Raw genomic sequence first — 72089 nt, 5'->3', positions numbered from 1 at the left:
GAGGTGCAGTTTCTTGGTCATCTCGTCAACCAGAAGGGTATTTTGGTAGATCCGGCCAAGATTGAGGCCGTGATGCAGTGGGAGGTCCCGAAGTCTCCATCTGAGATTCAGAGCTTCCTAGGGTTGGCAGGGTATTATCGAAGATTTATTCAGGACTTCTCCAAGACAGCAGTGCCACTCACCCGACTAACCAAGAAGTCGGTGGTATTTCGTTGGGGGCCTGAGCAGCAGGCGGCGTTCGAGACTCTCAGACAGAAATTGTGCGAGGCTCCGATCCTTACCTTGCCAGAGCGAGTAGAGGACTTCGTAGTCTATTGTGATGCTTCGATCACAGGTATGGGGGCAGTATTGATGCAGCAAGGCCATGTGGTAGCTTATGCCTCGAGACAGTTGAAGCCTCACGAGGCTAATTATCCTACCCACGATTTGGAGCTGGGGGCAGTTGTGTTCGCCCTCAAGATTTGGAGACATTACCTTTATGGGGTCCGTTGTACTATTTACACGGATCACAAGAGTTTGCGGTATCTTATGGATCAGCCAAGTCTGAACATGTGGCAGAGGAGGTGGTTGGACGTGCTGAAGGATTATGATTGTGAGATCCTTTATCATCCAGGGAAGGCCACGTGGTGGCCGACGCCCTAAGCCGCAAAGTGTCGGCAGCCCCTATCAGAGATTTGTGTGTGAGGATGACAGTGATCACTCCGTTGTTGGAGCGGATCAAGGAGGCTCAGATGGAGGGCCTCAAGGAGGAGAGGCAGAAGTGTGAGAGGATAGTGGGCCGAGTAGCTTCGTTTGATTATGACAGTCGGGGTTTGCTGACGCTTCAAGGGAGGGTGTGGGTACCGTACTGGGGTGGAGTACGGCAGGTATTGATGGACGAGGCTCATAAGTCTCGATTTTCTATCCACCCAGGGGCGACGAAAATGTATCGAGATCTTCGACCTGATTATTGGTGGCCCTGCATGAAGCGGGACGTCTCTTGGTATGTTGAGAGATGCTTGACCTGCCGGAAGGTCAAGGCGGAGCACCAGAGACCTCACGGCAAGATGCAGCCGTTAGACATTCCCGTGTGGAAGTGGGAGGATATCACCATGGATTTTGTCACCAAGCTCTCCAGGACCGCACGTGGAGTGGATTCGATATGGGTAGTAGTGGATCAGTTGACGAAGAGTGCCCATTTTATTCCGATCCAGGAGAGTATATCGGCGGAAAAGTTAGCCGATATCTATGTGCGAGAGATTGTGGCACGTCATGGAGTGCCGGTATCGGTGGTGTCAGACCGAGATGTCCGTTTCACATACAGATTCTGGAAGCGGTTCCACGACGAGATGGGTACTCGTCTCCATTTCAGCACCGCTTTTCACCCCCAGACTGACGGGCAGAGTGAGAGGACGATTCAGACTCTTGAGGACATGCTTAGGGCATGTGTTCTAGATTTTGGGGGCAGTTGGGATACGTATCTTCTGTTAGCGGAATTCTCGTATAACAACAGTTATCATGCGAGCATTGATCGACCTCCTTTTGAGATGCTGTATGGGAGGAAGTGTAGGACCCCGATTTGTTGGGGCGAGGTCGGTCAACGAGTCATCGGGAGCACAGAAGTGGTGCTCAAGACGAATGAGTTGATCCAGCAGGTCCGTAGTAGGCTGCAGACTGCGCAGAGTCGGCAGAAGAGCTACGCCGACAGGAGGCGTTCGGACTTGGAGTTCCAGGTGGGAGATATGGTCCTTCTGAAGGTCTCACCTTGGAAGGGTGTCATCAGGTTCCGGAAGAGGGGCAAGTTGGGCCCCAGATTTATTGGTCCTTTCAGGGTTTTGGCCCGGGTGGGTTGGGTTGCTTATCGGTTAGATCTTCCTGAGGAGCTTAGTCAGATCCACAACACCTTCCATGTGTCTCAGTTGAGGAAGTGTTTGGTGGATGAGTCAGCAGTCGTTCCCCTAGAGGATATTCAGGTTGATAGCAGCCTGAATTATATTGAGAGGTCGGTCGCGATTCTGGACCGGAAGACCAAGACCTTGAGGAAAAAGGTAATTCAATTAGTGAAGGTGCAGTGGCAGCACCGGAAGGGGTCTGAATGGACGTGGGAGGCTGAGGAGGAGATGAGAGCGCACTGCCCGGAGATATTTGCAGATTCAGCCGTAGCAGACTTCGAGGACGAAGTCTGAGATAAGTAAAGGAGAATTGTAACGACCCGTTTCCGGTATGTTAATTCCTTGGTATTTGTTTTGAAGTTTTGCAAGAGGGACTCGGCGAGTTCATAGCCTGACTCGCCAAGTAGGGTCGGGGTTTCGAGCACGTGTTAGCTGGAGACTCGGCGAGTCCATATTCCGGACTCGGCGAGTCTGTCCGTCTGGGTGAAACCCTAAATCCCCGGGTTTCCCACTATTTAAGCCACCTTATGGCCCTCATTCTCGCCTCCTTCACCCTCAGAAGCTGTGAGAAAAACCCTAATTCGTCCTTGAGTGTTTGTAAGTGATTTTGTGTGCATTTGTGAAGGTTTGAAGAAGGAGAAGAAGAAAGGAGCAAGAAGAAGGATTGTAGAGCAGAGATTCAAGGGAAAGCAAGAGCTCTTTGAGGTATTCTTCTAGTTTCTTTCCCTTTTTATGCTTAAAAGCCCTTTTTAGATCTAGTTGATGCCTTTCTCAAGCTTTGTGTTGATATGGAAGCCTTCTTATGCCGAGATATCTTTAGATCTGTATATTTGGGAGTTGTAGAGCCCAGATCTATTGCCTTTTTGGAGCTATTTTGCATATTAGCCCTAGATCTACCTTCTTTAGGCATCTTTTAGCCTTTATTCCCTTGTTCATGTGTTTGTGCACGTAAAGTTGGAAACTTTACGTGGTAAACCAGCTTATTGGACTCAGATCTATCATTTGTATGTTTTGGTTTCGAGCAGAAACGAGTGTAGAATAGTTGCATGGCGGTGACTCGGCGAGTCGAGTCGCGAGTCCCCGATTCCTTCCTTTTGAGCGGTGTCTATCGTGTGGGACCAGTGAGTAGTAGGGTGGACTCAGCAATGGAGGGACTCGGCGAGTTGTTCATACAACTCGGCGAGTCCAAGGCAATCTTCTTAAGTTCAAGAACAACTCGTTGAGTTGTTCATATGACTCGGCGAGTCGGATGAAGATTGTCTGAGTTCTTGGATCGAGAGGGTACTCGTCGAGTCGATGCCATACTCGACGAGTAGCAGCGAGTAGGGTTGAGGTGTGAGAGTAGAGACTCGGCGAGTTGGTGGCCCAACTCGGCGAATCAAGTCAAATGAGAGTTGACTGTGACCAAGGGTAAAAGAGTCATTTTACCCAAGTGCAATGTTTAGTATTTGATTGAGTGTGTTTATGGACTTGTAGCCGGGGAGATACCGGAGCAGCAGCAGTTAGATTCCAGAGTCATACACTCAGCAGCCAGTTTACGAGGTGAGTTTCCTTCCCGTAGTTAGAGTGCTTGATGTCTTCGTGATACAAGCATGTTTGTGTTATGTGTTCCGGACTCTGTTTTGATGCAGTATGCATTATATGTGATTATGATAGTGTTATGTTTTATGCTATGCCATGATCGCTCAGTTCCGGACTTCGGTCCGATGCAGTCAGTTCCAGATTTCGGTCCGATGCAGTCAGTTCTGGATTTCGGTCCGATGCAGTCAGTTCTGGACTTCGACCCGATGCAGTTAGTTCCGGATTTCAATCCGATGCAGTTAGTTCCGGACTCTGGTCCGATGCAGGGGACAAGGTCCCAGTCAGTTCCGGACTTCGGTCCGATGCAGCTAGTTCCAGACTTCGGTCTGATGCAGTGGGAAAGGCCCAGTATGTGCTTATTTATATATTGTATGGTATGTGGTAGTTTGGGGGAGCTCACTAAGCTTCATGCTTATAGTTTCAGTTTTGGTTTCAGGTACTTCCACAAGCAAAGGGAAGAGCTCGGGGTGATAGCATCGCACACACCACAGCTTTAGCTTTTATCCTGGGAATTGATTTAGTTGTTTTGATTTGACATAGTATGATATAGTTTTCCGTACAGTGTTTTATTATGTTTGGGATACATCACGTATGGTTTTATGATATGACACTCAGATTATGGTTTTGGTTATATTGAAAAACGAAATTTTTGGGTCGTATTTTTGGGTCGTTTCAGAATAGATATGATTCTTAGTTATGTTATTTATGGAAATATCAAGAATTTACAAAATAGGGAGAGTTTCTCATCGCCCAAATTTCAATTGGACTGATATTTGGAATCACGCAACTTGGTTGCATGATGAATGAGAAATTTCATATTTGGAAATTAGACAAATTCGTTAACAAAGTGTCAAGTGAAGGACTGGGAGATCGAGTACACAAAGTTGTGTGTTGATCAAGTTCACCATAAGAGTAACAAAGATATTTGTCATGATTTACTAAAGGCTTAGTAAATATGATTACACTTACAAGATTAAGTGTAATTCTGAATTGATTAAAGGGTTTAGATCAATAGTAGAACGAACAAGAAGAATCAAGTAGGCAGAAAGATAAAAGTTTCTCCATTCTAAGAAGAAGGGAGAGTAGCTTTTATGCTTTATAATGGGTCTTAATGATTAAGAACCATGTCTCAATTGATCCTCTAAGTAAGTCTTAGTACAATTGTATGTTTAAGAAGAGGAATCAAGGATTGAAGAAATGGTTAAATCAAGAAGTTTATCATACTTCGTTCCAATAACAAATCTTAAAGTTAAGATTGTGACAATGAGTGAAAAGTATTAAAGGTTTACAACATTCATCAAATGTGGAAAGTTGTGATGTCTTGGATAAGACAAAGTCCAACTAAGACCAATTTATGAAGTGTTTTGATACAAGCTACACTAACTCTTGAAAATTTGTTTGTCAAGAAATGTTTATTGACAAAAAGAATCTTATATGTCAAGGAGTAAGTGGGAGTCTTAATGGTCTTGAAAGGTTTCAAGAACAAATCAAATAAACCTTATCAATCATCACTAGCACACGAGTTAAGGTTTACAACCTATCGTAATGACATTCTGTCCCAATCCAATCGAGTTAATTGTGCATGAGAGTTCTATGAGTTCTCATTTTGAACGCATAAAAGGCAAGGCACCTAAATCAATGAAAGGTACATTGATAGGAAAAAGGTGAGCTGCTTAACTACTTGGAAGACGTGGTGGGCAGCTGTGCTACCATAAGGCAAGAAATCAAGATTAAGAAAGTTCGGTCCATATGAGTTTGAATTTTTCATAAATTTTTAAATTCACATGGATAGGAACATATACACCATTAAAATCTAAGTGTCATAAGATTTCCTCCTTCATGAAAATGATTGTGAGGAAATGCTTTCACTAAGAAAGATTTTAAGAAGATAGTGATTGTAAAATTGCATTCTCGAATTCGATCATGGTTACGGTATCCCTTTCCATAATTTGAATTGTGAGGTTTGGCAATTAGTCTTAATTGTTGAGACACACATATGAACTATCTAAAGGCAAAGGTGTATAAGTTCAATAAGCCTTGATAAAAGATTATCAAAGCACTAAGTATTAGAAACATGGACTTAAGAAATTCAATAGGTATTGTCTTTCTGAAAGTTAAGATGTTTATGAATACATGTCGAAGCTAGTGGGAGCATAAGTGTTATGTTTTATAGTAATCATCATGATAGTGGGAGCATAAAAGTTATGATTGTATGATTATTATGGAAAGTATTGCAAGTTGGCAATATTAATTATAGAAAAACAACAGTTATACCTTGCAAAGTCGTAAGGGTTGTAAAGTTGTTTTGCTATAATTAAGGGAGAGAATATTATGCTTCATTTCAAATCTAAAGGCTTAGGTTGAGAAATGTTAATAAACTTAGCCAAAGGTACATAGTGTGTTCTTAAAATTTCGATTATGATTACGGAATTCCTTTTCACAATTCGAATTTTGAGAACATAGCAAATAAAACATTATGCATCGTGTCCCATACGCTTCGGGTATAGGATCGATTGCAAATGCTTTAATGTTTGACCATTCTAAAATTTTCCAAATGTCTAGCGCATTTAGAGGGAAAAGGGACTAGAATTGGTTTTAACTAAAATAATTAAACAACTATCAAAGGACAATCCAAAGTTCGACGAGGATTGGTCGCTTGTGAGTAGTTGGAAGTATAGTATTGGAAAATATGGAAATGTTTCCATATTGGATGGACCATATCGACATCATTACAAATAGAAAAGATTCTATTAAGAATGAATTGTCATGAGGAAAATATGGAAGCGTGTTCATATTAGGAAGTAAATATTGAAAATCTATGTCGAGATTAGAAACTTTTATGCAAAAGGATGTTCAAAGGAATGTACTTTGAGTGAGAGACATCATATCTAAGGAATTGTCTTGTAACAATCTCCGATAGAGGACTTTGTAATATCATTGACAATAGTCTTTGTGACTTAGGTGCAGTGACATTACGAAAGAATTATTGCATAGGATGTTAGAATCTAGCATATTCTATAAGTAGCAAGAATTTGATATTCTTTCACTTATGAAAATGGATTTGGAGTTGTGAAATGAGAATGATTGGAAATGTGTGCAATTTGTCTATTTCACAAAAGTAAGAACCATAGGTAAACATTGTGTGCATGCTAGGTGCATGGGACAAGTGTAATAATTCAAGTAAGAAGTTGATTACCCGAAACGACAAATAATGAGTAATCGATATGGTGATAAATAAAAGGAGTTTTATTTATACTCAAAGGGTTGAGGCCATATGGGATTAGTATTATTCTTGTGTTTCACATTTGCATGTTTTGACTTCCAGAATAATTGAGTTTATTAAGAATAATCGAATTATTCAAACGGGCCACAGTCGTTCATATGTTGGAAGTAGATATGAATGAAGATTGTCATGAATTGGTGTGTGGATTGTCTAGAAGAGTATTAGACATAAGCAAATGTTTGCTGCAACGTTCATGAGTGCTTATGAATATGATTTGAGCATTGGATTAAACCCACGCTCACTTGGATCACTCCATGAATTGTATTACGAGTGATTGGTGAGACGATAACATCTTATATTCTTGAAACCGAGATGTGTGAGTTGTATCTTGCTAATCGGTTGCACATTGATAATATGTAAACGCACTAGTAACTTGGTGTTATAAAACATATTGTTGTGTGTGATTTGGTTAGTGAGTGCAAGCAAGCATTGTATCAAAGTTTATCCGTTCCTTTTATTCAAAATAGGATAAAAGCGATATCTTTAGGCCCCTCGATGGTTTAGTGATGACAAACGTAAATGCTCGGCCGGGCTAGGGCTAATTTGATTTGTTCAATTAGTATGTCGTCATAAATCAGAAATCGAGAAGTAGTACAAAGAGAATGATTAAAAATCGTATCTCATATGATATCTAGAATGGAGGAATATATGATCCCTTATCTAAGGACACGCGTATCTGATATGATCAGAGTTGATAGCGGCTTTGGAAAGCTACGATTGCAGATCGGGATCTGAAGTCATACGCATAATAGTTGTTAGACTTATCCAAGTGGGAGACTGTTGGATTAGTATCTAAGTCCATAACTATTTTGGTATGTACTTGACCCGATGGTGCATGGTCCTTTTGGGTTGCCTTCACCAAAGCAACTTGATTGGAGAAATATATAGAGAGGGAGGATAATATGATTTATTAATATGTTATAAGAATAATATATTAAAGGAGAAATCATATTTGTTTAATTAATATTGGTCAATAATTAATTAGGAATTAATTTTGTGATCAAGTGTAATTAATTAAACTAAAGGGGTTGATTTGTAATTATGTGATAGTTACAAAATAAGGTAAGGATTATCTTATATATAGGGTGAATGAATTTAAGGAGATTATGCCTTAGAATTCGACTATGATAAGGATTCAAGGATTATCTTATGGGTTGCTTTGTGGATAAGCAACTAGATAAGGATAATGACTGAAACCCTATCTCTACACCTATATAAAGGCCCTAAGGCGCATGAATTCGTGTATCCCTTCCCAAGAAGTCATAAGGACGAATTCTAACCTCTCTCCTCTCTCTTTATACCTTCTCCATTTGCTCTTGGTGTTTGTAAGCCATTAGAGGAGTGACACTTGTGACTCTAAGCCTTCCAAAGTCAATTCAAGGAGGAATTAGGATTGTTATTGCTATATAACAATCAAGGTAATATCTTAAACCTAATTATATGTTAATATTGATTTCCATATGCTAGAATTAGGGTTTATAGTCTTGGATTCAAAGCATGTACAATAGAGAAACCTAGATCAAAGCATTAGGGTTTGTATGAGCACATAGGATGTCTTATGACCAAAAACCCACCAATAGGAACTATATGCAGTCATGTAGGATAGACTGAGGACTCTTGATATAGGCTTTCTTGCAAGTTCCTTATTTGGTTGTGGCTCTAGAGTAGGATCACCTATATAGGTGTCTATCTCACCTCTGAGTATATACGGTTATGTATTCCTTGGATTGTTGGTTATGTATCCTTATGTATAGTATTTTGTTGTGTTGTAGTGATTTGCTAGATCTATTTATATATCCTTGTATGATAGGATGTCGTAATAGTGATATACTAGTTAGAGTGCTAGTAGACTGGTGGAGTGCTCTAGGGGATGTATGTAGTCACATAGGATAGCCTGAGAACTCTTGATCTAGGCTTTCTTGCATGTTCCTTGTTTGGTTGTGGCTCTAGTGTGGGATCATCTGTTCGGATGGCTATCTCACATCTGGTTACTTATGGTTACGCATTGCATGGAGGTTAGCTGGTTAATTATTATTAATGTATATATATTCTGGTTACACATTGCCATGCTAATCCGTCACAGGGATCCATTACCTTCTTTCCTTCAAGTCCGGTCTATGCTTGTCTCTGAAGAACTTCGTCTCAACCAGACTCATCCTCAATCATCAAGCAATACACAAGAATATATATACATTAATAGAGCGGCGTGTTATGAGAGATCCAGTAGGCAATAGTGAACTGTATGATTGATATTGCTTGCATTATGTGCCTACTTGATCCTTGTTTGTTTATATGTCGACATATGGTGGTGGTTGAGGTTGAGATGGTCTTGATGTGTGCTATATGCCATGATACCTGGTGCGGGTTGGCTGCAAGCCGTAGGTACGGAGGCTCGGGACGAGTGGTTGGGTTGAGGCGGCAAGCCAACAAACCCAAGATATTCCATTCGGATGACTGATTAAACCCGTTACATGCTGTCATTCTAATCTGGTGATTGATTGGATTAGGGTAATCCATTCTGATGATTGTAGACCCGATATGCATACTAGTATGTTTGTTATGGGGTATTTTGGCTAACTCACTAGGTTTTGTGCTTACCCAATTGTTTATGTTTCAGGTTCTATCGTTGATCGTGAGAAGGCGAATGTTGGACTGTACACACTCATCGACATCATTATGGATTTCGCGTTTATTATAATACTCTGATTTTCAATAAATGTAATTGGGATTAAACAGTTTTTCTTAGAATGGATTTCTAATTAGGAAGTTTTACCTTAATAAAAATGATTTTTTGTTTGAAAATGGGACGTTACAACAACAATCTTTCTCCTTAAGGCTTTATAAGCTCTTTTGTTTATAAATAGAGTAAGATCGCTTAGTGTTTGATCGTTGGGGCTTGACAGTAGATGGAGTTGGAATTGGTGTAGATGAGTGAGAAGTGGCAAGGAAGAGCGACAATTGCAAAATTTGGAGTTGTTTCTTTAGGAAGTGCTTATCTCAGAAAATCTTGATCATTTCTGGTGGAATGTCGATACTATTGACAACTTCTCAATTAATTCTACCAGGAGACATATCGATGATGATTGGTTGGTAAGTGGGAAGATTGTTACTAGATGGTGTAAGGTGGTCCCTCGTAAAATGAATATCTTCATTTGACATTTATCTTTAGACTGAATCTCTACACGGTTAAACTTGTCACGTAAAGGTGTAGATTTAAATTCCATTTCATGTCTCATACATCAGGTTGGAGTTAAATATGTAGTCGTCTAATGTTTCAATGTGAGGTGGCTATGGCAGTTTGCAACTTAATTGGTAAGTGGTGTGAAATAGTTCTTTTGTCGTTTTATGTGCAGATATCTATTGATAAACTCTTATAATTTTTTTCATAGTTTTTCCAAATATATATTTATCTTAGTTTTTAATAATATATCAAAATAAATTTTTATATCATTTTAAATTTTACATTCTCTATCTAATTTATTAAATTAGCTAAGTTTTACAAAAGTTATTATTCAGAGTTTTATTGTCAAAACACATTCTAATTGTGAAATCCATAGTTCATTTTCTTTTGGGATAATGACTTAAAATGGTAATATATTTTTCAATTTGTATACATTTAGTCGTTGAGTTTTTTTCGTAAACATTTACGCTTCAACTTGTTAAATTGTACACATTCATTCCTTATGACCAGCTACTTCAGGTTAGCCGGTAAAAATGACTCAATATGATAATATATTTCTCATTTTGTATATATTTAGTCATTAAATATTTTTGTATATATTTAATCCTTAATATATATATATATATATATATATATATATATATATATATATATATATATATATATGTTGCAAAATAAGTCATTTTTGTTTTTGTATTTATCAAATACTTATGAATGATTTCTTTAGATTTTTTTCATAACATCTTACGTTGGACAATCATTAATGAGATGTTTGTGGACTTTTGATGCTTATGTCTATCCCGATCTCGACTAATTTATTGCTTATGTCATGTGTTCTGAGCATCATAAATTCTTCATACGATCTTCGATTTTAACATTTTTTATATCTATATGTTTGTATTTTAGTCTACTACAACTTTCATTTAAATTACTCCCGTGAAAAAATAATATATTTTTACTTACGATCTCTATACCCTTACGTTTTTTATGAATGCATATATAGATGTTTATTTTAATAAAATCATAAATAAAAATATATTATATTTTAACGGGAGTAATCGTAATGAAAGTTGTAATAGACTCAAACAACGAACACATGGATATAAAAATCATTAAAATCTGATATTGTATAAAGAAATTACGACGTTCATAACACAAGACCTAAGCCAAACTACAAGACATGCAACCAAACAATCAAGATTGCGATGGACATAAGCATCAATAACCCAAATACATAATCAATGATTGTCACATGTAAGATGTCTTGAAAAAAACCTAAAGAAATCATTCATAACTAATGAATGAATACAAAAACAAAAATGACTTATTTGAAAATATTAATAACTAAATGTGTACAAAAAATAGTAAGAACTAAATGTATACAAATTGAAAAATATATTACCCCGTTAACTCATTTTTTCCGGCTAACCTAGAGTAAACGGTTATAAAGACTGGATATACGGTTTAACAAATTGAAGAGTTAATATACAAAAAAAAAAAAAAAAAAAAAAAAAAAAAAAAAAAAAAAAAAAAAAACCCTTTAAATATATTAGCCCCTTTAAATCATGGTTGTTAAAATCGCGATCTTGATCGTAGGATCGTACGATTTTAGGTATGAAAAACGATCCGGATCGTAAAAAGATCGTATTTGGGATAAGATCGCAGGTAGGATCGTAAGATCGTAGGATCGAGATTCGATCCGATCCTACCTTCCTTTTTTTTTCGCAAATGAATGTTTTTACTATTTTATGTCTTTTACCCTTTACTAATTTATCAATTTACCATTTTGTATTATGTTATGATTAATGTGTTGAAGTTTTTACAACTTTTAAACGAAAAATTAAATGTTTGAAATATTTTTCATAATTAAAAATTATAAATTAAAATTATATTTTATTTTGTGGAATTTTAGGATCCCGATCCCGATCTTGCAAATCCAAAAACAATCATTAGTAGGATCCCGATCTTGAGAACCTTATTTTAAATCATTATCCTTTTTCTTTATTATCCTTTTAAATCATTATCCTTTTCCTTTTTATTTTTTTATCATAAGTTTGAAAAAGGCTTATTTTCTTCAAGAAACTATTAAAAATGTTTCAAAATTGTTAACGGCTTCATTGCCGGTAATTCTTCGAAGATCAACACAACTCAAGACCGCCATTATCGCCGCCCCCGACCTAGTGGCGGCGATGACAGTGTAATGGAGCACGGGTGTGAATAGTAGAGGACGTATTTCATGGTAATATTGTAAGGATATGGTGATAAGCAAAATAAGTGGAGCCTATATTTTTTGATCGGTAATTACAAATTTCTTAACGAATCTCTAATTGCCTCCCTCACAATGTCCGAAAATCACTCACTCACCCCTGCATACCCCTTTTCTGCAAATATTCTATTACCTAGGTGTCGCAAATTATTACCTCTAGCAATGGGTATGCCGCCCAATCACCACCACGTTAATGGCACCCTCCACCCCACACCGCCACCCTTCTAACCTCCCTACCATCCGCACCTCCGTCTCCTGGCTCCTCCTTTCCTTGTTCTTCGTCTACATCCTCTACTATTCCACCGTCCTCTTCGAACCCGCCCCGACCGCCAACAACTCCGGCAACCACTTCTCAACCACCGAAAACCTCAAAAGCAACACCACCACATCTGAATCTGTACTCCGGTTTGACACTGAACTCAAACACATCGCGTTCGGCATCGCCGCCTCTTCCCGGTTATGGCGATCCCGGAAAGAGTACCTCAAGCTATGGTGGCGGCGGGGGGAGACCAGAGGGGTTGTTTGGTTAGACGAACGTGTAAAAACCACAGAAAACGAAAACCTACCGGACATCCACATCTCCGGCGATACCTCAAATTTTCCGTACACAAACCCAGATGGTTTCAGATCCGCGATACGTATTTCCAGAGTGGTGTCGGAGACGCTCCGGTTGGGTATGGAGAATGTACGGTGGTTTGTGATGGGAGACGACGACACTGTATTCGTCGTTGAAAACCTAGTGAGAATTTTATCTAAATACGACCATAATCAATTTTATTACATCGGAACGACGTCAGAAAGTCATTTCCAAAACATATTATTTTCATATGGGATGGCGTATGGCGGCGGTGGGTTCGCCATCAGCTACCCATTGGCGGTGGAGTTAGAAAAGATGCAGGACAGGTGTCTTCAAAGATACCCAGGGTACTACGGGAGTGACGACAGAATGCACGCGTGTATGGCTGAACTAAATATCCCCCTCACAAAAGAACCCGGATTCCACCAGGTTGGTCTTACAAATTCTTAAAACTTAAATCTCTGGAATTACTTATTCCACTCTGGAATTACTGATTCCATTCCAATGTGCAGTATGATGTGCATGGGAATCTGTTAGGTCTATTATCAGCGCACCCAGTAACACCGTTAGTCTCACTCCACCACCTCGATTTTGTTGACCCGATATTCCCGGGAATGCCGAGATCCCTAGGAATCAAACATTTACTAGAATCAGCAAAATTCGATTCCGCTAGTGTCATACAGCAATCCATTTGCTATGAGAAGAAAAGGGAATGGTCGATTCTGGTGTCATGGGGTTTTGCAGTTCAAATTGTAAGGGGGATTCTATCACCTAGAGAGCTTGAAACACCTACTCGCACGTTTCTAAATTGGCACAAAAGGCTTGATTATACAGCTTATGCGTTCAATACTAGGCCATTTGCAAGGAACCCATGTCAGAAGCCTTTTGTGTATTACATGAGTTCAACGAGGTATGATAAAGAAAGGGGGAGAATAATTGGGATTTATACTCTTCATAAAGAGCGTTACCCTTTTTGTAAATGGAAAATGGAATCCCCTGAAACGATTGATACTATTGTGGTGTTAAAGAAGGAAGATAGTCTTCGTTGGTCAAGGGTACGTCTTTTTCTGTTTTCTCATCCTTTTTCACTATCTTTCATTTCAAATTCATCAAGTAAAATGTAAACGAGTTGTTTTTTTTTTTTTTCAGGCACCAAGAAAGGATTGTTGTAGAGTATTGCCAGCTAATAAGAAAGGGATTTTATATTTGTGGGTTGGTAATTGTCATGAAAATGAGGTTGTTGAGTTGTAGACTATTTACAATGGTGCCCTAGTTTTCTAGAAACATATTCATCAGCAGAGTATGAAAAGAAATATTGATTGATCAATGTAGGAATATTTTAGAAAATTTTTCTTTTCTCACTTGGTGTGTAAACTTTAGATCAAACTTTGTATTATACCTACGATTACAAATGCTGTATCTGCAGTTGATTTACTCATATACCCTTGGTCTGTGTTATTCAATGCTAAGGTATTAACCACATGGAGTTATCTTCTATTACTTCTTCTATGTATACTACTACTTTAGTCTAATTGTAGTAGAAAATGGATAAAAGGAAATGAGTAGCGGTTGAACAGTTTTCCCATACAAGACTTATGTGAAAAGCTGGAGGAGGATCCTTTACCTTGACCATCATTTTTCTAATAGACTATGGTGCATCTTCATTGCTTATGCCTGGATATGAGATTGCATCATGGGAAACTGTATATGATGCTTCTAGCTCATGTGGATCCGATAACAACTTGTTAGGTTCATGAGAATTAGAGAATGAGGCACTTGGATCATGTGAGACTGACAATGGAGGTTTTAGCTCATGAGACACTGAAAATGAGGCATGTGGCTCATGAGAAGCTGTTAATGGTGCATTGTGATCATGAAAATCCAAGAATGACACATGAGGCTGATGAAGAACAGCTAATGAGGCGTATGGTCCATTCGAAAGTGACAAGAAACCATCTGGGGGACTTTCTAATGCCAACACAGTAAGATCAACATCTGTTTCTGCATTCTTTTGCTTCGGCTTCTTGGTTCTTGGGACAAAATGAGTTCTCCCATCTTTGGTTTCCAACTCCACTAACAAAAACAAGTAATAAACATCAGATGTAAAGATATTTGATTTGAAAGATAAGAAACACTATAACAGGAAATTTTCAAAATAACTTTCATAGCACAAAGCACCATTAGAATTGTTTCGAATTGACCACACATATTATCCACAGTTCTAGATAACAACGAACAGAGTATAACTCACTCCGGTGTTTAGCACCTAGAACTTTCTCATCATTAACATATGGTCACAGTTTCCTAGGGTTTTGAAATCGTTGTATAATCAAATTGATCTCCCCATTTGCCATTATTTAATATTACAACAATCAATTAGTCATTATCAGGACCGAATTTCCTCAACAAATAAACTATAGTGAAATGAAACACAGACATAGTGATAGATAGATTACATCAACAACGATAATTAAGAGGAAGAAAAGTAAACCGAGATTTAAGATTCCGATTGATGTTAAGGTAATAAAAGGATACAGATAAGATAGAGATACCTGAAGTACTGAAGCACCAGAGGATGAAGAAGCACAGCATAACGACAAGAGGAATGAGATGAATCCGTTTGTATTTAACTACTGATCTCATGCTCCAGCTCTGACTCTCTCTCCGGCCAATGGTGGAAGCAGGATTGTAGATGGGAAGCTCGCCGGTGATGTCCGTCACAGACATCGACCTCTTCCGCCATGATCGCTTGGGCATCTGAAAATGCTGCATCCGATAAAGAGTAGGGTTTCGATCGGAGGTCTGTGAGTAAGTGAATGAGTGTGTGTTTTGATTTGATTTCAGCAAATCGATAGAGACCAAATTAAAGTTTTGTTATCGCCTCTTAACGTTTTTAGGCGCCAAAAATCATTTCACACGAGAGCAGTGGAGCGAACAAGTCGAACCGGGTGAAAAGTGTAAATCGAACCCGGCTCCGTTTGTCTTGACTCGAAATTAAATATGACCAACTTATTATAACGTGTATATAAGTTTTTCACACAAAAAGAATGATCTATTTTGTTTGGATTATTTAACCTCACTAATTTGATAACAAAAGTGTCCATATGTTTCTCTTATTAATTTACATATTTAGTATATATTTGCATTGATACTAATTAGGTTACGTTTATAAATCTTATATTATTATTATATAGAGTATATTATTCATATTTTAACTTTTAAGAGATATAAGATATAAATTTTTTTGTACAAATCAATTATACATAAATAAATCATTAATACTTGTCAAAAATTTAATGACTTAAATTAAGAAAGAGTATTAACAAATTTAATTTGGAACACATATTAAATCTATATATATAAATTAATTTAGATTGTCTAATATTAATTAAGTAAATCAAATATATAAACAAACAATATAAATATAAAGTCTAAACATAAGTATTTTATTTATTAAAAATGATAATTTTTTATTAAAATCTAAAAATTATTTTCTGTAAAAAAACTATTCAATAAAAAAAAAACTATTTATCATCGTCGCTTTACGTGGGCACATATTTACTTTACTATAATACAATTATCAAGTTAAAAAAAAAAAAGCGTTTTTATCACATAAAAATATAGAAATAACACAAAATGTAACAATGTCCCCTCAACAATCGAAAAATGATGTAAAATATAATTATAGCTAAGTTTAAAATAAGACAAAATTACATAAATAGTCCTTTTTTTTAGATATGTAAGTTTCATTCCTAATCGTTTTTTGTAACACAGATGGTTCCTATAGTTTTAAAATATTATGTCGTCGCTGATCCACATAAAATTACTTTTATACATTTTTTATTATATTTAATATATTCTCTTAAGTAATTTTAATATAAAAAACATCTCTCATCCACCCCACCTCACCTCAATAAACCCCACACCATGTCTCCAACGCTCCAAAACGCAAATCAGAAGACACCGTCGTCGATTTGGAATCTAAAAATGTCGGTTGCCTTCCTATGATAACCACACGTTCTTCCTCCAATGGTCAAACCATCTGTCACCCCCTCAACCTTATCGTTTTTTCACGGTACAGAACTACCTCTTCCTTTTCTCATTCACTGATGTCTCATCTTCCACAGATAATACCAGTCACCTCCTTTTCCTTTATTCTCATCACTTCCTACTGCAAACCAACATCATTGCTATTTTAGTGTACCATCCTAAAATTTAAAACCAAAAATTTCATTTTTATAATAATAAAATCATCATCCAAAATGTGTTCATAAAACCCTAAAAGAAAATCAGAGTGTGTCAATAATCATCAAAATACATCAAATCAACAAAATGTGGAACATCATGGTGTGTACGATGCGATCATCCCGAGCCCTTCCCTTTCGATCCAGAAGTACCTGAAACTTAAACTGAAAATCGTAAGCACAAAGATTAGTGATTTCCCCAAAAATACATCATAACATACATATCAAACATACAATGGGTCATGCCCAACAACCATCGGGCCTTGTCGGCATCGAGCCCCGCTCGGAACAAATATGTCAGAACACGAGATAGGCCCCACCCATCACATTCATCAGGCCCTTCCCAAAATTCATACAGACACATAAATACATGCAAGAATCACTAAGATAAATAGCATACAATACACCCATCAGGCCTCGCCTGGCATCGGACCCCACCCGATATACATATCACATACTACACATGCAAGAGTCACATAGACAACTAGCATCTTAAACATAATAAATCATGGATTGGCATTGGTGCCTTCGACCTATCAAGCACATAGAGGAGACTCGCCTTAGACTGCTGAAAATCATATAAATGCTCGGACTGTTGATTTGGAAAATCCTTGCGCTAATCATTCACATAACACCCCAATTAATATTTAGGCCATAAAACATAACTAGGAATCTAATTCATTTGTCCAACTCCCGGGTAAAAGACCATTTTACCACTTCCTTGCTTGGTCTAATTATCGAGGCCCAACCCAATGGCTCCAAAAGCCCAAAATGGACCAAATTCCTAAAATGATGCCCAAAACCCATTTGGGCCCAAATCCAGGAAGGCCCAAAGCATAACAATGGCCCAATTTCAAAAAGGCAAATAGCCCAACAAGGCTCAAAACCACAATAATCCAAATATGGCCCAAATCGCAAAATTCCAAAACCATGCCTGGTACACTACGTGTAACAAGAGTAAGCCTTGCGTACTACGCTGCATACATGATCGTGTACGTGCCCATGAAGCACTTTTTCCTTAAGTACTTAATATGTGCATTCCAACACCCAAATTACAGATCCAAGTCTATAGGAATGTCTTAATCCATAAAGTCGTGAACTTTGAGCCTTTATATGGCTCAAAAGAACCCAAACCTTACTTTAGCATTCTACTTTCACGAAATGGACCTAAACACATGCATGGTTGATCCACAACCATCAAGATGCTAACTTTATGGACTAAGGACCTCAGAAACATCAAAAGAAGAAACTCCTAACTTCTAAAGTGGAAGAAATCCACTAGATCTCTTCATAGTGTTAAGTATTTGAGATATTGAAATTGATTTGGCATTTTTGTTAATTATTGAAGACTTTTTAGGGTTTTGTATTTTTGGTAAATGTTTTATTTTCCCTATATATATATAGTCATTAGCTTAGCTTGTTAGGTAAGCTTTTCCTCAAAAAGTTTCTTTGTATGTCTAATTTTCCAAATCAATGATATACAAAAACTTTGACAAATTACTTGCAACTTTATGGTGATTAATTCATGATTGTTCTTTAGATTCCGCATTCATCATCTCGTTTTTTGTCAAATCAGAGCGGGTTCTTGTAGATCTCAGTGATTATTGCAAGAATCGATCAGATGTGGAGAATTTTTTCATGAATCTCACTATGTTCTTCAAGTTTTGTAAGTTTTCTGAAGAGAAAAGTGAAATATCTCTTGTTTTTGCAAAACTCAGTTCAGATATGTTATTGTCTACACATTCTATCATCTGATTTGTTCTAGATTCATGTTTTGAAAGTGAAATAGAATAAGAAATTCGAGTTTTATTATCATATTTGTGCTTTGATTCGTTTTCTCTCTCTAGAAATCATCTCAGGTATGCTTTCTCTCTTTAGAAATTTTATCAGATCTATTTTCTCTCTCTCTTCAAGTTCAAATTTCTTGTTGAAGATATGATGGATTCATCAATTTCAAAGTTGTTAACTTCAATTAAAGAATAAAGAATGAAAGTTACAGATCCCGAAGTTTAGTATTTCAAATACAAATTGTTGGTATCTTGTATATGGTATGATAAAACCTTCGCAAAGTGCCATTGAATTGTATAATCTCTATGTAGATGGAAAGATTTATAAAAATGCATATTTCCATAATAAAGAATCAAGATATATGACATTTTTTTATGAAGATGAATCTTTATTGGAACAATTTTGTATTATCAAAGCACATTTAGATCTGGAAAATGAACAACAATTTTTGGAGATGAAAAGAGCAAAAAAAGGAAAAGAAGATGTTCTTGGTAAAGTTCATAAAGTTTTTGAAGTTTCTGAAGAAAATATGACTCCAGATGTTCTTGTTGAAGGGGATTCAAGTGTTTCAAGTTTTTCAGAAGTGTTACAATCGGAATCTAGTAGTTCTGAAGACAAATCTTAATGCAAAAATTCAGAAATCATGAAAGTAAATATGTTTTGTTCTATTGGAACTCAAACATAAATTTTTTCATGTTCTAATGATAATTTTGAAGGAATGGTGCCTTATAGAAATCATATTATTTAAGATGTTTAGGTTTACCAAACTCCAAATGATTATGTTTAAAAGACTTCTAATGTTCAGATCATGAATTTGTTTACAAAAATTACATCTCTAACCCATATACTTTCTTTTAAATCGCAACAAATACCCCAAGTCTAGAATACCTTCCTAGCATCATAAGAAAGCCCTAGAGAGCCCAAATACCCCGAGAAAAAGAGTTTTTCGACTCGAAACTATGCCCGCGTAAAGCCTGGTTTTTGAGAAAACATATTTGTTTCATCAAAAAAGATTGTTTTAAGAGACGAAGTGTTGTCATCGTCAAATCATGTGAGTGTATAGTCACTTTCATCTTACACATAGATATGAAGTGTTTTCTATAAAATACGTGCTATGTGTATAAATATTATTTGTTTATTTGAGATGGATGTTGAATGAAGTTTTTATACATGTTTATAATGATTTAAACTGTATATGTATTTTTATCTACAAATATGTTGGATATGACATGGGTAGATGAAATAGTTGATGTGTGTTAAAACGATGAGAGGTATCGATGTTGTTGTTGTTCCAGTCATCTAGCGGAGTATAGATGACGACCACGGACCATTCTAGATTGTCCAGTGGAATGCTAGAAGGCTTGCAACCTGTAGGTGTTTGTGAACGATGTGTTCACTGGTGTACTCCATCCCCCTCATGGCTGCCTTACGAACATATATGGTTGAGGAATCCCCTTAGCAGTAAAGTCCATCCCGATGTTGATCCTTAGGCTAGGTCCCTTGTGTAGGGACATAAAGTGAGGATAACAGGAACGGGTAATCAAGGTTATTGTTGGTTGATGAAATTAATACATTTATTGTTGGTTGATGAAATTAATAAATTTATTATTTGTAGGTTGAAAACCCTATATGCTCACCAGGCTCCCAAGCCTGACCCACTCAACTTTCTATTTTACAGGTAGTGGAACAAGAGTATAGTTGGATGGTGACGAGGGATTTTGGATTATATGTCAATAGATGTAAATAACTGTTGTAAGGCCTATATTGTACTGTTTATGCTTCTGGTCTGTACTGATGTGGACATCCCGAGTTTTGTAATGAAATGAAAAATACATTTCTTTAAGAAATGCCTTGATAAATTTTTATCATATTTTGTTGGCGTATTGGGCCTTCAGTCCATCTGGTCCACCCTCCGAGTCTAGTCATGTCCCTTGAGTCTGCAGTGTGGTTGGTCCGCTCGCACCGGGCCTGCAACCCACCTGATCCACTCTCTTAGTCTACAATATGACTGGTCCGCCCGCATCGGGCCTTTAGTCATCCTGGTCCACTCTCCAAGCCTCGGCACGTCTGGTTCGCCCTCATGGGGCCTACAGCCTATCCGGACCGCTCGTTGGGCCTTCGGAATAACCGGTCCGCCCTGGGTATGTTGGCCTACAGCACAAAGGAGGACCCGCCTCAACCCAACCCCAGTCAAACAACCATGTGCACATAAACATACAATCATATAACAATTCACATTCAATCAAACCGATCTAGCAGATCACGTATCATAACATACTTTAAACATGATACCGACCTAACAGGTCACTAGCATATATCATCCTAATACCCGGATGCAAACATAACAAGGCAACAACATAACAACGGTACCCGGATTACAATCCGATAAAGGGTCAGCCTTGGTGCCTTAGACCCTGTTGATATAGTGAGGATAACTCACCTCGCGATTGCCGAAACTCTGAACTAAAGAAGCAGATTCCCGAATCACCGACTCATCGAAAATCCCAAACAAGCCATCATAACAAAATAATCATTAGTCCAAACATGCATCCACTTATTGGACCAAGGCCAAAGTCTAAATCTACTACAAAGCCCAATATTGGCCCAATTTACTAAATTGGGCCCTCCTCACCAAATGGGCCTAGATCCAAGGTCCATAATAATAATTGGGCCCAAAATACTCTATCCATACTATTCAATCAAGGTCCAATCTTATTAGCCCAATGACAACCCAAACAAACAAAGCCCAAAATTAAAATGCCACAGAGGGGGTACGCTGGGCGTACAACAATGCTCGCAAAATGGGATCGGGGCACTGGCCCACTATGCTGGGCGTACTCCCATGTTAAGCGGGGCTTAACTTCAATGCTCAACAAATCCATGTAACTTCTTAATGGCTTAAGCTCTTAAGCCCAAACTTCAGATCCTTAGGCCAAATATGATTAGAATTCATAAAGTCTCAAACTTTATCACCTGGGACATCCATAAAGCTCTTAATCCAAGGTCTTAATCCATTAAGACCTACTTATCTCACACATGGAACAACCTCAGCCCTTAGGACCTCATTTTGTTCACTCAAGACATCTCCTAAGGTCTAAAAGGACAGATAATCTTGACCAACTCGAAACATGCAACAAGATGAGGACTTTTGGGACAAGAATGGTGTCAAAGTTTCACAACACATAGATCTACACAATATGAATGTCAAGCAAGAAGCTTTATACCTCAAATAGGCTCCAAAGGATGATGTCTTTCCATATCTATAAGCTCCAGCCGTTCCACTCCTTCTTTGACAACTTCTCCTTTCTTCTTCTAGCTTCTCTTTTGCCAAAATAAGCTTTCCAAGGCCAAACACACCCAACAAAGGAGGAAATACGGATATCTAGGGTTTCTTGGGGTAAAAGAGTGCCTGTGGAGGCTGAGAAGGGAACCATTATGTTCCTTATATAGTGGTTGCCCTTAAAATTAGGGTTTTGGGATTCTGAGAGTACGTTGGGCGTACTCAACCATGCACCCGCATTCATTTAGCCAATTACGCTGGGCGTAACCCAGCCTATGTTGGGCGTACCCAGCGTGCCACCTTTTATTCACTTGGTCTTCCCTTTACACTTTTCCCCTTAAGAGCTACAATCGATATTATCTTCGAAATGCTGTAACTCCTCTACTCTAAACCCGCTCCCCATAAATTTTACATTCACACGAGGATGGCGAGAAGCCCTATGCTTCTATCAACATACACCAGTCCAAAACCTTCTCGGATAAAACCAAATTCCCATAAAAGGACCAAAATTACCCTTCCTCTTAAATCTCAGGGACTCGTAAATAAATATTTTAAGAACGAGGCGTTACAATGTCACAATATCAAAACCGGCAAAACACTGACAAACGTAAAAAGTGAAATTTCAATAAAAATACTTTTTAGCCTTAGGTATCTAAACGAAATCCGTAGATTATACTAAACCATGAACGTGCATAAAAAGAACATCAAAATCCGACTTCGTATGAGGAAGTTATGATTTTTCTAAGTTTCGGGATAGCAGTAGACAACTAAAAACTCGAAATAAAGATCGAGGAATTTTTGGTCGAAACAACCTAAATGAGAATCAAAGATCTCAACAATAGTAGCGCAACGGTAAAAAGTCTGACGAAAACGGACGTTGGATGAAGAAGTTATGGCTTTATGACGGAGTTTTCGTATCTCGGCCTGTTAAAAATAATTAATTAAAAATAAAGTCAAAATTAGCCAACGAAACCTAAACGAGAGTTGTAGAGCATATTCTCACCTACGCGTGGATATATAGAACATCGAAAACAAAGCTCGTACACGGAAGTTACAGATTTTACAAGTTTGGGACACAAAATCTGAAGTTGTTAGGTTGGCCACGACATGGCACAGATGGCCACGAAGTGGAAACCTGATTGATGGGTTTTTAGGCTTGGCATCAGACGTCTCGTGCATGGAAGAGGATAGGATCGACTCCACGACATGGGAAACCCTTTTGCCACAACGTGGGACCCAAAAAGTGGGCTATAAATAGAGCTCAAAGGGTTCCGGGTTTCATTGCTCAATTCTCTTCTTTCTCGTGCCGAAGCTCTGCGTTTTAACCCCTGAAGCCATCCCGAAGCCCCGGTCTTCACATCCAAGTTCCGAAGGAAGGTTTTACACTCCCGAGAATCCCGAGAAATCAACTTTCTCCAATCGAAGTTCTGCTCGATTTTCGTCTCACCTTCTTTAATCTATCAAGTGAATTCATACCCCTACAACTACATTTTCAAATGCTTTGTAAATGATTTTATACACTTTTAAGGGGGGGGGGGGGGGTACAAGTAAACACACAGTTATTCTCATGTGAAAAAAATCAATCTTTTGCTATACTCTTTGTAATATACTTAATCATATGTGATTTATAACTATCATACGAAAATGTTCTCATGCAGCATATCACGATAACACCTTGTCCTTTTGGAATAAAACATGTTGTTATATTAATATAAAACACTTTATTTATATTTCGAGTATGAATGTTCAATAATGTTATTACAAATGTTATACTTTACATACAAAGTCGACACTACACTAGGGTTTACCATACAAACGAAACACACTTTTGGAAAAACTATAATAGGTATAGTTTACAAGGAAATCATGAGATTTTACATACTATAAGTACTATATCAAGGAAATACTTTCATATACAAGAACAAACAGACTTTTCATACGTAAATCTATTTGATACTAAGTTTTGTGAGCCATTCAACTTCACGTACTTTCAAGTATGTAGTTAAAGTCCTGTATTATATACCATAATCTCTTGTAGGGAGAGCGTGATACTTGTGTATAGATCTATATGGGATTGACAATCCCGCACATAAACTGTTAGCTACAGTTAGACCGACAGGTCTGGGGTGACAAACGTCATAACATTCCAACGCTTGAAGAACGTTGTTACAGATAGTCTAGGTCAATAGCATGGTTATAAAACTCACATGGAGTATTAAAAACATGATGATTTACGGGCTTATCAAATGTCTTAGTGATTTTATACATACATAAATCTATTATTCTAGGCATGAAAACTACTAATGCATTACCATTTTGGAACTTTTAAACTACCACACACTCATGGAAAAATATTGGATTTTCCAGAAGCAAACTCAGTGATTTTATAACAAACTTACAAATTTTATACATAAACTCTTATGAAGTCACCAACTTAATTGTTGATACTCTTTCAATACTACTTGTATTTCTCAGGGATTCAGTAATATAAGTAAACCTCGGCTTTTGGAGAAGTGACGCTAAGGCGTTAGTTTAAAACTCATTTTTTCATCATATTGTAATTTGTTTTGAACAAGTATCATTCAACAATGTAACTTTTAAATTATATATATGATGGTTGTTTTACTTTCTTTACTATGTATTCAACTGTTACGATACTACATGAAGTCATCCGCCCTCGAACGATTCCGTCATTCTGGTTTGGGGGTGTGATACTAAGGAACATGAGAAGATGTGTTATGACTTTTGAGGAAGTAAGAGGTATATAGGATGCACAGTAAGAGGATACATTGGTAGTGTTCCCACAAGATAGAAGGAAGATGAGGTGTAGCTCCTAGGGTGAGGAGAGATGGACCCGTAAGAGTATGTACATATGTGTATGTTATGTATAAGTAAACTTGTGAGTAACTGTTAGAGAAGGAAGAAAGATTAGACCTTACGTGTAATAAGGGATAGTTAGAGAAAGATTGTGAAGTTAGATAGAATGGTGAGAAGATAGTGGAGTCGTGAGAAGAGTCTAAGTTTGGGTGTAGAGTCTCAGTAGATGATGAAATGACAAAGTGTCATATAGAAATAAGGAGTTAGAAACATGGGAAGTGTGTGATTTCTCAATAAAAAGAAGTGAGCAAGTATGTGAAGATACAACCATTCATGTATCAAGTATAAAGTACGTAAGAATAAGTGTAAAGGTCATAGTAGTTGGTTTGTGACCCGTTGAGGAATAAAGTATGGATTTACCCTTTTGTAGATTTTAGGTTATTAACTAATACCTAATACTTGCACCTCTTTTTTTATTTGAATTTACCATTTGTGTATTTTTGGTTCATTAAAACTCTTACGATTGACATAAATGTTTTATTTTACATTTTTTCTGGTTCATAACGCCCTTAAGTTTGTTTTTTTAGTTCATTAAGACAAAAATGTTTGATTTTACTCGATAAATCTGCAAAATTGTAAAATAAAAAAAAAGTTGCATGAACCTAAAATCCGCAAATTGGTAAATCCACACATTAAGTGCTTTTATGTTATTGTCATAATAACAAATAAGTAGCTTTCTAAAGGTTTTGATATGAAGTAACTATCCCGAACATGTTTTGTGCATTCTAGACTACATTTTTTAGTTAATACTCCATAGAAACGCAAAAACCAATTAAGAAAACAAAAACTAATTTGTAAATCAATATCATCAATGATCGTATGTCATATTTCACGAGATGTCCTTTTTCGGTGTATATTTTGAAATTGCTTTAAAATGGTCAACCGAATCCATATTTCAAAATTGAGTGGGCAAGACGTGAGTCTGAAATATCCCGTTTCGAACGTTGGTTATTTTGCTAATTAAAAAAATCATTATTATATATGTATATATATATATATATATATATATATATATATATATATATATATATATATTAAGATTGTGAAAAGTTTTAACAGTAGGATTTTTGGCAAGAATGGTCTCTGTATTATTGTTACTCTTTTATTGTTGGAAACTTTATTTTTTTGGGGGGACAAAACTGCATTTTTCGTCCCTGTGGTTATCCAAAAATTGTGGATAAGGTCCAAAATGTTTTCAAGTTGCATGGTTGGTCCAAAACATGAAACTTCTTGTGGTTTTGGTCCCTGGAGTTAACTCCCGTCCATTTCCTTCCATTTAGTGTAGCTCGTGCCCTCCATGTGAGAGTAATTTCGTTTTTTTATCTATTGGTCCCTGTGGTTTGAAAACTCCTTTAAGACTCAACCCACAACGTCTCTCTTCTCTTTCATCTTCATTCAGATAACACATCTTTCTCTCTTACTCTTTCTTGGTTGATCGATTTCTTTGTTCACTCACAATGGTGCAACAACTATGTTTTTGTGGAAGAGATGTTGTTGTGCGAACCTCCTGGACAGATTTAAACCCTGATCGTCGTTTCTTTGCATGCCCTAAACAGGTAACAATGTGCAAACTTAGGTCGACGATTTTGATTTAATAATCCATCCACTTTTCTGTATAATTGTAGGATTCAAAATGTGGATTTATTGGGTGGGTTGACCCCCCCATGTGTCCAAGATTGACAACTATAATACCAGGATTGCTGAGAACAATCAACATGCATGAGCTGGATTTGGGGAATATGCAACGTGATTCAACAAAACTCAAGATGTATTTGGTTATAAGTTGGGTTCTGCTTCTTTTGGTTATCTACTTTAGGAATTAGGGCTTACATGTTAGGGTGTACTTTTTGGAAGATTGTTGTAATGTTGTGTTTTGGTGTTGGTTTTTCTAAGCTGGAAGTGTTAGTTTTTGTTATAAATTGTAAGCTGAAAGTGTTAGTTTTTGGTTATCAATGGTAACTTGTTTTAATGAAATTGTTAGTTTTTGTTATAAATTGTCTTAGTAGTTTTTGTTATAAATTGTCTCAGTTGAAATGGTTATGATAATAGTGTATGGTGCAATGCTGAAAATGTTAAATATTGACTATGATGTTAACCATAACAGAATACCAGAAAGTACATTACCAATAACTGCTTTAACAAAACAAAAAACCAAACATTACCATTAAGCAGTACCAAAATTATATAGCTATTGCATAACCATGTTCAAAAGTGCATAACCATTACATAACCAAGTTAAAAAGGGCATAAATATTACTTAATAACTATAGTTTTAAAACATTACCAACTATTACAACCACAAATAAAACAAAAAATCTAGTAGCCTACCCTTGCAACATTACCATTAAGCAGTACCAAAATTACATAGCTATTACATAACCATGTTCAAAAGTGCATAACCATTACATAACCAAGTTCAAAAGGGCATAAATATTACTTAATAACTAGAGTTTTAAAACATTAACAACTATTACAACCACAAATAAAACACAAAATGTAGTAGCCTACCCTTGCAACACTTCAAACTTCATTTGCTTGACTGGTACCTCCATTCCCCCCCCCCCCTTACCCTTGCATGTCCTGGCATTATGGCCCTTGTTCTTACACTTACTACATGTCACACTCACAAATTTCCTAGTTAGCTTCTGACTTTCACATTGACCTTGTTGTGGGTTCTCTTTCTGACTTTGGCTTACACTCTTCTCATCAGCAGTCTGCCTCCTTTTCTTTTTTGGTCTTCCTGGCTGCTTGTGGTGTGGTGGAGGGGTAAGGGTTGTTGGACAATCACTCTTAGGCCACATGCTCCTTCCTTTGATGGGGTCGACTGTGAAAGAGTACATGCTTTTCCATGTTTCTAGCCAATACACCTTATGCACATAGGTGTACAGTTCTCCTACTTGCTCACCATTGTCTGCCATTTCATTGATTGTTGCAATTGCATGCTTGCAAGGAATGCCTGTCAACTCCCATTTCCTACAGCTGCAAGTCATCTGCCCCATGTCCACAACATGTTGATCATGCCATGGCCCTTTAACCTGGTACTTACTCACTCCATTCCATCTTGCAGTGTATTGTGAAGCACTTGATATGTTTACATGTAACAACCTTTCACCAGTAGGTGTTAGTGTACATGTGCACTTGTTTATCACCTTCATCATATTACAAACTCTTTTCATAAGATATTCCCTTATGAACTCCAAACAGGTTATTATTGGTTTATCCCTTCCTTTTACGAGCTTACTGTTGAAAACTTCACACAAATTATTCAACAACATATCTGACATTGCCCTACCTATTATTATATAGTACATGTTGGTAAGCAAAATCAATGGGAAATAATGAAAATATATAAAATTATACAAATAAGTAATTACCTGAGAAATGGCTTCTAGCCCAATGATGGGGAGGGATTTTCATAAGCCATTCATATGCTTCCACGTCATAGGATCTGAAATCTCTCATCAGTGTTTCAAACCCCGGGATGGTTGTGGCTTTAGCACAATTCCACAAATGTTCCTTGTACTCTGTTGTCCTCCATACTTTTCTCATATTCTCATAGATATGCCTTAGACAATATCTATGTTCAGCACAAGGAAATATTTGTGCAATAGCAGGTATGAGACCTTGTTTACATGAAGGAAATAGCTAAATTAGTATATAAGTATAAGTTAGTTGTCTAGCAAAATATGTTAACCATAAAAGTACCTTCTGTCTGTCACTGATAAATGTGAAGTTTGAGTTAGCATGAATGTCCAAGTGTGACATCCCCAAAATCTCGGCCAGAAAAGACCGATTTTCATTTATGCTTTTAAAATAAATTCAGAGTAAATCCTTTTGATTTGAAAGAGTTGCGGAATTCGTTCCCAAAAACAAAACATGATAAAACAATGTTTACCAAAGCATTTCATAAAAGAAATGTATTTTTCATTATATAATCAAAATCGGGGTGTCATGTTCCGATATAGACCAATAAGCATAAACGATAACATTACAAGTCATTCAACAAATATTTACATATACAGACTTGTAAACAAAACAACTTGATGGTTCATCCATCTTACACCCTTGCGCCACTTCCTGTAATACAAATAAAACTGAGTGGGTCAGGTGGAGCCTGGTGAGCATATAGGGTTTTCAACCCACAATAAATAATTAAATTAATTATTATCAACCAATAATAACCCAGTTACCCATTCCCGTTATTCTCACTTTACGTCCCTAAAATAACTAACACAAGGGACCTAGTCTAAGAATATTTTCATCGAGGTGACAACACATGCTGCGGGGTTTCCTCAGCAATATAAGTCAAATAAGGCAACCATGAGGGGGATGGAATACAGCGAATGAACACCCAAGTTCATTAACACCTACAGGTTATGAGCCTGCTAGCGTTCCACCGGACTGTCTAGAAAAGTCCGTGGTCGTCATCTAAATTCCGCTAGATGACTGGATCAAAACAACAACGCATTCACACGTATAAACGACAATAAACTTAATACCCTCGAACCATACTTGTATTATTATTGCGTTTATGAAAGGTAGTATACACTCACTTGATCAGAAGATGATCGGACAGCACTACGGCTTGCAGAAGTAGTAATCCTCCGCAGATCTGGAAGATCTCTACGAAAATCGAACTTCTCGCGGGCAGAGCTTCGGCTCGGAAACCGCACTTCTCGGGATCTTCGGGATCTCGGGATTCGCTTCGGGACTCGAGAATATTACCGGGACTTCGGGATGGCTTCGGGGGTAAAAACGTAGAGCTTCGGCACAAAAACGAGAGGAAATTAGCAATTTGGCCGGCTGCCCTCGCATCCTATTTATAGGAGGCTGGAAGCCTCTCGTACGCGGGGCGTACATGCGTACGCGGGGCGTACGTGCCTCAGAAACGTAAGCGCATGCGTCATCCGAAGTGTCGAAACTCTTCGGAGTACGCGGGGCGTACTCACTTACGCGGCGCGTAAGTCGGATCGGATCGATGACTCGCCTTCGGATAATGCTTCCGAATTTTGATTTAAAAATAAATACAAATTAATTAATAAACTTCGGAAATTCGTATCTTCTTCATACGAACTCCGTTTTCGACGTTCTTTATATCCACGGAAAGGTGAGACTACGCTCTACAACTTTCGTTTAGACTCCGTCGGCTAATTTTGAATTTATTTTTATTATTTATTTTTAATAAGCCGGGACAGAAAATTTCGTTATAAATTCATAACTTCTTCGTTTGACGTCCGTTCTCGCCTAACTTTTTATCGCTTTGATACTAACAACGAGATCTTCGATTCTCGTTTAGATCACTAAGGCTAAATATCGCTTTAACGTAAATTTCACTTTTTACGTTATTCAGCGTTGCCGGTTCTGTCGCGAAACTTCGACAGGTCATAACTTCCTCGTTATAACTCGGATTTCGGCATTCTTTATATCTTCGGAAACCTTGTTTCAACTACTACAACATTATCTAAAGATATCAAGTTTATTTTACACTTCAATTTTGATGCTTATTTTTATTCTTAATTAATCAAACCACATAATTAAGCAATTAAGCACAAAACACATAATACTCAAATAATACACTTATATTATTTCAAAACGGGTTACAAAGGTTAACCTAAACCATTACATTGATAAAAATGGCAAGCCCAGAAACACAGGCGTTACACCAAGTCATCTCCAAGACATTCCAAAAACCATTTCCAGCTATCGGTGTTCTCAGTCTCCACAATTGCATATGCTAGGGGATAGATTCCATTGTTGGAATCAACCCCAACAGCTGTAAGAATCTGACCTGGGAATGGTCCTTTAATGAATGCACCATCCAAACCTAAAAAATCCCTCATCCCAATCTTAAACACTTTCTTTAAAGCTCCTAAGCACACATACATCCTTTTGAATTGCCTGGTTGAGTTGTTACAGTTAGGCTCAGACTCCACTTGAATTTTTACAGTTGTATCCACATTTGTTGCTTGTAACTCTAACACATAATCTCTTAAAACTGCATACTTTTTAGTATAGTCTCCGACCACCATTTTTGTTGTGAGAGCTTTAGCCCTAAAAACTTTGTCACTCTAACACATACATCCTTTTGAATTGCCTGGTTGAGTTGTTACAGTTAGGCTCAGACTCCACTTGAATTTTTACAATTGTATCCACATTTGTTGCTTGTAACTCTAACACATAATCTCTTAAAACTGCATACTGTTTAGTATAGTCTCCGACCACCATTTTTGTTGTGAGAGCTTTAGCCCTAAAAACTTTGTCACCCGAAATACTAACCTCATACTTCCTCTGTAGCTCCTCTTGAATTGCACGAATTGGCACTCCAGGATTTGATTCAATCTGATCCATAATCTGTTTCGAAATGAAGGTGGCAGTGCAAGATTTGATTTTTCTGGACTGAAGGCATATGTGATTGCGATTATATGTCTTTACAAACCAGTACTCATTATCATTTTCCCTAGAAGCGTGGAGTCTCCAAGTACACTTGGCCTTTTCTTCAATTACTTCTTTGCCCTTTACCTTTTTTGTGGTAGGTCCACCAACCCTACTTGCATTGACTACCACAGTTCCCTTACAAACAGATGTCAACCTATGTTTGTCATTTTTTGTAAAACAAATATTTCTTCTAGTCTCTAATGCATGCCTATCAATTTCTTTCCTTTAGTTCTTTTTTTTATTTATATTTTTGTCCTACATGGAAGGCCACCTTGTGCACTTCACCATGAGAACACACTCTCTCCTTGCCTAACTGTTTGATGATCTCCCTTCTTTTCCTATCATTGTCTGAGTCTTCACCCATAGAATCCCATTCATCATTGTTAATAACCTCTATATCCTTTACTTCCTCTTGAACATCATTACCCTCATGAAACTTATACACACTCCCTAAGTACTCTGCATCTGTGTCTATACTCATGTAAAAATTCTCCATGTCTACTTCAATATATGGAATTAGGTTATCTTCATCAACCATAAAGTCACTATCTTCACTGTTGTCTTCACTGCTATCTGAATCATCATCATTACTTGCATCTACATCAGCCATGCTGGATGGTTTTTTTGGAATACTTTCATTAAATTCAACCCCATAGAAAGGGTCAAAATCTTCCAACATTTCCTCTTCTACACTATAGTTGTCTTCAAAAGGGACTTCATTTGATTGGTGTTGCTTATTCATAGCAGTACACCCCTCCTCTACACCCTTATTTGCAATAGGTTGCCCCTCCTCTACATCTTCATTCACTAATTTTTCAACCATTTCTACATCAGCATTAGTAGTCACAAGGTCAACTTGATCACCTTCAACAACACTTATTCCTCCTTTGTCTACCCAATCTAAGCAAAGATTTTTACTACATGATGAGCTACCTTGGGTAGGTTTCCAACCTCTGCCCCTACTCAACTCAGGTGTGAAAAACCCATACCTTGCCAAGGTCAACCCTACAGTAGGGGATACGGGTTGAGGTGGTTCCTCATCTTCAATCTCTTCTATTATAACCCTTTTAGGACCATTTGGGGACATGAAATAGGTAACTAACGTTGTTTCTCCATGCTCTGTGTACACTTTTATCAGTTTGTTCTCACTCACGTATTTTGATAGGTTACGTACATCATCATCATTACCTAGAGCTCTTAGTCCAAAATCCAAACCCTCATTGGGCAAACGGAAATGGTAGTAGATGACAGGTGGAACAACATACCCTAAATCTAACATGATGGAGTCTATTTTGTGTACTGAGAATTCTTCTATATCGATCACGTCAATGTATGCTACAACCCCTTCAATATACTTGATGCCTGGAAACTTTGTGAACTTCCCACCATGATGAAGTTCCATACTAAACATGGTGGGATTTCCAGCTTAAAAAAAAACAAAAAACGATTTTTACATTTCAAAAGTGTAAGAACGTGATCAAATACAGAGCATCTTACCATAAATTTGATTGGGATCAATTTCTTCACCGTGTGCTCTGATGGACCACATTGTCAGAACTATTTGCGAAATTTCAACTACAGATTGAAGCTCGATCAGGAAAAGGGTTTGTGATTAGGGTTTTTTTTATCTTCATGTCGTCAAAGGTGGATGAAGGAATAGGAGTAGCCAACTGATAATTAGGGATGATATACACAAATAGGCTACAGAGATTTCAATTGGTGGTAATGTGTAATACAAATGAAAAGACGAAATTACCCTCACATGGAGGGCACGTGCTACACTAAACCAAAGGAAATGGATGGGAGTTAACTCCAGGGACCAAAACCACAAGAAGTTTCATGTTTTGGACCAACCATGCAACTTGAAAACATTTTGGATCTTATCCACAATTTTTGGATAACCACAGGGACGAAAAATGCAGTTTTGTCTTTTGGGGGGTTTTGTGGAAAATTAAATCTCAAAGGGAGTTATGAACAAGGATTCGGCATAATTGGTCCTTTCATTTGCTGTAGATCGAAATGGGTCCAACAATTTATTGAAATGGCAAGTTGGTCCTTGCAAGAATAACAAATGTTCAGTCAATGGGTCATCTACGTCACTCTTCTCTTTCACCACCACTGTTCATTCAACAAACGTGTCATCTTCTCTTTTACCACCGCTTCCACCGCCTATAGGTAGTCCACCGCCTGGATACTTTTAATCCTCATCTCCACCTCTTTAGTCAACTAACGCTTCACCATGGCTCCTCTAATGTTGACCAAATGTTTTGTTGGTTTGATTCCACCCTTCCAGTCGGGCCCGACAACCGTCCGGTTTCAAGATCACAAATTTCCTTCCATCAAAAGGTTTCAACATCGAAAAATTTCCTCCACTGTTCCAATCATTACCAAATCAGTTAAGGTAGGTTTCTACCAGCACGCAGTCTCATACAAGTTTTCTTTTATTGTAACGTCATAAATTCCGAAACCAAAAATTTTCATTTTTTTTTTTTACAATCATCAAAACATTGAGTAATAAGTTTAGGTTCCAATGTAACAATTTATTCACAACCGATTACATAATGAAAGATCACAAAATGGTTTCCCCGAGTGTGTGTACGATCACGCCGGCGCCTTCCCACGGTCCTCGCTAGTACCTGAAACACATAACACAACCACTGTAAGCATAAATGCTTAGTGAGTTCCCCAAAATACAACCTACGCACGTATGCCTTTCCAGGCCTTGACCTTCCGGTCCATGTGTCTCAGGGGACTTCCGTCCCGACTGGGTAAACCTTCCGGTCCTACCCACGTCAACCTTACGGTCCATATGACCACGCCTTCCGGCCCATTACATGTTGCCTTCCGGCCCAAATCAAGCATATCATACACGGCACATATAACGAATAACTTACCACACATAGACATATATCTCATATCATAATCGACCTTCCGGTCACACAGTCAAACCCTTCCGGGTACAGTATAGTGAGAAGACTCACCTCGTATGCCTCGCTAATCGTGAACCCTGGAATCACTCGTGCTTGAACCCTCGAGCTGTAATCCTCCTATGATATCATGAATCTATAATTATTACATGTACCACTAAGGTTGACCATCCATATCAAGTCAACACAGGTTGACCTGGTCAACAGTCTTTGGTCAATTGGACCGGACTCGGCGAGTGCACTATAGTGACTCGGTGAGTCTACGCGTTTTAACCAACTCGCAAGGATTTTCCCTTTGACTCGTCGAGTACTCCCCCGACTCGACGAGTTCCACCTGGGCCTGAATCACGGGGCCACCACAACTCAACTCGCCAAGTCGCAAGGACAACTCAGCGAGTCCCAACTTGACTCGGTCCACCTGTTAAAACCTTTCTAACTCTCTGCGACTCGCTGAGTCACCCACAACTCGGCAGGACTACACACTGGGTGGTCTCAAGGACAATCTTCAAGCGACTCGTCGAGTCTGTTCTTCAGACTCGGCGAGTCCATGCCATGCATCAGCTAAAACTGGCTTTTGCGGTCAGATCCGTTCCATACACACATAGATCTGGCCTTCCCAAGCTTATTTATCACGTAAAGTCTCAGTCTTGGTCGCCATGCAATGCATACAAGGCTCATTTTGGAGAAATATCCTCTAATATGGCAACCCTAGCTTCTAACTCAAAAGAGTGGACATAAAGCTTGTCATATGGGGCCTCCTGGACCTGCTAAGGTCCAGATCTAGGTTCCATATCTCCATTGGACATTTCATACTTCCAATTTAAGCCAAATAAGGTAAGAAGAAACCCTAGATTTGACACATCAAGCCAAAATACGAAGTTAGCTCTGAAAGTTACCTCAAGAAGGTTCCCTTGATGAAATAGAAGCAGATCCAAGCTCCCCAACTCTTCAAGCTTGACCTTCTCCCTCCTTTCTTGCAATAATACAAAAAATGATGAACAAATGGCCTCTTATCACACTCACAAGGGCTCACAGTCGTATGGGTGCACTTAGGGTTCAAGGTGGCCGCAAATGAAGGCCATAAGGTCCTTTAAATAGGGCTTAGGACCGGGAAATTAGGGTTTCATTAAACAGCACGGACTCGCCGAGTCCATCCCTTGGACTCGTCGAGTCCAGACGCGAACCTCCGCCCAAAACCGCGACCCGACTCGGTGAGTTCGACCTCCAACTCGCCTTGTCCCCTCACAGAAAATCAAAAATGTGAAAGTAAAGATACCTGGGGATCCGTGCTGTTACAATTCTCCCCCACTAGAATAAGACTTCGCCCTCGAAGTCCCCGCTAGGCAAATAGCTCCGGATGCTGCTCCCGCATCTGACGTTCCGGCTCCCAGGTCATCTCGGATCCCTTCCGATGCTGCCACTGAACCAATACCAGGGGTACCTCCTTGTTCCTCAAAACCTTAATCTTCCGATCTCTGATGGCTACTGGTCTTTCAACATAATTCAGGCTTGCATCCACCTGAATATCCCCCAATGGAACCACCGCCGATTCATCGACTATACACTTCCTCAACTGCGACACATGGAAAGTGTCGTGAATCTGTCCCAACTCTGCTGGCAAGTATAAACGGTAGGCTACTTGGCCCACCCTCGTGGTCACACGGAAAGGACCAATATATCGGGGGCCCAACTTGCCCCTCTTCCTGAACCGAATCACTCCTTTCCAAGGAGAGACCTTCAGGAGTACAAGATCACCAACTTGAAACTCAAGCTCGGACCGTCGTCTGTCTGCATAACTCTTCTGTCGGCTCTGAGCGGTCAACAACCTCTGCCTGACCAGTTGCATTTGCTCGGTCGTCTGAAGCACGATCTCCGTGCTACCTATAACCTGCTGTCCTACCTCACCCCAACATATGGGGGTGTGAAACCTCCGCCCATACAACAGCTCAAAGGGTGGCATACCAATGCTCGAATGATGGCTGTTGTTATACGAGAACTCTGCTAAAGGTAGATAGGTGTCCCAGCTTCCTCCGAAGTCCAACACACATGCCCGAAGCATGTCCTCGAGTGTCTGAATCGTCCGCTCACTCTGACCGTCTGTCTGGGGATGATATGCAGTACTGAAATGTAACCTAGTACCCAACTCCTCATGAAACTTCTTCCAGAACCTGGAAGTGAAACACTCGTCACGGTCCGAAATAATCAAGATCGGCACCCCATGCCGAGATACTACTTCCCTCACATATAACTCGGCTAACTTCTCCGCAGAAGAACTCTCGCTGATGGCTAGGAAATGAGCGCTCTTCGTTAGCCGATCCACGATCACCCAAATCGCATCGACTCCCCTCGCAGTTCGCGGTAACTTGGTGATGAAATCCATAGTGATTTGTTCCCACTTCCATTCAGGAATCTCTAGCGGTTCCAGCTTATCGTGCGGTCGCTGGTGCTCGTCCTTGACCTGCCGACAAGTCAAGCACCTCTCGACAAACCAAGCGACATCCCTTTTCATACAGGGCCACCAGTACTCCTTCTTGAGATCCAAATACATTTTCGTAGCACCAGGATGAATCGAGAATTTCGATCGATGTGCTTCCTCCAGCAAAATGGTACGCGCACCGCCCACAAACGACACCCAAATCCAACCCTGAAAAGTCATAAGCCCTCGACCATCCGTGACAAATCCTGATACCTGTCCTACAACCCGCTCCTTCTTCTGATGTTCTGGCTTTGCAACCTCCACCTGAGCTCCTCGAATAATATCCAGAATCGGGGTCAATACCGTCAATCTCATACAAATATCTCGGATTGGGGCGCTATCCGCCCTACGGCTCAACACGTCGGCTACCACATTAGCCTTGCCCGGGTGGTACAGGATATCACAATCGTAATCCTTCATCACATCCAACCACCTTCTCTGTTGCATATTCAGATTTGGCTGATCCATCAAGTACTTCAAGCTCTTATGATCCGTGTATATCGTACACCGAACCCCATATAAATAGTGTCGCCAGATCTTGAGGGCAAACACCACCGCCCCCAATTCCAGGTCGTGCGTGGGATATCTCGAATCATGAGGCTTCAACTGTCTCGAAGCGTACACTATCACATGACCCCTCTGCATAAGCACTGCCCCCAAACCCGATATAGAGGCATCACAGTATACCACAAAATCCTCCATCCCTTCCGGGAGTGCAAGCAATGGAGCCTCGCACAATTTCTGACGAAGCGTCTCGAATGAGGACTGCTGCTCCGGTCCCCATGAAAACGTAACACCCTTCCGGGTCATCCTAGTGAGCGGCACAACGATCTTGGAGAAATCCTTGATAAACCTACGATAATATCCAGCCAAACCCAGGAAACTCCTGATCTCGGTGGGCGATCTCGGCACCTCCCACCTCAACACCGCCTCAATCTTGGCCGGGTCGACCAATATCCCTTTCTGGTTAACAAGATGCCCGAGGAACTGGACCTCTCCTAACCAGAAATCACACTTGGAGAACTTGGCATACAGTCTCTCCGATCTCAAAACCCCAAGAATCTCCCTCAAATGTTCCTCATGCTGATCCCTAGTTCTTGAATACACCAAAATGTCATCGATGAATACGATCACCGACCGATCCAGCATCGGTCGGCACACCCGGTTCATGAGATCCATGAATGCGGCCGGGGCATTAGTGAACCCAAAAGGCATCACCACGAACTCATAATGTCCGTAACGAGTCCTGAAAGCAGTCTTTTGGATATCTTCCTCGCGAACCCTCATCTGATGATACCCTGACCTCAAGTCAATCTTGGAAAACCAAGATGCCCCCTGCAACTGATCGAACAGATCGTCGATCCTAGGTAACAGATATCGGTTCTTAACCGTCAACTTGTTCAACTCCCGATAATCGATACACATCCGGTGTGAACCATCCTTTTTCTTAACGAACAAAATCGGCGCTCCCCAAGGCGAGCTACTCGGTCGAATGAATCCCTTTCCCAACAACTCCTGAAGCTGCGAGGATAATTCCTGCATTTCCGGCGGAGCGAGACGATAAGGCGCCTTGGCGATGGGCGCCGCTCCTGGAACCAAATCGATACGAAACTCCACTTGCCTCTCCGGAGGCACACCCGGTAACTCTTCGGGGAACACATCCGAAAACTCGCATACAACCGGGACGTCATCAATCGAATTGGGCCTCTCCGCGATCACACGAGTATCCATCACATAGGCTATGAATCCATCACAGCCCTGCTGCAAACTCTGCCTTGCCCTGGCAGCCGAACAAAACGCTGACCCACACCGGGTCCCCTCGCCATAAACCGTGAGCACTCCCCCACTAGGGTCTCGAATCATCACCAGCTGTCTCTCGTAGTCAATGACTGCTCCAAACTTACTCAACCAGTCCATGCCCATGATAACGCAGACATCCCCCATAGCTATAGGGACCAAGTCTATAGGAAACTCGACCCCAAAAATCTCGAGCACGCATCCTCGAATCACCTCAGTGGTGTATATCGCTTTCTCATTTGCTATAGCAACTCGCACGGGTCGGCTCATCACCTCCCGATCGATACCGATGTGCTGGCTAAAAGCCAACGAAACAAAAGACCGAATCGCACCCGAGTCGAACAATACCAAAGCAGGCACATGATTCACAAGGAAAGTACCTACGCATATAATAATATGAGCACAATATCTCAGTATAAATGAAAAATACATGAAAGAATACATACCGGCCACGACATCAGGCGCCGTGCGGACCTCCTCCGCAGTCAACTGGAAAGCTCTCCCACGAGCCTTCGGAGCCTCGGCCTTCACTGGCCGAACCTCGGGAACCCTGGCAGCAGGCGTAGATCCCTGGCGAAGCTGGGGGCACTCGGCCTTCCTATGGCCAGTCTGGTTGCAATGAAAGCAAACCATGAATCCCTTGGGGCAATCTCTAGCAATGTACCCCTCCTTGCCACACTTGTAGCAAGCACCCGATCGACATGCCCCTTCGTGACCCTTGCCGCACTTTCCGCAAGTGCGGCTCTTCTGACCTCCGGATCTCGAATCGGCGGACTTGATCCGCTTGGCTGCCGGCTGAGACTGAGCCGGCCACCGATCCACCCGTTGAGACTCGGCCTCCTCCCTGGCCTGGGTCTCAGACTCGATCTCATGCTTCCTGGCATTCGCCTGAAGCTCAGTAAAAGTCTGATATGACGAGTTCGATACGAACTCCCGGATATCCCACCCCAGCACTCCCAAATACCGACTCATCCGAGCCTGCTCCGTGGACACCTGTTCGGGGCAGAGCATCGCCCTCTCATGAAACTTCCGCGTGATCACCGTAACAGAATCATTACCCTGCTTGAGGGTCAAGAACTCCTGAACCAACCGTTCCCTCTCCACCGGGGGAACATACTCGTCTCTGAACATATCAGTAAACCTCTCCCAAGTCACAACTGAGACCTCTGCCAGAGTGAAGTTCGCCGTCACGAACTTCCACCAATCCTTTGCTCCCAGGCGGAGCTAGTTCAAGGCGAACCGTACCCTCAGATGCTCCGGACATGAACAAGTATAGAAGCATCCCTCGATATCAGCAATCCATCTCATCGCAGCAATCGGATCCTGCGTCCCGTCAAACTCTGGTGGCTTCGTGTTGCTGAACTCCCGGAACAGCAACGAGTCACCCCCCTGTGGTCTGGTAGCGGCCACAGCTGCAGTAGCTGCAGCGGCGGCAGCCTCAGTCAACGCACCGTACCGCTCATCAAATGTCTCCATCAGCGTGGTCTTAATAGACCCAAACATCTCCGGAATCTCGGCCCGGATCGCTGCAACTACCTCCTCATGAATCATCTGACGAAGCTCCTCGTCAGTCACACCACTCGTACCAGGTCTGTGTCGTGGTCCAACCATGATGTCTTTGAAATACAACATAAAAATATCAGAGACTCTATCGGGCATAATCGCACTCGATAACGCAGTCCTACTCAGTCTCCGTTACCCAGGGATTCTTACTTGGGCTGCCCACTGACCCGGTGTCCTTGGTAGTACGGGCCCAATACTACCAATTACACCGCGTCGGTATTCACCCCAAGTCCTCCTCCCCGAACCCCGAATCCTGAGTACTCTATTCTTATCATACACTCGTTACCCACTCGCTCTCAAGCACCTCATAGAAGCAGGTTTCCCTAGACTAAGGCATCACAAAATCAGGCCACTCTAGTCCTAATATGTATACCTAGTCTACTAGCATGCGTATCATATCATATCATATCTCGTAACACATATTGTAAGAGTATTTTGGGGATTTTACCGTTCGGGCGCTGGCTGATCGTACACACTCTTTCTTCTTTGGTTGTCTCAAAATCACTTATCAAAATTTTTTTTGATTTATTAATTAAAATTTTCTCAAATCCCCGGTTTGAGTTCAGTTACGCCCGAAGGTGTACCCGAATCCCTCAAACCAAGGCTCTGATACCAACTTGTAACGTCATAAATTCCGAAACCAATTTTTTTTTTTTTTTTTTTTTTTTTTACAATCATCAAAACATTGAGTAATAAGTTTAGGTTCCAATGTAACAATTTATTCACAACCAATTACATAACGAAAGATCACAAAATGGTTTCCCCGAGTGTGTGTACGATCACGCCGGCGCCTTCCCACGGTCCTCGCTTGTACCTGAAACACATAACACAACCACTGTAAGCATAAATGCTTAGTGAGTTCCCCAAAATACAACCTACGCACGTACGCCTTTCCAGGCCTTGACCTTCCGGTCCATGTGTCTCAGGGGACTTCCGTCCCGACTGTGTAAACCTCACGGTCCTACCCACGTCAACCTTACGGTCCATATGACCACGCTTTCCGGCCCATTACATGTTGCCTTCCGGCCCAAATCAAGCATATCATACATGGCACATATAACGAATAACTTACCACACATAGACATATATATCATATCATAATCGACCTTCCGGTCACACAGTCAAACCCTTCCGGGTACAGTATAGTGAGAAGACTCACCTCGTATACCTTGCTAATCATGAACCCTGGAATCACTCGTGCTCGAACCCTCGAGCTGTAATCCTCATATGATATTATGAATCTATAATTATTACTTGTACCACTAAGGTTGACCATCCATATCAAGTCAACACAGGTTGATGTGGTCAACAGTCTTTGGTCAATTGGACCGGACTTGGCGAGTGCACTATAGTGACTCGGCGAGTCTACGCATTTTAACCAACTCGCAAGGATTTTCCCTTTGACTCGTCGAGTACTCCCCCGACTCGACGAGTTCCACCTGGGCCTGAATCACGGGGCCACCGCGACTCAACTCGTCGAGTCGCAAGGACAACTCGGCAAGTCCCAACTTGACTCGGTGCACCTGTCAAAACCTTTCTAACTCTCTGCGACTCACTGAGTCACCCACAACTCGGCAGGATTACACACTGGGTGGTCTCAAGGACAATCTTCAAGCGACTCGTCGAGTCTGTTCTTCAGAATCGGCGAGTCCATGCCATGCATCAGCTAAAACTGGCTTTTGCGGTCAGATCTGTTCCATACACACATAGATCTGGCCTTCCCAAGCTTATTTATCACGTAAAGTCTCAGTCTTGGTCGCCATGCAATGCATACAAGGCTCATTTTGGAGAAATATCCTCTAATATGGCAACCCTAGCTTCTAACTCAAAAGAGTGGACATAAAGCTTGTCATATGGGGCCTCCTGGACCTGCTAAGGTCCAGATCTAGGTTCCATATCTCCATGGGACCTTTCATACTTCCAATTTAAGCCAAATAAGGTAAGAAGAAACCCTAGATTTGACACATCAAGCCAAAATACGAAGTTAGCTCTGAAAGTTACCTCAAGAAGGTTCCCTTGATGAAATAGAAGCAGATCCAAGCTCCCCAACTCTTCAAGCTTGACCTTCTCCCTCCTTTCTTGCAATAATACACAAAATGATGAACAAATGGCCTCTTATCACACTCACAAGGGCTCACAGTCGTATGGGTGCACTTAGGGTTCAAGGTGGCCGCAAATGAAGGCCATAAGGTCCTTTAAATAGGGCTTAGGACCGGGAAATTAGGGTTTCATTAAACAGCGCGAACTCGCCGAGTCCATCCCTTGGACTCGCCGAGTCCGGACGCGAACCTCTGCCCAAAACCACGACCCGAATCGGCGAGTTCGACCTCTAACTCGCCGAGTCCCCTCACAGAAAATCAAAAATGTGAAAGTAAAGATACCTGGGGATTCGAGCTGTTACATTTATGTTCCCTGGGTTGTGTTGAATTCGCGTTTTCCTTTCTTTTTTCACAAATTTCTAATTCCTGATTGTTTGTTGTGATGTTTGAAATAAGGTCGTAAATAGAATTGGCAACATCCCAAAACGAATCTAAATTTCAACCTAAAAGGTACGCTAGATAGATTTCACTTCTATTTATTGTTGTTGGTTTACTTTAAGGAAAAACGTAACAATATTTGTAAAAGCTAGATTGGATTGCTTATTTGGATGAAAACTGAAATTGTTGAGTTTACTTCTATTTATTGTTGTTGGTTTACTTTAAGGAAAAACGTAACAATATTTGTAAAAGCTAGATTGGACTGCTTATTTGGATGAAAACTGAAATTGTTGAGTTTCAGAGTGTTTGATTTTGATATATCATGGGCCTTTATATTAGATATACAAATTTAAGAGAAAGATGTTCAAAAACAATCCACAAACGACAAGGGTTATCAGTTGTTTTGTGTATTGCCTTTAAGGTGTTTGTCAAAATGCCTACTTTTTAATGTGTTTGTTAAAATGATCATTGCACCCTTACAAACCCTTATGTCCTTTTTTTTTTTTTTTTTTTTTTTTGTTGCAGATTTTGCTCATGAATCTGCAAAATGCACATCTAGGTGCTGACTAGCACATGTGAAAGTTACAAAAAGCTCTCAAAGGTTTGTATCATTTTATATGCAATGCAGATTATAGAACATGAAAATGGGCACGATGATAGCGTCTTCTTTGATGGATGAACAATGGAGGAAAAGTTTTCTTATTACAACCTTTTTTGGAATGGTATGCAATATGCACATAATTAGATATAGCGATAATCACACAATAAAAAAACACTATATGATCTACATTTAATAAATCAACCATTTTTTTTGTACAAATAGCACAAAATAACCACCTATTTTGCAACAGGTCAGTTGCAAAATTACTTTTTACAGACTATATTTTTTCAAAATTGCATCATATTTTTGCAAAATATTTTAAAACAAAATTATAATAGTATAAGTTTGCAGATAATGCGGTTCCAAAACAATTACTTCCCTTTTTGCTAATAATGGATTGGATTGTGAATTTGCAAATATTGCTTACTTTAATGGTGGGAGAATTGCATTCCAGGTGATTCGGTTACTGCAAATGCAAATGTTTTATTCTTTACAACATTTTGAGTCACTTACAAGGCACAATACCACCTAAATAGGGTTCAACACAACTACAAGGCATGTGAAATATGAACTATGCAATATCACTACTCTCACAAAGTTGTAAGTTGTTACCTGATTTTCTTTCTCCACTAAGGGCAATTTGGATATTTTACTATACGATTAATATATTTCAACTTATAGATTAGGGACCTCGGATGCATGCATACGGTAGATTGTCTCTGAACGAGACTAAATGACCATTTTACTCTTATATTTAAAAAAAAAAAAAAAAAAAAACAAAAAAACAAATTTCACAGTATTCATGACAGAGGAGTTCGGAAAAAAAAAAAAAAGGCCAAATATCCATCTATGAATGAAAATCAGTAATTATTTTTTCCCTAATAAATGCAGGTGAATACTAACTTGGTTTTAGTTGGCAATGCACAAAAATAAGTCTCAGCAATTAATTCATATCCTTCACTGCTTCTTTATTTCTTTAAATTAATTTATTATTATTATTATTATTATTATTATTATTATTATTATTATTTACTTTTTTACTGTTTCAGATATTCAATTTTAGCAGGGGAAGATTAATAAGTAAAACAATTGTGGAAAGTGAGGTTACCACTCTGTATTCAATACTCAATTTTTTTTTTTACTTTTTTTTTTATTATTTCAGATATTCAACTTTTTTTTACTCTTTGTCGCTCACACTAATGTTAAACTTCTAATTTTGTTTATTGGTTAATTTTACATGTCTCATAGGCTGGTGCAACCACAATTGCAGACGCCAGGATCCGAGATCTCCCTATCATTCTAAACGATTACATTGCTGACCAGGTAATTTTCTTATTAAAGTTGATTTTAGAATGCAAGGATAAAAATGTCATTTTTCTCTAACACCTCAGAAATCTGATATTATGCAGGAAGTTGGAAATGTATCCTATGTAGTGGAAAATGGATATGAGAAATTTTCAACGTCACCAAAAAAGATCGCAGAAATTGTTGGTGAATGGTTTGGTCCTAAAGCACATGAACTCAAGACTATGATAGGGCTTGATTTGAATTTAAACTATCACAGATCAATCATAAACATCGAATATTAAAACACAACATAAATTCAATTTGGGCACATATTTGTTTATTTCTATTTTTTTTAAGAAGACTCAATAAGGACAGAAGAACAAGAGGATAACATGAATAATGGTACACAAAAATTAGTCGGAAAAAGAAATTTATAAATAAAAGCAGATGAAAAGTCAACATACCTACGATGTGTAAATGAGGCTAATTTTCGATGTCGTTTTCGTGTTATGCTCTAATTTTTATCTATGTTTTCAAATGATTCCTTATTTAATCATTATACTTGAATTCTGAATATGTTTTTTTGTTTGTGTGTGTAGCTTTAAGAATCCAATATATGTGTTTTAAAAAAAAACAATAGATCTCAGTTTACTTTTACTTTATTTTATTTTTAAGCATCATTCATAATCAACCAACTATGACACCCATAATATGTTTAGTTGGTTTTATTTGATATTAAGGGGGGGGGGGGGGGTCCTATCTAGTTTTTATTAAATATATTTCAGTTTATGGTTATTTTAATTAATATCACAATAATTATTCACGATAATCGTTTTAATGTTTTATTATTCATTTAATTACAAACAAAGTGTTGATGATAAATTTGGAGAGTTGCAGGAAGTAGGAACAGAGATTAAGCTCCATAGAAATGGCATGTGCGAGGTTTGTCACTCTAAAAGCTATCCATGGAACGTGGACGCACTCGCAACTCCTCCGCCCTCGTATTCATACTTCCGGCATCGTTAGGGCTTTCTCCTCCCTCAAGTCGCCGCCGTCTACAGCAGTGTTCTACGAGAAACACGGTCCTCCGGATACTGTCACCAAGTTATATTCTCTCTTAATAATTCGGCCTCTGTTACAGTTTTAATTACCAAATGATGAACTCATTAAAAAAAAACTTGTGTGCAGAGTAATCGAACTTCCACCAGTTCCAGTTGGAGCAAACGACGTGTGTGTTAAAATGCTTGCTGCCCCCATCAATCCATCTGACATTAATAGAATCGAAGGTTTGAAATGACACTTATTAATCCTATTCATTTGTTGTTGCTATTGGTTCCCGTTTTATGAAGTTTCTCACTAGACGATGACTCGTAATTACCGGTATGCGTAAATTTTCCTTTATCAATCCTAAATTTTCTTTGATTGATTGTTAAAACTGGATAGAGGATGATGTGATTGGCACATATGTCTCAAATCTCCATGAATCACGGATCGAGGATGCTAGTTGCTTAACCTAATTCTTATCTTTTGAATCGAAATACCAAAAAGTCAACCAAATACTAGAAACTCCCTCTTACATTTATTCAAATAATCAATGCATTACCTGATGAAATTCATCCAATCTCTAGTAATATCTTTAGTTTAAAACTACCAAAGTGTTTTTGGCATCTAGTATCAATGAAATCAGCAATCCAACAATATGAAATCACTGTAACTTTTCATAATGTTACATATACACATAATGTTGAGCATTGGGGTTTTACATGCTCATGTAGGTGTCTACCCTGTGAGGCCACCACTCCCAACTGTTGCAGGATATGAAGGTGTTGGAGAAGTACACTCAGTAGGCTCAGCAGTACAAGGTCTTTCTCCTGGTGATTTGGTTATGGCATCTCCACCTTCACCTGGTAGACTCTTGATTTCAATCAATGATGATAGCTTTGTAGTACAAATTACAAACCCATGCACATACGAATCATGTGTTTGAATCAATAAAGGTTTTCTTGTTAGGGACATGGCAGACACATGTTGTTAAAGATAAAGATTTCTGGCACAAAATCGATAGAGGTACACCAGTTGAATATGCTGCAACAGTTACAATAAATCCTTTGACTGCACTAAGGATGATAGAAGACTATGTGGATCTCAAATCAGGTGCTAAAATGTCTGTTTTTATCATTATTTTCCAGTGTACTTTTATGTAATGATTTTATGTCTATACATAAGTAGGGGATGCAATTGTGCAAAATGGAGCAACCAGCATGGTTGGACAGTGTGTGATTCAGCTTGCTAAACTTCGTGGCATCCATACCATTAATATTATAAGGGACAGGTCAGCAAACAATTTCCCATTTTGCCCGTTTTGTATACTTCAGTGCTTGATTATTTGTAATTTTGTTTGATTGGTGGATTTTATTCACATGTAGGCCAGGGTCAGATGATGCGAAAGAGAAACTCAAGAAACTTGGTGCTGATGTCGTGTTTACCGAGAGCCAGCTTGATGTGAAAAATGTCAAGGGCTTTTTGGTAATTTTCATATGAAAAACCCACAAACTGTGTTGTTATTTTTTCATTGCTTCATCTGTCAAGGTATGATATGATTTAAACTCTTTCTTTTTTTCACTTATTCAATTTGTAGGATAATTTACCTGAACCTGCACTGGGATTTAATTGTGTTGGTGGTAATGCTGCTTCTTTGGTTCTTAAATTCTTAAGGTAAGATTAGTCCTTTTTTTTTTTTTTTTTTTTTTTTTTTTTTTTATTTCATATAATTTTAAGGTTTCTTTTGGAATAAAATATGAATAATGGTTTCAGGCAGGGTGGAACAATGGTGACATATGGCGGAATGGCTAAGAAGCCTGTAACTGTATCAACTTCATCCTTCATATTTAAAGTAAGCAATCAATTTTATCATTCATTCATATTGCAAATGTCATAAAAACACAACCTATTAATATTATAACCCAATAATCATGAAAATGAGTGTTTATGAATTATGATGATAATTTGAATTCGTATATACACCTGCATGCAGGAGCTTTCGTTGAAAGGATTCTGGTTGCAAAAATGGATTAGCTCAGATAGGAAAGAAGAGTGCAGAGAAATGATAGATTACCTTTTGGGATTGATTCGTGAGGGAAAATTGAAATACGAGTAAGTCCTTAATTTATTCCAATTAAGGAAAATAAATAAATGAGTGTGAATGTGTCAAAAGTTGGGACTTAATTTTTTTTTTTTTTTTTTTGGCAGTATGGAGCTTGCTCCCTTCAATGAGTTTCACGCAGCATTAGACAAGGCACTTGGGAAGCTCGGAAGCCAACCTAAGCAAGTCATTAAGTTCTAATTCCACCTAATTATGACAATCTACTTCTAACCTTGTATCTTGTCTTTGATATTTACAAAATAATAATAATAATAATGAAAGTTGTTCCTTTGACATCAAGTGTGCATCTTCTCTTTTAATATTTAGTCACTTTAAGTATTTGTTTCGAGGGCAATTCATAAAAACTAAGAGTAAATTACATTTTCAGTTTTGGTCCCAAAATGTTTTCTTTTGTAATTTTGGTTCTTATTTAAGGTTCTTGTAATGTTTTTAATCCCTGTTTCAGATTACATTGATTATATTTCATTTTTTTACGTGAATCTTCAAATATGGACAGAATCTGTAAAAGAATTTTTTGAAACCAAAATTAGTTATACTCAAGGATAAAAAATGTAAGGTTACGTTTGGTTGTGGAAAATTTTCCAGTTTTTTAGGAAAATTTTCCAAGTACAGAAATTTTGAAAACGCGTTTGATTCGTTCAGTTTTCCAAAGTTTTCTAAGAAAATGAAAATTTCCAGTTTTCCAAATTGTATGTAAATTAGAAAAGTGATTTTTATAGTTTTCCAAATTTCTAGGATGGAAAATGAAAACTCTACCCGTTCCAACCAAATGCGTTTTCATTGAAAATTGAAAATAAAAACTCAACCCTATTTTCTGAAAATATTTTCATAGAAAATGAAAACAGTTTTTCACAACCAAAAGCATCCTAATTTATGCTAAAAAGTAAAACTTTGTAACTATAAATACTTTAAAACTTAATCAATTAATTCAAAAAAAAAAAGTGTAATTGACAATCAACTCTTCAAACTTTAACTAAATTTTTAATTATTATCAACTTAAATTAAGTTGCATGATAATCGTGTTGTTATCTTTATCCAACCGCATATTGGCCAGTTTCAATTGATACTTATTTATAGTTCAAGAAAATTAAATAAACTTTTTTTAATGATTTGATAGAATCAAAACATTTGCCCTGATGACATCAAACGATAGTACTTGATCGTAGCCAAAAAGTCAAAACCATCTCCCTTAAAATAGGGGAAATGGCATAAAAACTTACATAATTTTTATTGGTTTTATCTTCTTTTTTGCTTTTACATGGATAATTTTCATTAAACTTTCTAGTTTTACCATTTTTTCATTGGTTTTCAGGTTTCCTTAAAGTGAAATTTGTAGGAAAAACCTTAAGTTTGTAAGAATTTTACAATTTTACCCTAGGTATTATTATTATTTTTTTTTTCAATTTTATCCGATAATTTTTATGCAACATATTGATTTTACTCTTTTTTTTTTTTTTTCGGGTTCATGCTGATTAAATGTTTTGTGTTGATTGGACTTGTTTGCTTAAGTATTATGCAGTGACGGAGCTAGATGGAACGTTGAAGTACTGCAGTACCCCAAAAAATTGTTATATATATATATATATATATATATATATATATATATATATATATATATATATATATATATATATATATATATATATATATATATATATATATTATTTGTAAACATATTTTATGTTATTGTAGCTCCAACTAAAGAAATTATAACATGTTTTTAATGTTCGATATTAGATAACTACATATAATATATTTACAATGTTTGTACCCTATATCAAAATAGTTCCGCACTAGTACTTTGTTACTATCAAACCTATTGTGATTCAATTGCTAATTCCTGAAAAGATGTCTTTGGGATTATAGGAATCATTAGACTATGGAGTACTAAAATAAAGTGTATGAATCCCATAGATGCTTAATTATAAGAGCGTCTACATCGGGTCTTGCAAACCTTTTTCAAAATCAAATTGAATGCCACATAGGATTTTCATAGTCTGCAAGGCTTGCAAAGGCAAATTCTATGGCCCACATGGATATTTAAAATTTAATACAAGGGATATCTTTGATTTTCTAAATATTTTTTGAAGGCTATTTTGATTTTAAATTGAAAAGCAAACCAATTAAATTGAAAGGCAAACTAATTAAAGTTTGATCACTCGAGAAAACTTAAAAGAGTTTTATGCCAAATTCCCCTTCAAATCTTCAAAACTTAAATTCAAATCAATCTCTTGTCTAACGAAAACTAACAAAAAATTGATCTACATATTCAGACACACGACCCTTCTGCAAAGCAAAAAAACACAAACTCCAAATGGATATACAACTCTTAATACACAAAGTACAAGCCACTAAAGCAGTCCTCTCATATCATTTGTTATATGATATGTTGTTACTTCTCTGGTTCAAGGCTGCAAGCAAGAAACTCACTGATATTATTCTGTCTTTCAAAAACTCAACAACATACCATTTAACTTCCATCAAAACAAAAAAGATTTTCAAGACAAATTTTGAGATAAATATCTCAAAAAACTCAGAATCAAGATTACTCAGCCACTTCACTTTCAGTATCTGGATTAAACTTCAAAGTTTCTTCCCAAATAAGCTCCTTCACATCTTCCTCACTTAAAGTTGCTTGCTCAAAATCAAACATAAATGGAGACGAACAAATCGGCTCCTCATTTATCTCATGTAGACTTTGCAAAAACGGGTGATTTAGCGCTTCTTCAACTTTTTAAAACGTCACAAAAATGTAAATTGTATATTAATACAATAAAAAGTAGTTAATAGATAAAGTCAAGAAAAGATGTTTTCCTGATTAAGCCCTTACCAGTTATGCGTTTGGAAGGATCAAAAACCAACATTTTCTCTGCAAGATCGATCACAAGTGGGGACAAATTTGGAAACTTGTGTTGAAAAGTCTTGGAGGGTATATGAGGAAGTTGTTTCACATACTTTCGAGCATTCTCACTTCTCAAAAATCCAAGATCCGAGTCATCTGGAGAACCAAGAAGCTGTATTGTATTCAACAGATAAGATATAATAAATAATAAAGTTATATTTTTATTGTCTTTTGAATTGTATTTCCATTAGTAGGAATAATTTATGTTACCTCAGTTATAAGCTGCAATTGTTGAACATAATCTTTACCAGGAAACAGAGGCTCCCTCAAAGCAATCTCCATTAAAATACAACCAACTGACCAAATATCAATGGCTGTGATGTACTCTGAGCAATTAAGCAACAACTCAGGGGCTCTATACCACCTTGTCACAACATATTCTGTCATGAAATCACTCTCAGATGTTGTTCTTGCAAGCCCAAAGTCACAAATCTTTAAATCACAATTAGCATTCAGAAGCAAGTTGCTTGGTTTTAAATCACGGTGTAAAACGTTTGCAGAGTGTACGTATTTTAGCCCACGAAGTAACTGATACAAAAAATACTGCCAAACCAAATACAATGGAACTATTGTTAATAGTTTTCATTATAAAAAGATTCATGAATTTGTCATAAACTGACCTGACAATGATCATCTGTTAGTGCTTGAGTAGAGCGGATGATTTGATGCAGATCGGTGTCCATTAATTCATACACAATGTAAACATCGTTGAAGTTTTCTTTGTTTGGTGGGCGTATGATGTCTTTGATTTTGATGATCTGTAAAAAGATTTTGTGTATTAGATGCTATGAGTTTGGAGTATTTTCGGAATAAAATTTACTTACATTCTCATGATCCATATGGGAGAGGAGTTTGATTTCACGTAAAGTCCTCTTGGCATCGATACTGTTATCAAATGCATTCCCAATTTTCTTGATTGCAACATCTTCCTTTGTTTCAGAATCTTTAGCACAACTACAATGGAAAACAGTGACAATTTGGTTAGGTTATGTTATAAGAAAACCATAAATAAGATTAACGTTTGAAATGAATAATAGGCAATTTATGATAATTTAGCAACAACCAAACCCCTAACTTCATAATAAGCTCACAAATTGAATTTCTTCAATTGGTTCTTCAGAAGAAGCAAACCCTAATACCCCAAGATTACAAGGGAAAGAGAAAACAAGGAAAGAACAGCTATAAATTAAGACAAAGGGGTGCTTCCACATATTGAAAAGAGGAAATTCATGAATTCTCTTTTGTGCTAATTTTATTTTGAAACCATAGGAACTCACTGTTGAGCTAGTTGTTCACTTGTTCTTCATTAATTTCACAATTTATTTTCAGATTGACAACATTTCTAATATAGCCACTGCATCAATTTTCATTTCAAACGTTAGCACCAATCGAAATCATTGCAACTATTATTGTACTGATACTAATTCATAACTTCATAAGATGTAAAGATTAGACTAATAGTCAATCTCCCCGTTGTAATGCGTGTCCCCAAAATGCTGCAAGTTCAGCTGACGTAAGGGAGCAACATATCATAAACATCTAAGTGCCAGCCCTTGTAAACTTGTGAAATTAGAGACACAGAAATTTAGATTCGACGAACACAAAACATAGAGATGAATTAGCGTGATTACCAAACGATGCCGTATGCACCACGGCCTACAGGTTGAATGGGAGGAACGTACTTGGAAGAAACCTCGAATAGGTTTCCAAGTACGTTGTAATGAATGTATTTGCCACCGTACGCCGGAACTCCTTTTAACACTGCTCCTTCACCTCCACCTTTAGATTCATCGCTCTCCATTGATTCTCTCTTAATCTTCAATAGAGTCGGATTTTCGATGCGAAAGCAGATGATTTCTACTGATATAGGCGATTGCTATGGATTCAAAATCGAAGGGGGGAAAGCGACTGATTTGAAGGAGAGGAGGACAATGGGTTTGGAGGGTTTTTTATTTTAAATCTGGGGAAAAGGGCACGCACGCAATAACATTTCAAACATAGGGCTAATAGCCTAATGATAAAATCGCAAAAATGGTCATGTGGTTTGTCGATGTGGTTTGTGGAGGTAAGTTCCAAAAAATAGTTTCCTAACAAAAAAGTCTTTATTTGGTGATTGAGTTGTAGATTTGATCCCTAAAATTAATATCCGTTAGTTCACTCTGTTAAATCTGCTCAAATAACTATTTTACCCTTCAATATATATTTCAATTAATTTTTATTAGTATAGATATTATCTAGTGGGCCCCACTTACACCCTATTTTTCAAACACAACCCTACCACCTACCTCTTTCCCAACCCAAAATACACTCCCATTGTCTTCTCCGACTAGCCCATGTAGTCTTCTCCGATGACACGTCAAATTTTTTCGATAGGAAAAAGATTGAAAGCAAAAACACTAAATTACAAAAACCAAAAATTTATAAACCCACCACTATGAACATCATCACCATTGTCATCCACTGTTACCTCACCCGTACACCCCATCCAGAAGCTAGACCCAAAAGAAACCAAAATCAATAGAATCAAATGATGCCAAAATCAATTTCCCATCATCAATAATCGGTTCACTGTGTTTTTGATCCTCCAAAATCTATAATAAGGGAATCAATGTAAATTTATAATGAAAAGAAACCAAATTGCCAACCTAGATTACTCAAAAAACATATATGTTGTTGTACAAAACAATAAAAAATCTTCAAAACCAATAGGATATTCAAATCAAGATACAAAACTAATATTGCTTCATCTTCGTTTTCATGGATGAAGAAACACAAAATAAAGTGGAGTTAGCAGTGGGGAAGATGAGTTTTACAGGAATGAAGGATGAACAAAGAGAATGATAAAGGATAAAGGTTCTTGACAGTTAGGGTAGATGCCTGACGGGAATCTGAACTTCAGATTTGTGTTTGCCTCTTAGAGATGGCGGCCTTCTTGGTGTTGCAGGTCTTGCAAGTATACGACATCTTCAAGATGATGTTGAGGCTTATATCGGGTAGAATTGTGAGAGAGACATAATAGCAATGACGGTGGTTGCTAGTCATAAAATTGTAGTGGTAATAGTGGTGCTTCGCCACCGGTAGGTGATGGTATGATCGGCAGGAGAATGAGGATGTGGTTGTTTAGGGGTATGGGTTGTTCCACTGTTCAATCATCATTCGTGGGCAGCGACAATTGCTAGATAACCAGTAGGAGTGATCATCATCTCTAGCCACACTTATCCACGGTAGAGCAAATCAGGATTTGAGAAGGAGTTTTCCCCCTTTGGTTGTGCAGGTGAATGGAAGTAGAGTAGATCAGAAGTGATGAGATGAAAAGTATGTGAAAGGAGGTAGAGGTGAGTGTGAGGAAGATGAGGAGATATAAGAGGCCGCAGATGGTGTTTTATGTCAACGAGAGAGAGAGAGAGAGAGAGAGAGAGAGAGAGAGAGAGAGAGAGAGAGAGAGAGAGAGAGAGAGAGAGAGAGAGAGAGAGAGAGAGAGAGTTCTTTTGTCTTTTATTATTAATAATTTATAAAAAAAGGGAAATATAATTAATAGTTAATAAAAATGAAAATAAAGGGTAAAAAAGTCATTTAAGCACACTAATAGACTGAAACTAACGGATGTTAGTTTTCGGGATCAAATCCACTACTCAAAAACCAAATAAGGACCTTTTTTGTTAAGAAACTATTTTTTGAACCTTACCCAAAGAAATCGGCAAGCTATATGGACAATTTCTGCAATTTTGTCTAGACTAATATTAATAATATTTTCAAATTTTGATTAGTTTTTTGTAAAGGTCACATTCTCTTTTCTTTTATTGCATTAAAACTAATAAAAACTTGGAACGATGTTAACTTAAGGTTTTTAATTGATTTATCAAATATGGAGAAAAGCTATCAATCGTTTTTTTAGAAGTCGTTCAGTACAAAAACATCATGTTTGAGTAGGTTATGTATTGGCAAAAGTAGTAGTACATTAAACATTTTTTTTTGTAGTGTTTGTCATAAGGAAAATTTTGAACATAACCAATAAACTATTTAATCGTTCATAGTTAGCTACTGAATTTATTTTTAGGTTATTGACATAAAAACCTTAAAATTTATACAAAATGTTCGGTTATGTCCCAAGTATATTTTTTAGTGTGTTTATGCTTCAAATATCGATTTTTTTTTCATTTTTACCCCCTAACTGTGTTTTAAAAGCCGGTTTGAACCGTCGGTTGAACCGAAAACCGGAGGTGATGATGGTTCGCTTTGGACCGATTTTATAATAATTTACTGACCGGATTGAACCGGCCGGTTTTGGTAAAAAATCGGTTCAACTGACTGAATTGAACCGGAATGGACTAGACAATCTTGGATTTTTGTGTTTGTTTTGGGCTTCTTTGTTTGATTTTGGCTTCTATAATGATTGTTTTTATACGTTGCATTCTATTTACGTTTGTAATACTAAAAAAATGACAAATTTTGTACTCAATGTATGCAGGATAATTAAAAATATATAAAAATATATAATAATTGGTTTGACCATTCGGTTGAACCGTAAAACGTCACCAAACCGGTTCAATTAAAAAACCGGTTTTTAAAATATTGTTCCTGGTCGGTTTTTACCTTCAACAACCGGTTATCCAAGCTAAGTGACATTGATTGGGCCCATTCCTACCGATGTGGAGAAGTTGCTGCCGAATCTTTAACTAAAAACATGGAATTAGGAATAAGAAATGGGACCAAAAGTATTCGAACATGGGTCACCTCCTAAACTTACAAGCAAGCAACCCACATCTTCTTCTCATTTTTGCTACGCAATTAAATATATCATGATAAATTTTGTTTATTGGAAAACAAAACAAAGTTTAATAGAGATTTAAACTCCCGAATTCTTCTAAAAGACAAACACATCCACCACCAAGCTTAACATAACTCACATGACTTTTCTGCTGAAAGATTAGTATATATCCATTATCGAACGCTGCAACATTTTATATATATATATATATATATATATATATATATATATATATATATATATATATATATATTCCTTTCTAATAAATAAATAGCTTGAATCTCCTAATACCATGTGTCAAAGTCTTTAATTGGCACGTGTATACCTCTTAATCTTCCAAGGATTGGTTTCCTGCTCACATCCACGTACATCCCAAAAAATCAAGAAACAAATACTAGAAATCTGCAATTACCGAGTCTTTTTGCTACTAATTAGCAAGATCAAAACCTATTTCATGGAAATCCATTCCTAAATTAAAGGTCAGCCTATTTATTTATACGATTTCTGCTCTCGCTCGACTACTCCCTTCTTACTGATCGAAGATTGTTGTTGCCGGTTAATTCTTTGATTTTTTTTCTGCTTTTGTGTTTTGTTATGTATCTGCAGATAAGTAGAGATCGATCAATCATATATAAATCATAACCAGCATAAACAGATTGCAACCTTCATCCACACCTTTCAATTCCGCATCTGAGGAATTTAATCAATTTTGTTTTTAGGGTATTATGCATTTCTTATGGTAAGTATAATCTTCTTCTGTTATTTGATAATAGATTGGTCAGATTAATCAGATTCCATATTGATTAATAATCAGACGGATTAATCACCGAAAATATTGACTTAATTAGCATGATGAAGGTTATTATTTCCAATTATTTTACTCAATCTTTGTATTTAGTATTTTAACTTGATTGCTAACTTAAGTCAATTGGTTTTAATTTTAAATTTTGAATATATACGTTTTTTAGGTATGAGAACTAAAAATCTGTGGTGATAACAAATATTTTGATTTGATTATCATTATCAAGGTTATCCTTTCCAAATACACAGGTAAATCATTCTGTTTAATTCATTTATCCCTAATTTATGTTATTCTTTTAATTGCTTCTTCATTCATCCACAAGAATTATTGTTGCATTTGGACGTGTTTTACCCTAAAATTCTGTCCAAAAGCTGTAAGTACTATGTGTTATCTATTTTTTTAGTTTTTTTTATGTATTTTTTTAGTGATATTACATAGTGTTTTTTGTGACAATCTTGAGCATCAAATGAATGGAAGTGCACAACAATTTTCAAGTGTTTGCGATATTAACATCTTGACAATTGGTTTATAAAGATAAAACCATGTTACATCAAGCCACAATTTAAGCAATTTTCCTTTTTCACAACTTTCACTAACCAATTATTTTCAGGTTTAAGTAAATCACAAAAATTGGTCTATGTTTGTATATGTAAAGGTTTAGTTATGTGGTTAATTATCGGTATGGTTTTATTTATTGCGGTTTTGGTCATTGGATCGTTAAATCTTACTAATTTTCAGAGTAAATCCTTTTAATTTTAAAAGAGATGCGAAATTTATTCCCAAAAACAAAACATGATAAAATAGATATTTATTAAACATTTCATAAAGAATAATGATTTCATTTCATAATCAAAGTCGGGATGTCATGTTCCGATACAGATCATAAAAGCATAAACGATAGCATTACAAGTCATTCAACAAATATATACATATACAGACTTGTAAACAAAACAACTTGATGATTCGCCCATCTTAAGCTCTTGCGACACTTCCTGTAATACAAATAAACTAAGTGGGTCAAGCTTGGGAGCCTGGTGAGCATATAGGGTTTTCAACCCACAATAAATAATTATATTTAATTCAACAATCAACAATAAACCCGATTACCCATTCCCGTTATCCTCACTTTACGTCCCTAAAAATAACATTTATTATAAGGAACCTAATTCAAGATTTTCATCGGGACGGACATTACTGCAGAGGGGCTTCCTTAACAATAAGTGTCCTAAAGGCAATCATGTGGGGAATAGAGTACACCAGTGAACACGTCGTTCACAACACCTACAGGTAATGAGCCTGCTAGTGTTCCACGGGACAGTATAGAATAGTCCGTGGTCGTCATCCATACTCTGCTGAATGACTAAAATAACACCAATAACACCGAGGCCTCTCATCTGTTTATTACACACCAATTATCTACCCATGTTCTACCCAACATATTAGTAGATAAAAATATACATTTTTATACATTGTTTAAAAACCTATATAACATGATTTAATCAATACATATTCCACATAACAGATGAGGCATGCACACATAACACGTATTTCATAGAGAATACATCAGATCTATAAAATAGAAGAGAGTGAATATACACTCACACGTATAACAACAAAATATATACACATAACACGTATTTTATATAAAATACTTCATAATATTGCGTTGGATGAAAATAACTACACACTCACTTGATCAGAAGATGATCGGGAAGCACTACGGCTTGTAGAAGAGGCGTTTCTCCGTAGATCTGGAAGATCTTCACAAAAACCGGCTCCTTGCGGGTAGAGTTTCGGCTCGAGAATAACGCTCTTTGGGATCCTCGGGGCTTCGGATCTTACTTCGGGGCTCGGGAATATTATCGGGGCTTCGGGGTACAAACGACACGCAAAACGAGGCAAAAACTAGAGAGAAGAAAGAGTTTGAACAAGAGAAAATGGTTGATTTCGAGTTCTATTATAGGCTGCTGGGTCTGGGATTACGCTGGGCGTAATTTCAAATTACGATGGGCGTACTCAGTACGCTGGGCGTACTTTGACGTCATTGCGTGCGTCGACTGGTGGCACTCGAGTATTGGTCAGACAAGTTGCATCCGACTGAGTACGCTGGGCGTACTCAAATCACGCTCGGCGTAATTTGACTCGTTAACTTCTAAATTGCGTAACTTTCGCATACGAGCTCCGTTTTCGACGTTCTTTATATTCACGCGTAGGTCAGACCATACTCTACAACTTTCATTTAGACTCCGTCGGCTAATTTTGACTTTTATTTTTATTATTTATTTTTAGAAGGCCAGGACAGAAAAACTTCGTTATAAATTCATAACTTCTTCGTCTGACGTCCGTTCTCGCCTAACTTTTCATCGTTTCGCTACTAACAATGAGACCTTCGATTTTCGTTTAGATTGTTTCGGCTAAAAACCGCTCGATTTCAAATCGAGTATTCGGGCTGCATACTGCTACGTCGAAACTTCAGAAAATCATAACTTCCTCATACGAAGTCAGATTTGGGCGTTCTATATATATTCGAAAACCTCGTTTCAACTACTACAACATTATCCAATGATATCAAGTTTATTTTACACTTAATTTTTGACGCTCATTTTATTCTTAATTAATTATATCACACAATTAAGCAATTAAGCACAAAACACATAATACTCAAATAATACGTTCTTATTATTTCAAATTGGGGTTACAAAGGTTAACCTAGACTATTACATTGCTAAAAATGACAAGCCCAGAAACACGGGCATTACAATTCTCACCACCTTAGGATGATTCCGTCCCCGGAATCACACATCAGCAAACAAATGCGGATAGCGACTCATCATGTCACTCTCCGTCTCCTAAGTGAGATTCGGCCCATTTGTGTGTTTCCATCGGACAAGCACTAACTCGACCATCTTGCGTCGCAACTTCTTAGTCTTTCAGTCAACGATTGCCTTTGGTTCTTCAATCAACCTTTTGTTCTCATCGATTCTCAACTCCGAAAGTGGAATCATGTCGGGAACTTCTCCCGTGAACTTCCTCAAATAACACACATGGAAAGTGTTATGAATTTTATTCAGTTCTTCTGGTAGTTCGAGCTTGTAAGCTTGGTTCCCAATCCTCTGAAGAACTTTAAACGGTCCAATAAACCTTGGACTTAATTTTCCCCTTTTACCAAATCTTATAAGTCCCTTCCACGGCGAGACTTTAAGCAAAACTGAATCTCCAACTTCAAAAGTCCTCGGTCTTCGCTTGTCAGCATAGCTCTTTTGACGATCCTGAGCTGCTAACATTCTTTCCCTAATTATTTTCAACTTCTCAGCAATTTGATGAACTATTTCCGGTCCCATAAATTGCTTTTCCCCAACCTCAAGCCAACAAGATGACGTACGACACTTCTGCCCGTACAAAGCTTGATAAGGTGTCATCTTAATGCTCGAGTGGAAACTATTATTGTAGGAAAATTCTACCAAAGGTAAATGTTCATCCCAGTTACCTTGGAATTCTAAGGTACATGCTCTTAGCATATCTTCAAGTGTTTGTATTGTTCGTTCGCTCTGACCATCAGTCTGCGGATGGTAAGCTGTACTTAAACACAACTTGGTACCCAATTCCTCTTGTAGACTTTTCCAAAATCTTGAGGTGAAACGACTATCACGATCCGACACAATTGTTATTGGAACACCGTGAAGTCTCACAATTTCCTTCACATAAGAATTTGCAAGCTTTTCCATAGACTATTTCTCCCTGGCTGCTATGAAATGCGCACTCTTAGTGAATCGATCAACGACCACCCAAATCATGTCGTGACCATTCTTTGTTCTGGGCAGTTTAGTGACAAAATCCATAGCAATGTCTTCCCACTTACCCATAGGCACAGGCAATGGTTCTAAAATCCCGTACGGTTTCTGATGTTGTGTCTTGACTCTCGCACAAGTCACACACTCCGCCACATACTTCGCAATGTCAAGCTTCATCGTCGGCCACCAGTAGTAGGGTTTCAGGTCCCTATATATGTTAGTGCTACCAGGATGAATCGAGTACATGGTCTTGTGAGCTTCTTCCATTAGAAGATCTCTGACTCCTCCTGTCTTAGGTATCCAAATCCGATCCTGGAACACCTTCAGTCCATGACTGTTTACACCGAACACCAACGTTTTGCCCAAACGTTCCTCCTTCCGGTTATTCTTCTCAGAAGCTTCTCTTTGAGATTTCTTTATACTTTCCAAAATAGTCGATACAACTTCAATTCTCAACACTCTTGGCCTTTTTCTTTCAAGATTGACTTTTCGATTGAGAGCATCAACAACAACATTTGCTTTACCAGGGTGGTAAAGTATCTCACAGTCGTAGTCCTTAAGTAATTCTAGCCAACATCGTTGCCTCATATTCAATTCCTTATGATTAAAGAGATATTGGAGACTCTTATGATCGGTGAAAAGTTTGCACTTCGTGCCATAGAGGTAATGCCTCCATATTTTCAGAGCGAAAACTACCGCTGCTAACTCCAAATCATGAGTCGGGTAGTTCTTTTCATGCTCTTTCAGCTGTCGAGATGCATACACGATAACCTTATCTCTTTTGGTCAAAACACAACCCAATCTAACCCCAGACGCATCGCTATAAACAGCAAAGTCTTCAACTCGATCGGGTAGAGTAAGTATCGGTGCCTCGCATAGTTTCTTCTTTAGCTTCTCGAATGCTTCTTTATGCTTATCACTCCAAGCATAAGTAGCTCCCTTGTGGGTCAAAGCTGTTAATGGACTAGCAATCGAAGAAAAACCTTGGATAAACCTTCGGTAATATCCGACTAATCCTAAAAAGCTTCGTATCTCTGTGGGACTTTTCGGTTGTTCCCACTTCATCACAGCTTCGATCTTCGCTGGATCAACCATTATCCCTTCTTGGTTGACCACGTGACCCAAGAATTGGACTTCACGAATCCAAAAATCACATTTGGAGAACTTCGCATACAACTTCTACTTCTTCAAGACTTCCAACACTTCTCGCAAGTGTCTGCCATGTTTCTCTTGGCTTTTCGAATAAATCAGAATGTCATCTATGAACACTATCACAGATTTATCTTGGAACGGATTACAAACCCTATTCATTAAATCCATGAATGTTGCTGGAGCATTGGTCAGTCCAAACGACATAACCAAGAACTTATAGTGTCCATATCGCGTTCTGAATGCAGTCTTCTCGATATCCTGCTCCCTTACTTTCAGCTGATGATATCCTGACCTTAGGTCGATTTTTGAAAAATAACTTGAACCTTGTAGTTGATCGAATAGGTCATCAATCCTCGGCAACAGATATCTATTCTTTATTGTTGCCTTATTCAGCTCTCGATAATCAATGCACATCCTCATGCTTCCATCTTTCTTCTTTACGAATAACACCAGCGCTCCCCAGGGTGATGAACTAGGTCTAATGAAACCTTTGTCCAATAACTCCTGAAGTTGCATCATCAACTCCTTCATCTCCGTCGGTGCTAATCGATAAGGTGCTTTTGCAATTGGCGTTGTTCCGGGTAACAAGTCAATACGGAATTCCACTTGTCGATCAGGCGGTAATTCATGAAGATCTTCAGGAAATACTTCCGGATAATCACATACAATGGGAATATTTTGTATCACCTTCTTTTCCTTCTTAGCATCGATCACGAATGCCAAGTATGATGTACATCCTTTGGTCAAACATTTTCTGGCTTTCATTAGAGAAATGATTCCAGAATTTACTCTGCGTTTATCTCCATACACCATAAATGACTCTTTCCCAGGCGGGTTTACTTTGACTATCTTCTTTCTGCACAATATCTCGGCGTCATTGGCGCTAAGCCAATCCATTCCCAATACGATGTCGAAACCATTAAGTTCTATAGGCAATAATTCTTCGTGGAACTTATTCCCATTTAAGTCAATTAAGATGTTTTTCATACGATGGCTAACAGGTACAAACTTGCCACTAGCAACTTCGACTAATAAAGCATTATCTAGTCTAACTACAGGCAAAGCTAGTTTTCTACCACATTCATGCGATATAAAGGAGTAGTTGGCTCCAGAATCAAATAAAATTTGGGCAGGCAAATTGTTAACAAGAAAGGTACTTGAAGCGACATCAGCTTCATCTTTAGCAGCTTCCAGTGTCATCTGGAATGCTCTCGCCTTTGGCTTTGGCGGAATGTTGGGTCTAGCTGCCTCATTCTTCTTCGGGAAGTCCCTCGACATGTTTCCCTCCTCACCACAGCCATAGCAAACCTTCTTAGAGAGGGTGCATTCATTGGCATAGTGCCCTGACTTCCTACATTTGTAGCATGTGGCCGCTACCTCACATTTTCCATGATGCTTCTTTTTACATTTGTTGCACCACTTCGCTTCGCCTCCACTTCCCCTCGAACCAGACTTCGAGAACTTGTTTTTCTTATTGGACCCTGAAGTTCCATCGAACTTCCTCTTTTCACCAACTTCTATCCTTTCCAGACCCTTTTCCTTCTGTTGGGCCTCCACATTCTTAGTTGCACGGACAACCGTTTTCAGAGTAGTTGCCATCTTGACTGTCGGACCAAAGTCGGCAGGCAGTCCATTAGCAAACCTGTTAATCTTGGAGAGTTCCGTTGACACTAGGTACGGAAATAACTTCATTTTCTCAGTGAATGCAGTAGCATAGTAATCTATGCTCATCCTCCCCTTCTTCAAGTTTTGGAACTCATTGTTCAGATCAATCAGATCTATCTCTGAACAATACTGCACCCTTAGTTGTTCCAAGATCTCCTCCCATGACATTTTCAGGGCTTCCCCTCGTGGCATAGTATCTGCCAACAACTTCCACTAACTCAATACTCCAGTCTTCAGTTGTCTAACTGCAAAGACAGTCTTCTGTTTGTTGCTACAGTCGCAACTTTCAAATACCATCTCCATTTCGGAGATCCAATCCATAATTTCAATAGGCTTTGGGCTCCCAGAAAGACTTGGCGGTTTGGCGCCCAAGAAATTCTTGTACATTCGCCCATCGTTGTTGTTTCTCCTTTCCGGATCGTTCCTTCGTTCTTCTTGAGTCCCAATTTGACTCACAATGTGACTATTGTTCCCTTCCTCCGATTGTTCGGGAATCGGTTCAGGTTCCACGTTAGGTATGATAGGTTCGTCCCTATTTCCATGCAACATCTGTCGCATTTCTTCCCTTTGTTTGGATAACATAGCCCGAATCATGGCTTGCACTCCAGCCATGGTGATATGTTCTGGTGCAGCAGCTTCAATAGCTATTTGTTGAATCACAGGCGGTTGATTCCTGTTCTCATCAGCATTTCCAATTCCGCTTCTTGTTCTCACCATTTTTGATCTATACACCGAATAAGGTGAAATTTAGATCTTCATTCACGATAGATATTCAAATCATCCTTATCACTCCGAAACGATTACATGCTAGTTCTAATATCGTAGACATACGCTTAGAACCCTAAACACATAAACCTTCAGATCCGGTTGGAGACAAACCGTAGATCCGAACAAATAATATCATATATGGCAACATATAACATTTAGCACATAAAAGCATTTTAGGCAACTTTTCTAAAATAAACTAGTCCTTGTGTCTAAAATTTAACAGACACACACCTCGCAATCTCCACTTAGCATTCTAAGTTTAAGTTTAGAAATCCTACAAATTCCTAGTTCGCTTAAACTAATGCTCTGATACCAACTGTGACATCCCCAAAATCTTGGCCAGAAAAGATCGATTTCATTTATGCTTTTTAAAATAATTTTCAGAGTAAATCCTTTCAATTTTAAAAGAGATGTGGAATTTATTCCCAAAAACAAAACATGATAAAATAGATATTTATCAAACATTTCATAAAGAAATATGATTTCATTTCATAATCAAAGTCGGGATGTCATGTTCCGATACATATCATAAAGCATAAACGATAGCATTACAAGTCATTCAACAAATATATACATATACAAACTTGTAAACAAAACAACTTGATGATTCGCCCATCTTAAGCTCTTGCGCCACTTCCTGTAATACAAATAAACTGAGTGGGTCAGGCTTGGGATCCTGGTGAGCATATAGGGTTTTCAACCCATAATAAATAATTATATTTAATTCAACAATCAACAATAAACCCGATTACCCATTCCCGTTATCCTCACTTTAACGCCCGTGTTTCTGGGCTTGTCATTTTTAGCAATGTAATAGTCTAGGTTAACCTTTGTAACCCCAATTTGAAATAATAAGAACGTATTATTTGAGTATTATGTGTTTTGTGCTTAATTGCTTAATTGTGTGATATGATTAATTAAGAATAAAATGAGCGTCAAAATTTAAGTGTAAAATAAACTTGATATCATTGGATAATGTTGTAGTAGTTGAAACGAGGTTTCCGAATATATATAGAACGCCCAAATCTGACTTCCTATGATGAAGTTATGATTTTGTTAAGTTTCGACGTAGCAGTATGCAACCCGAATACTCGATTTGAAATCGAGCGGTTTTTAGCCGAAATAATCTAAACGAGAATCGAAGATCTCGTTGTTAGTAGAGAAACGATGAAAAGTTAGGCGAGAACGGACGTCAGACGAAGAAGTTATGAATTTATAACGAAGTTTTTCTGTCCCGGCCTTCTAAAAATAAATAATAAAAATAAAATTCAAAATTAGCCGATGGAGTCTAAATGAAAGTTGTAGAGTATGGTCTGACCTATGCGTGCATATAAAGAACGTCGAAAATGGAGCTCGTATGCGAAAGTTACGCAATTTAGAAGTTGACGAGTCAAATTACGCCGAGCGTGATTTGAGTACGCCCAGTGTACTCAGTCGGATGCAACTTGTCTGACCAATACTCGAGTGCCACCAGTCGACGCACGCAATGATGTCAAAGTACGCCCAGCATACTGAGTACGCCCATTGTAATTTGAAATTACGCCCAACGTAATCCCAGACCTAGCAGCCTGTAAATAGAACTCGAAATCAGCCATTTTCTCTTGTTCAAACTCTTTCTTCTCTCTAGTTTTCGCCTCGTTTTGTGTGCCGTTTGTACCCCGAAGCCCCGGTAATATTCTCGAGCCCCGAAGTAAGATCCGAAGCCCCGAGGATCCCGAAGAGCGTTATTCCCGAGCCGAAGCTCTGCCCGCGAGGAGCCGGTTTTTGTGAAGATCTTCCAGATCTACGGAGAAACACCTCTTCTACAAGCCGTAGTGCTGCCCGATCATCTTCTGATCAAGTGAGTGTGTAGTTATTTTTATTCCAACGCAATATTATGAAGTATTTTATATAAAATACGTGTTATGTGTATATATTTTGTTGTTATACGTGTGAGTGTATATTCACTCTCTCCTATCTTATAGATCTGATGTATTCTCTATGAAATACGTGTTATGTGTGTATGCTTCATCTGTTATGTGGAATATGTATTGATTAAATCATGTTATACAGGTTTTTAAACAATGTATAAAAATGTATATTTTTATCTACTAATATGTTGGGTAGAACATGGGTAGATAATTGGTGTGTAATAAACAGATGAGAGGCCTCGGTGTTATTAGTGTTATTGTAGTCATTCAGCAGAGTATGGATGACGACCACAGACTATTCTAGATTGTCCTGTGGAACACTAGCATGCTCATTACCTGTAGGTGTTGTAAACGACGTGTTCACCGGTGTACTCTATCCCCCACATGGTTGCCTTTAGGACACTTATTGTAGAGGAATCCCCTCTGCAGTAATGTCCGTCCCGATGAAAATCTTGAATTAGGTTCCTTATAATAGATGTTATTTTTAGGGACGTAAAGTGAGGATAATGGGAATGGGTAATCGGGTTTATTGTTGATTGTTGAATTAAATATAATTATTTATTGTGGGTTGAAAACCCTATATGCTCACCAGGCTCCCAAGCTTGACCCACTCAGTTTATTTGTATTACAGGAAGTGAAGCAAGAGCTTAAGATGGGCGAATCATCAAGTTGTTTTGTTTACAAGTCTGTATATGTATATATTTGTTGAATGACTTGTAATGCTATCGTTTATGCTTTTATGATCTGTATCGGAACATGACATCCCGACTTTGATTATGAAATGAAATCATATTTCTTTATGAAATGTTTGATAAATATCTATTTTATCATGTTTTGTTTTTGGGAACAAATTTCGCATCTCTTTTAAAATTAAAAGGATTTACTTTGAAAATTATTTTAAAAAACATAAATGAAATCGGTTTTTTCTGGCCGAGATTTTGGGGATGTCACATATTACATACAACTTTTACGTTTTTAGATCTTCAAATAACAAGATTTTATATAATTCATTGTTAATATTGGTTATATTGGTATATGTTTTGATAGGTTTCATTCAAGGACAAAATTGTCATTTAAAAAAGTATTAGATAAATATTTAAATTTAATGAGATCTGGAGATCAAATTTGAAATAAAAAATGAAATTAGAGTAAAGCTGTAATTTTAATTATATCATATCAACAAAATTTGTAACTAACTCTTTATATAATATCAAATTACATTTTATACTTACTGAATTGAAATATATACATATATATATATATATATATATATATATATATATATATATATATATATATATATATATATATATATATATATATATATATATTGTAAATTTCAAATGTAAAAGTGGTATCCAACTATTCATTATATGTCAATGTGTAAGACGATCCATCAAAATACATTCTAATACATTCTGTTTACATTGCCATAATTGGGTATCCATAATATAAATATCTTGGGATTATTTTAATAGAAACAAAACAATCATATATATATATATATATATATATATATATATATATATATATATATATATATATATATATATATATATATATATATATATATATATATATATATTTTGATAATCTTCATGTTAGAAAATATCTCATATATAAAAATATACTTTCAAGCTTCTCTGCTATAATTTGCAATCCATCATCTGAACATATAGTTTATTATGACATACTATATCGATCCTGATGTAATCGTAAAGTCTAAATTGAATCATCTAAAATTAGTTACTTTTGCATTTGAATATATGGTTTAATCAACACCAAATATGTTACAATGTTATAACTTAAATTTTTGTTTTTGTGAAAAAAGTCAATTATGTCCTATAATAACAATGTACTTCCAAAGTACATTGCTATAGTTGGGAGCTGTTTATAAATATGTGCGTTCTTATGTATTATCATTTTACCGTTTCAGCTGAGTGATGCATATGATTTCGTTGCATAGTATTTTTAACCTAATTTTGAATATCTTTATTATTATTTTTTTTGTAGTCATTTGTATGTATTATATTTGGACTTTAAGTTTGTCATTCAATTTCTAGACCACTAATTGACAAAAAACAACCATGATAATAATGACTATGTCTCTTAGGTCGAGCATTTCCCGTGATATTTTTTATCTAAGCTTTTAAGTATTTGAAAAATCCATTAAAACTTTTATCAATATAAAAGTGGATATTTTTTAAATGACCATTTCCTTATTTTAATATAATCTTTATTTATTATTACTAAATGACCGTTTATTCTCCATTTTAATTTGTAAATTGTTTTTGTGTTTATGTATTTTTCTTACATTACAATATTACATTAATTTTTAATTTGTGATATAACAATGTCATTTCCATAATTGATTATGTTTTTTTATTTTATTTAAATTTATATTGTGTTGTATAAAATTATAATTTTATAAAATATCTACAAATACAAAAGATCGATATAGTCAAACCAATTTGTTGTTATAGTTTGAACTAATCATTATATCATTATAAATTAATAAACATATTCTTATCATTCTTTAATCATTACCTTATAATTTATTTATATTTTTTAACTTTCTCATTCGTGGTGTCCACGGGTTATAACCTCGTATATATATATATATATATATATATATATATATATATATATATATATATATATATATATATATATATATATATATATTAAAGATATGAAAGTTATGAAAAGTACCTGACTAGGGTACTATTCCTTGGGTTAGTTAACATACCTAGGTTAGTTTAATCCCATATTCCACCGCTTCTTTCTACCTTCCGGGACCTTCTACATCCGGTTCCTTCTACATCCATCCTTTCATAGCTTCATTTTCCTCTCCCAGACTACTGATTCTGACTACTCTTATTGGCTCTCCCTTTCTCTCGCTGTCTTTCCTTCTCCCACCGTCATTATCTCGGCTTCTCCATGGATGCTCTGCGTTTTCTAGGTCGTCTTTCGGGGCAGTGGAGCCAGACACGGTTCGGTTGTCCCTTCCGTTTGTCATCTCACGATTGCAGGTATGTCTCTTGGTTTCGTCTGATCAATCAGCGGGAAATCAACGACCGTAAGGCAGCGATTGTTACCTGCGATGGTAGAAGCAGCGGCGGCGGTAGATGGAGGTCGTTGGCGGCAGCAGTGGCGATCCAGATTTTTCTGTGGTTTCGTCTAATCTAATTCTTTTCTTCTTCCTTTCTCATCACCATTTTATTTCTCTCCCCCACCCCCTATCACACCAGACAAAGTGGTCGTTCGTTGCCACCATCGTTGAAGAAGGCGATCTGCTTCTCGGTCCTTCTCCACCGTCTTATCTCCCCTTTGAGATATCCATCACCGCCAACTGAAATTTGTTCTCGCTTTGTCACGTTTTCCAGAAAAGTCATCCACTACCATCATGTATCGATTCAATCGTGTTGCACCTAATACTGTTATTTCGAGTTCCAGGTCTACGATTCCCTACTTTTCATCGACCCTTCAACTCTACTTCTTTCCAGATTAAACCCTCTACGGTCCAGGTAAAAGGATGAGCCCTATTTTCGTTTATTGCTATTATCAGACCATTTCTTCGTATGTTTTCTTCCTTTGTTTGTAGGCTTTGCTACATCTTATGTCTTCCCATTATTTGGGGGTTTCCTTTGTTATTGATTGAGGTAACTGTTGGTGTTTCATCATTAATTTTAACTGTATTCACCACATTCATATTTAAATCAATTGGATGAAAATGGATAGAAGAACCATATTATCTCCTTGCTTCCATATAGTGATGCACTTTTGAATGCTATTTGTTATAAAACTTTTCTAATCTGCACCGTTTATTTGCCTTAGTAATGCAAGTCGGTATACCCTTCATGAGGATTGAAGGCCCTATCGCTGTAAGTTTTATTTATGGGTTGAAGGGTATTTTTGGAAACATTTAGACAAAAAGATTAATCTTTGAAAATTTTATTTGTATTGTTCCTATTTCTGGTGGTTCAACTTTTGAAAACCCCTTTTGTGAATCTTATAAATTTTGCTTCTTTACTCACTACAGATGCTGCAAGCCACTCTTTTGTTGCTGGAAAAAAAAAACTTCTTCTCGAGTTTGGACTTTGTCAGGCCCAGGTTTTAAACATTTTTTTGTTTTTTTTAATTATTAACAGATTTCATGGGCTATAATTTATAAAAAAAATGAAATCTTTTTGTTTAATTCATTTGTAAGCCCAGATGGTGGTGTAAGGGCATCAAGGTATTGCTACATGGGAGGATTTGATGCAACAAGGTGATCTTTTTGAAAAATCATGTTCTAATATGTATTGTTATTTATAGAAAATAAACTATGATTTATAATGATTATCAAATCAAACAGTCAGTTGTTTTTTGCCAGAATATCTATAGAGAATGGTAAAACGGTCATTTGTCCTTCACGGTTTAAAGGTATATAGTTGATAGATCCAAAAGGTGATTTTTACTACTTTATCATATTGATTCTTGACCAGTTAACTGTTACAGTTAACTCTGATCACATTATTTGATAGATACAAAAGGTCGATTCCAATTAGTAGTTTATATGGAATTGCTTGGACATATTCCAGAATTCTTTTTGCATTAAATAAAAAAGATATAAATATTGCAATTCTTACAGATTCCAATAAAGTTTAAATGAATTGGTTAGGCATATTCCAGAATTCTTTTTGCATTAAATAAAATCAAATAAATAAAGTAATGTTATCATTTACATTTGGTGTGATAGGTGCATGGTGATTATTCTGAAATTCTGATATTTAACTTCCAAAATCCAACAATCCTCATATCCAGACCAAAGATTAGTGAAGTTTTTTTGAGAGCGAACTGAGTAATGAGTTCACCTTTTAAAACTTGGTTACCCTTTTGAGGTTTCTTGAAAAACCTTAATTTTTTGGTTTTTTTAGTGTTTTGATTGGTGAAGCTGAAAGACCTGTTGAGTCCTTTAAGGCGGCAGATGCAAAGAGTCCTATGGCTGAAGCTTCTTTGTTTCAAACAGGGAAGTTGATTTCTGACATATGGAAACCAGATTACTAAAAATTGAAATGGAATGTTGAATTCGAGGTTGTAGATGGACAATACTTAATCTTTGTTTGAAAGGTTCTATCATCCAGGTTAGTGTGATATTCATTATTTTTTTTTCCAATTTAAAGTTACTAATGTGTTATTGGAATATAGGGGAATCAAAGCAGGTTGTTCCCTATCAATCGTTGAAGTGATTGTTGGTTGTCAATTTGTTGGTTGTATACATGTATGTATCTATCTACAAACTGGTTATTATATTTTGGTGTTAAACTAATTTATCTACCAGTCTTATACATAATTTATATATTTCTTTTGTTACATCTATCTACTTAAGAGAAAATTAATATGACATATAAATTTGGTGGCTGCTGGAACATCCTCTGGCCTGGTGAAGCTCTGAGAGCTAGAAGAGACAAAGGGTATTTATGACTTTTAATGTAATCATCTCAAGTCTGTAGTACTTTTTTTCTCGATGCCTAATACTTTTTCTTCAAATGCAGTGTTTTGAACACTTAATGGACACCGATCCTACTACACTGCCTTGGAATTCCATCTTTTTGGTGAGTTTCTTGCATCAGGTTCCATGAATACTAATTTGAAGATATGGGATATTCGAAAGAAAGGATGCATTCTTTCATATAAATTTCATAAATGAGCAATTAGTACAACTAGATTTACCCCTGATGGTCAAGTTTGTATCCATCCGACCATGGCTTCTACATTCTTCACTTCTATAATTTTATTGATGACATTATTGTTGGATTAGTGTCTAAGTCCATAACTATATTGGTATGTACTTGACCCGATGGTGCATGGTCCTTTTGGGTTGCCTTCATCAAAGCAACTTGATAGGATGAATTATGGAGAGAAAGGATTAAATATGATTTATTAATATATTATGAGAATAATATATTAAAGGAGAAATCATATTGTTTAATTAATATTAGTCAAGAATTAATAAGAATTAAGTTTGTGGCTAAAAGAGATTAATTAAACTTAAGGGACTGGAATTGTAATTATAAGATAATTGCAATTGGGCTATGGATTACCTTATATTATAAGGTTGGACGAATTCTATGGAAAAACCCATTAGAAATCGTCCAAGGCTTGTTAAGGAAGGAGTCCATAGGTTGCTTAGGGTCTAAGCATCCAAATTAGGCTTTCCTTATTAGATAACCCTAATAGCCTCACTATTTATAGAACCCTTATGCCCCAAAAATGTGGTGAACTAATTGGTTAGGGTTTCCACACGTTTTGGGCAGCCTCCTTCTCTTCTCCTCTTCATCATCTTGCTCTTGGTGTTTGTGAACCATTAGAGGAGTGACATTTGTGACTCTAAGCTTTCTAAAGTCATTACAAGGAAGAATTGTGATTGTTATTGTTACATTACAATCAAGGTAATATCTTAAACCCATTCTTCTGTTAATAATGATTATCATATGCTAGATTTAGGGTTTAAAGTCTTGGATGAATTGCATGTACAATAGAGAAACCTAGATCCAAGCATTAGGGTTGCATGAGCACATAGGATGTTCTTATGACCAAAACCCATCAGTGGTATCAGAGCCTTGATTGGTTTCTATTGTATTGATGCCTTGTATGTTTGTTCAAGTTGCAAAA

General features: G+C 37.5%; 5 protein-coding genes across 5 annotated transcripts; 2 read left to right on the top strand and 3 right to left on the bottom strand.

Moving 5' to 3' along the window:
* The first annotated feature begins 12058 nt into the window (after positions 1-12058).
* Positions 12059-14191, top strand: LOC145008337 (uncharacterized). The gene is made up of 3 exons (XM_078966956.1): positions 12059-13188; positions 13272-13814; positions 13909-14191. Exons 1-3 carry the CDS (start codon positions 12376-12378, stop codon positions 14008-14010), a joined length of 1458 nt encoding a protein of 485 aa, XP_078823082.1. The 5' UTR covers positions 12059-12375; the 3' UTR covers positions 14011-14191.
* On the bottom strand, positions 14097-15588 carry LOC145008338 (uncharacterized). Its single transcript, XM_078966957.1, has 2 exons — positions 15312-15588; positions 14097-14832 (listed from the first exon to the last, which is right to left on the bottom strand). The coding sequence occupies exons 1-2, from the start codon at positions 15529-15531 to the stop codon at positions 14408-14410; spliced, it is 645 nt and encodes a 214-aa protein (XP_078823083.1). The 5' UTR covers positions 15532-15588; the 3' UTR covers positions 14097-14407.
* An 11443-nt stretch (positions 15589-27031) lies between these two features.
* LOC145009875 (uncharacterized) lies at positions 27032-28497 on the bottom strand. Its single transcript, XM_078968505.1, has 3 exons — positions 28323-28497; positions 27518-28240; positions 27032-27078 (listed from the first exon to the last, which is right to left on the bottom strand). Exons 1-3 carry the CDS (start codon positions 28495-28497, stop codon positions 27032-27034), a joined length of 945 nt encoding a protein of 314 aa, XP_078824631.1.
* A 16864-nt stretch (positions 28498-45361) lies between these two features.
* On the top strand, positions 45362-47953 carry LOC145013129 (Polyketide synthase, enoylreductase family protein). Its single transcript, XM_078971934.1, has 10 exons — positions 45362-45615; positions 45700-45797; positions 46287-46418; positions 46522-46665; positions 46741-46843; positions 46938-47037; positions 47150-47226; positions 47326-47404; positions 47546-47664; positions 47761-47953. The coding sequence occupies exons 1-10, from the start codon at positions 45440-45442 to the stop codon at positions 47852-47854; spliced, it is 1122 nt and encodes a 373-aa protein (XP_078828060.1). The 5' UTR covers positions 45362-45439; the 3' UTR covers positions 47855-47953.
* Positions 47954-49973: 2020 nt separating this feature from the next.
* LOC145008270 (mitogen-activated protein kinase homolog NTF6-like) lies at positions 49974-52585 on the bottom strand. Its single transcript, XM_078966897.1, has 6 exons — positions 52208-52585; positions 51401-51530; positions 51197-51334; positions 50787-51119; positions 50505-50688; positions 49974-50404 (listed from the first exon to the last, which is right to left on the bottom strand). Exons 1-6 carry the CDS (start codon positions 52375-52377, stop codon positions 50220-50222), a joined length of 1140 nt encoding a protein of 379 aa, XP_078823023.1. The 5' UTR covers positions 52378-52585; the 3' UTR covers positions 49974-50219.
* Between the last annotated feature and the right edge of the window lie 19504 nt (positions 52586-72089).

Source organism: Lactuca saligna, chromosome 8, assembly GCF_052625555.1.
Source record: "Lactuca saligna cultivar CGN05327 chromosome 8, ASM5262555v1, whole genome shotgun sequence".
Taxonomy (NCBI): Eukaryota; Viridiplantae; Streptophyta; class Magnoliopsida; order Asterales; family Asteraceae; genus Lactuca; species Lactuca saligna.
The sequence above is the reverse complement of the archived record's forward strand: the minus strand, read 5'-3'. Positions and strand labels throughout refer to the sequence as shown.

Coding starts and splice junctions, on each gene's coding strand:
- LOC145008337 (XM_078966956.1), top strand. CDS start 12,376: ATGGCACCCTCCACCCCACACCGCCACCCTTCTAACCTCCCTACCATC. Junction 13,189..13,271: donor AAGAACCCGGATTCCACCAG/GTTGGTCTTACA, acceptor TCCAATGTGCAG/TATGATGTGCATGGGAATCT. Junction 13,815..13,908: donor ATAGTCTTCGTTGGTCAAGG/GTACGTCTTTTT, acceptor TTTTTTTTTCAG/GCACCAAGAAAGGATTGTTG.
- LOC145008338 (XM_078966957.1), bottom strand. CDS start 15,531: ATGCAGCATTTTCAGATGCCCAAGCGATCATGGCGGAAGAGGTCGATG. Junction 14,833..15,311: donor CTGGTGCTTCAGTACTTCAG/GTATCTCTATCT, acceptor TGTTTTTGTTAG/TGGAGTTGGAAACCAAAGAT.
- LOC145009875 (XM_078968505.1), bottom strand. CDS start 28,497: ATGAGAAAAGTATGGAGGACAACAGAGTACAAGGAACATTTGTGGAAT. Junction 28,241..28,322: donor GGCTAGAAGCCATTTCTCAG/GTAATTACTTAT, acceptor ATATAATAATAG/GTAGGGCAATGTCAGATATG. Junction 27,079..27,517: donor TAATGCCAGGACATGCAAGG/GTAAGGGGGGGG, acceptor TTGTTAAAGCAG/TTATTGGTAATGTACTTTCT.
- LOC145013129 (XM_078971934.1), top strand. CDS start 45,440: ATGGCATGTGCGAGGTTTGTCACTCTAAAAGCTATCCATGGAACGTGG. Junction 45,616..45,699: donor CCTCCGGATACTGTCACCAA/GTTATATTCTCT, acceptor ACTTGTGTGCAG/AGTAATCGAACTTCCACCAG. Junction 47,227..47,325: donor TTGGTTCTTAAATTCTTAAG/GTAAGATTAGTC, acceptor TAATGGTTTCAG/GCAGGGTGGAACAATGGTGA.
- LOC145008270 (XM_078966897.1), bottom strand. CDS start 52,377: ATGGAGAGCGATGAATCTAAAGGTGGAGGTGAAGGAGCAGTGTTAAAA. Junction 51,531..52,207: donor GGTGCATACGGCATCGTTTG/GTAATCACGCTA, acceptor TTTCCATTGTAG/TTGTGCTAAAGATTCTGAAA. Junction 50,689..50,786: donor AATTGCAGCTTATAACTGAG/GTAACATAAATT, acceptor AATACAATACAG/CTTCTTGGTTCTCCAGATGA.